We start from the raw sequence: 72,089 nt of genomic DNA on the forward strand, positions 1-72,089 counted from the left end.
TTGCAAAAGTAAGTGCTTCTCCCCAAAAGGATAATGACATGTGAGCCTCTATTAATGAGGCATGAACGAACTCCAATAAGTGCCGATTTTTTCGCTCAACAATACCATTTTGTTGGGGTGTGTAGGGACAAGTAGTCTGATGAATGATACCATGTGTTGAAAAGTACTGTTGAAGATCTGAACGTTGATATTCTCCTCCATTGTCACTTCGAAGGACCTGAACTCATGTATTATACTGCGTACGAACCATTTTGTGAAATCTCTGAAAGAGTAAATTAACCTCCCCTCTAGATTTCATTAGACATACCCAAGTCATTCTTGTACAGTCATCGATAAAAGTAACAAACCAACGAGATCCACCTAAAGTAGTAACTTGTAATCACCCCCAGACATCTAAATGTATAAGCATAAAAGGACTTGGACTTTTGTTGAATGTTGTTGGAAGTGGGACTCGATGGCTTTTTGATAGTTCACAAATATCACAGTGGAAGTTATTAATATCATTTTTTTCAAATAAACTTGGAAAAAGTTTCTTTAAGTAACCAAACGAAGCATGTCCGAGGCGCCGATGCCATAACCAGATGTCATATTTTTATTTATCCCTTTTTGAGTAATCTACTGTCAAAGCCTGCTTTAACACGATAGAATTTTGTGACTCTAAATCCAAGTAATACAACTGCCCCCTTTTAACACCATAATAAATCGTCTGCTTTGTTTGAATGCTTTTAAACTCACAAAAGTCAGGCCAAAAAATCACCATACAAGATAAAGCTTTGGTTATTTTGGAGACTGACAATAAGTTATAGTTTAGGGATGAAACAACTAACATAGCATCTAAGTGTAAAATATTTTTGAGGGTTAATGATCCTTCCCCAATGACTCGCGTGGACTCACCATTGGCAGTAGAAACAAATTTTTGTGGGGATGTTTTAAAGTTATAAACTTGCCTAGAATCGAATGTCATATGATCGGTAGGACCAGAATCAATTATCCATGTACTATTAGAAGCAGATGTACACATATGTAAAGACTTACCATCATTTCCAGCAGTAGCTACAAATTAATGAAGAAGTCTGTTTGGCATCTTCTTTCTTTTTCACAACAACAGCAATAGAACTTCTCTTGTTGTTGTTGTTGAGCTTGCTAGGCTTCACCTGTACATGCTGACTCTCATTCTGACCTCCCATAGCTGAAGTTTCAGTGAAATTTGGAACCGGGTTCTTGCAAAGAATTTCTCTAAACTTTTTTTTTTTTTTTTTTTTACTTTGACTATTTTAAACCTTTTTTTTTAACTCTTCCTTTTTAGGATTAAAGAAGCAAAAAAACAAACGAACAAGAAAAAAAAAATGAAACAAAAATGAACAAGGGAGTTTGAAACACAAACTTTTTCCTTTGGACTAAATCGGTTTCTAATGCAAAAAAGGAGACACTGGCAGCAGCAAATTAGTGGCAGATCGGAGTCTTTAGTGGCAGATCAATCACGACAGCAACAGTTCAGTGGCATATCAGAGTCGTCGACAGCAGGCGGAGATGGTGGTAGCCTATTGATTTATCGTTGTCGGTGTGATGGATTTTGGCGATTGGTTCTCAGAGACGAACAATTTTCGACGTTTTTCGGCCTTGATTTTGGGATGTTTGTTTGAAGGTGTGGGTTTAAGATTCGTTTGCTTGCGTTGATTGGGATACTTGGTGATGTGAGTTGCTCGGCAATGTGAAGTTGTTTGGGATTTTGGGTTGATGTTGATTGGGATTTTGGGTAGTGGTGGTTCGACCTTTTTTCTTTTCTTTTCTTTTCTTTTTTTTTTTTTTTTTGGTCTCTTCTTTTTCATCGGCTTGGTGCTGACTTGGTTTGGAGCTTTGGATTTTTCTAGGTATGGTTTTGGCAGCGGCCAAAGTTGGTGGAGTTTTGGATTTTTTTGGGTATTTTGGTTGTTGGCAGCGGCCAAAGTTGGTGATTGAGTTGTTCGATTTGATTGGATTTGGTAATCTGATATGGTGAATTGGTTGGATGGCTTGGATAGTTAGCTGGAGTTGATTTCAAATTGGGATAACGTGGTGGTATTGAGATGGAAATGATAGTGATGTTTTTATGGTTGTTTGGTTGGTGTTGTTTTCTCCTTTTCGGATTAAGGACGACAGGGTGAATTGATACTTGCCAGTGAATTTTCTGGCAGTTGCTTTAGGATGACCAATTTTTTAGATCAGAAAGTGGCTCTGATACTATGTTTAATTGAAGATTGTATGTTTTCAATTCATTGATTTATCACTAAGGAGTTACACCCTTTATACAGGGAGTATATGATCTCCTAAATCCCCTAATTATGTCAATTGTGGATTATACAATATTTTGTCTGACATAATTAGGAGATTACATAATCTCTAGAATATTCTGAGATCGTATACCTGACATAACTAAAAGATTACATAATATTTACCTGATTACAAAAGATTTACACAATATTATGAAAATCTTAACAACTAATAGAAGATATTGCATTCATTATCTCTAATATATGAACCTGCAGTATAGAAAATTATTGTATATAGAGCATTTTTTGCAGCGTTCGTCCAAGCCTTTGATGATTAAAAATCTAAAGAAATTGAAAGTCTTTTGCTTTCTAGTACTACCAAGACAACTTTCTTTTATTAAATTTAGGTAGTTAAATTATATTACCTTATGATGGTTCTTGATCATGCCAATTGTCATGCTTGCCAACATTACACAAAGGGGGCGTTTGGATCATATAATGTTTTATTATAGGGGTATATTATATTAACGGAAATAAAGATCATCTTGAAAATTATTGGGAATGTTTAGAAAATGTGTTTGGTTGGTTTGAATAAATTGGTGGATAATATGTTTGGTTGAGAGGATAAATAGGTGAGTATATTATATAGATTACTAAATTGCTCTCATTTTTAAATACTAATATAATAGTATTTATTATTATTTTTTTTAACCCTCTACATTTGAAATTTTGCTAAACCACCCCAGCCATATAAAACTTTAATTTTTAGCAAAATCACTCCCACCCCACCCTAAGCCATTGTCGGCAGCCAGCCACCACTACTGGCCGTCGTCGGTAGTCAACAAAATGGTGCACGACTAGCCATATATGGCCAGCTGTGCGCCGGCAAAGCCAGAAATGGCCATGGATCATAAATCCATGGCTGGAAAACGGCCAGATCTATGGCCGTTTCATGGCTAAAGATGTGGTCATGAAATAGCCACACATTTGGCCGTGCCATTTCATGGCCAATGATCTGGCCTTTTCACGACCATAAACGCTAGATCTAGCCATTTTCGACCATATATTTGTGATCTATGATCGGAAAAGGCCTTACCAGCACACAACCGACTAGATCCCGCCGATCGTGCACCATTATGAGGATTGACACCGGCGGCTGGTGGTGGTCTTGGGTGGCTGTGGGTATTTTGTTAACTTTTAAACTTTTTGTGGTTGGGGTGTTTTAGTAATTTCTCAAATGTAAGGGGGTTGGGTTACTGTTATTTGGTAGACATTTGAGGGCAACTATGTCCAAAATGGTTTTTAATTAAGGGCAAAATGGGAAGAAAAATCATATCACCCCAGTAATGTTTTAATAACACCCCCTAACAAGGTAATAAGATTGCCCTCTACATTACCAACAGTAAACACTATTTGTAATAAAAGATTACCATAATATTACCTCGTTATCCTATTTACCCCCGATCCAAACGGCCCCAAAAAGGTAAGAAAGTTTTACTTTTTGTTTCTGTGACGAGTTTAGTTTTCTTTTAAGAATTATTTTTAATTAAATGAACAATCACAGTGAACAGAATTTCGAGAAACCTTCAAACATGAATTTATTAATTGATACGACAATTGTCTGGAGCAAAAGACATTGCCCCAGCTGTAAAATTAAACAAGAATCGATAATCAGCTCGCTAAAATGCCCTTAGCAGGTTAGGTCAGGGTTCCCTCATGGGTATTATAATCATGCACAAAATATCTGAAAACATTCTGTTGACTTCACAAGAAAGTTGGCTTCTTGAAAATGATATGTTATGGATGGCTAGGTACGGTTTCCTGGTGGTGGTTTAGTATAACAAAGGTCATATACGTGTCTGCCTTGCAGTAGACGCCAACCAAAATGTTGGTGAAAATATTGACCATTTCTTCTCTCAGAATCCTATAAACAGGTTCAACAAGAGTGGAGACGGGACTTTTAGAATCGATAGCAAATCCAAATGTATGATTAGGCTTCAATTGGAACAACCTGGATCTATGTTAAGCCTCTTTCCTTGAAAACTAATGCCCAACAAGTTCACATAGTAATGGAATTCACCTGGCACCAATCTTATACTCTGTACTGTTCTGGAAAGTTCTCCTCTAAAGTTTGCTTCATCACCGAAACATAAGAATGTGTGTGTTCCATTTGATGCGTACCATGATGGAAGCATAAGAGAAGCGCATTTTGGTATGTGCCCTTAGTTGCATCAGGATGGATCGTGGTGCTGCAACTAAACCAAATATTCCTGCTATCACATTGTCTAGTCGGCGATTAAGTCCAAATGACGCATTCAGATTATCAAAACCAATTCCAAATACAAGAGGGGAACCTTTGGGTGGTTTGGTGACTTCCTGAGAACTTAAATATGTCTAATGAAAGTCGACCTTTACTGCTAAAGCCATACTATTTATTCTCATAGTGACAGGACCTTTGCTGGCATATATTAGGAACACAAAGTGGGTGTGTACAGGGCAAGGGATGAAATGTTGAGGACACATAATAATTAAAATCTCCCCCTTTACAAGAAAGCAATTTATTCATCTTTTAGCTTCAACCCATGTTAAATCGCTGCCTCCATCCATCAACAGGCAAGATTTTATGGCCCTATGGTGAAGTTAGCCCCTTTAAAATGAAATGTTATGGATGGTAAGGGGTAGTTTCTGCCTTAAGGAGGATGAATATAGCAAAGCTTAACACGATAATTTCGCATCAGTTGCCAGCCATAACATCGTCGAAAATGTTGAACCAATTCTTCCTTCAGAATCCTACATGCAGGTTCAGCCAGGTAAGTTTGAGGACTTCCAGAATCTAGAGCAAACCCGCTTGTGCCATTCAGATACAACCGAAAAACTCCTGGATTTATGTTAAGTCTTCTTCCTTCAACACTAATCCCCAACATATTCATATAGTATAGAGCTGATCTGCCTTGCACCATCCTTGTACTCTCTACCCTTCTTGAAAGATCTCTAAAGTTTGCATTGTTACCAAAATGTATGAATGTGTATATTCTGTTTGGTTCTTTCCAAGATGGTAGGCAGTAGAAAAACCACATTCCAGTATGTTGCCTTAGTCACCTCACAATGGATTGTGGTCCATTGCCTAAACCAAATATTCCTGCTATGACATTGTTAGGTCCAATGTCATCTCCAAATGAAGTATTTCAATTATCAAAACCGCATCCAAATACGATAGGGAACTTTCAGAGGTTCTAGTGCCACCTGAGAATATAAATGTGTCTTGTGAAAGCCAACCTCTAGGGCTACACTAGGGATAATTCACATCATAATGACAAATCCCCTGCCGACATATTCTTGGAACGCAAAATGGGTGATCACAAGACAAAGGACGGAATGTTGAGGATTCTTGATACTTGAAATTGCCTTCCCTTAATGGAAAGCAATTTACACATCTATCACATTGAACCCATGTTAAATCACTACCTGTATCCACCATCAAGTGAGGAGAGTATGGTCGTGAGCCAATGAGAACTTAAGATATATAGTAGTTATGGATAGTCCGTAGAAGAGAAGGTTGCACCAAATTAAGGCCAAGCTTCATTGACGCATGTGTTGCATTGATTTGAGTTACAGAACCATTGTCTTATGATTGAATATAAAATCATTCTTGGATATTAGATTCAACAACAACATCACATGTTTGTATGTCTTTACAAGTACTTTAGAATAGTTCTATTGTGGCAAAGGGTGAGATCATTTTAAGGATGACACATGAGGCACAAGTTACAGCCGAGGCCACGGGGACTTGCCCAATAAGACTACCTTCAAGTAATGTTTTAAGTTTGTTTAAAGTATTGTATTTTGAGAAATCCACTAGAAACATCATTTCTATTTTTGTTTTGTGTAAAGTAGGTTACCATGTACTGTTTAATGAATATTTAATACATTTTGGAAATGTTTTAGTTCGTAAAGCTGTAAATACAAATGGTTTGTATGTCTTAGAACTGAATGATTATAGATCAATCAACTCCATTACCAATAAAAGAACTTGATCTGAAACTAATACTAAAATTCTATGACATCATAGATTGGGTCATATAGGAGAAGGAAGATTAGTACAGCTTAAAGAAAGTGGGATCATAGACTCATTGGGTTCTGAACCCTATCCAACCTATGAATCATGTCTCCAAGGAAAGATGACCAAGTCTTCTTTTAAGAATAAAGGAGAGCGAGCTAAATAACTTATAGAACTGATAAATACAGATGTATATGGACCATTCAATACTTTGGTCCGGGGAGGATTTGAATACTTTATTACATTTACTGATGATATATCACGGTATGGGTATTTGTATTTAATGAAATACAAATATGAATCATTTGAAAAGTTCAGAGAATTCAAGAATGAAGTAAAAAAACAGATTGGAAAAAGTATTAAAGCACTACGATCAGATCGTGGAAATGAATACTTGAGTACAGAGTTTCAAGAGTTCTTAAAGTAGGCATGGCAATGGGTCGGGGCAGGGTGGGGATCTCATTCACCGTCCCTATTCCTACCTTCAACATCAATCCCCACCCCCACGCCGTCCCCGTTGCGAGGATGCTAGGAATTCACCATCCCCGCCCCATGGGGAATGTTGGACGCCTGTCCCCGCCCCATTAATTTTACATTAACATACAATTCGAACATTGCCAAGCACAATAGTTAATACTCTTTCAATGTTTAGATTCATCCACATGACAAAAACTTCAATTAATTGTTTAAACTTAAGCTAAGGCATTGCACTTGTCCAAAATACAGACTCGTTATGTATTCATCTACATGACGAATGACAATATGAAGTCAGCTAAGGGCGAATGGCAATGGTGACAAGTTTAAGACTTAAGGGTTAGGGTTTGTTTTTGTTCAATTGTTTAGGTTGAGGGAAATTGGGAAAATATAGGTTTATATGGGTAGGATAATTGTGTAATTAGGTAAAATATATAGGAGTACTAGTGAAAAGTNTATATATATAATAATGAAACTGGTGGGCCAGCATAGCCGCAATATTGATGATTGGTGGGCCTGGCATTGTCGCATTAACATATTATAGTAATTACTTTGATTGTGGGCCATATATATTTGTATATTATTGATATAAAAACAATTAATTATAAATATTTGCAATTTTTTTTTTTCAAAATCTGAGGCCTACCCTCAATGATGCTGGATCCATCCCTACATATAACGTCTTTTATATTTTACTTAGTAATTTTAATTTGTATTAAAAACTTAATAATAATTGGGGTAAAAAAAAGACTAAACATTGGGGGCCAATATCATTGCTCTCTATATATTAGTAGTAAATTTTTTAACAATAATCTACTTAATTAATTGGCTTGCTAAGCAAAATTGTAAAATATTAGAGCTATTACACAGGCAAAGGAACCAAGGGCACACAAAAAACATAAACATATTTAGCGGAAGTATCACATTTTGAGAGAATTAGTTGGAGTTGGAGAGATTATAATTCTGAAGACATCATCAGCAGAAAATTTAGTTGATCCACTGACTAAGGCGATGACACAAAAGCAGCTGGACCACTTTAAAAACGTCTAGTCTATCTATCATCTATCTACTAGGAGGCTCGTCAACATTTTGAGCTCTGCCGCATGCGACACGGTCCCTAACGTTGATTCCCAGGATTCACACATCCATCTTACTCTATGCTCCCAGGAGTCAACCGAGCACTCTGGTTGGTGTGTGTTGACATCTCGGCTTACGAAAATTCGCATCAACAGTTTTTACTAAAGATTTGGATCCCATGTTCATCTTAATTTACCTAATTTTTAATGAATCTAAAGACATGTGAATATTCCACCATCTTACGCTTTCAACTCATTCATATAAAACATAGTCTTAGACTTTCATCCACACACACACACACACACAAAAACAGAAAAATAAATATTAAAGAAAGAACTCGTTAACAGAAAAGTTTTTTTTTTTTTTTAAAAAAAAAAAAAAAAAAAAACTCTTTGGTTCTAACTAAGCTGCCACTTAGTTCTGTATTGATACACTTCGGTTTCAATTCAATTTTTTTTGGTTCAATAAAATCAATGCAACTTCTTGTTCTATGTTTTTTACAACTATATTTCTTGGATTTTGATATTTACTAGAGTACAAATTTGTCAAAATATTTTCTTTAATTCAAATTAGTGTATGAGACAGACTAGGGTGCGTAATAGAAGAGAAAGAATCGCCATCCATGTAAAGTTCGTATACGAAGAAACAACTTTTTACAGTAATGATATAACTAAAATTAAGTTAATTAGTGGCAAAGAGCAGAGGCAGAGCTAGCACTGGCCTAAGGTGGGCCAACGGCCACCATGAAATTGTTTTTAAAATATTCACAAGGTTTTATAAATTTATAATTATACCGTAATCAATTTATAAAATTTCTAGATAATTAATCCCATCATCAAACTCAAAAACAAGATAAATGCAATACTAGATTATAAATAAAAAAGACCCATATTGTACAAGTTTAATTGAATTCATTATAGGTAAAAAAACATAAAAGTTCATATTTTTCTCGAAACTTGATTTTTATGTTTTTAATATGGGAAAATACCTTATTAGTATAAAAATCCTCATCTAATTGGCTTGTTTAATTTAGTTTACTTTTTATAAAATTACTAGTTTTATGCGTTTTGTTATGTTGATATGATTTCTTTCATTTAATGTGTTTAACAATATTGACAATCATCACTTTAAAACATCAAATTTTGTTGAGAATAATTGTTATTTTATTGAATAAAATAATTAAAATTTAAATATTTATTAATATGTTTCAAATTTCAAATTATATCACTAGTGAATTTCCTTCTCTGCTTGCTTGAAATTTTGGCTTCGTCACTAGCAAAAAAGAAAAAATTAAACTAATTAATCCTAGCCTTTAGATGGTGAAACTGTCATGTGTCTTTAGATCCGGTAAAGATTAGGCAAAATATGATGGGCAATGTGCCAAATCTTTGCTATATGTGATGAGATTTTATATCTTGGATAACTAAAAACCAACTATAGTGAAGTACAAAGTTCTTCAGCTTAAAAACTAGACACCCTAGTAGGACTAATCAAGTATAAAGATCTCCAACTTTACCGCTAGACACCCTAACAAGAGTAATCAACTTAAAAGCTCTCTAGCTCTACACGAGACACCTTGGATTGGAAAGACAAACCGAGTTAAAGCTGTCCAATTATACCGCTAGATACCCTATAAAAGTTTATGCTAATGATTCTCAGTAGGTTATTATAACCACGTACACTTTTTAACGTAGAATCATACTTTAATATGTTCAACTTTTCAAGCTCTAGGAAAAACAAAAAATAAAGCATTACTAAATTATTTTTGATATTTTATTTATGATAAAGAATATGATTTACAATTTTAAAATCATAATTCTTTTAGACATATTTTTGCGTACTTTTATTGTGAATAACCATACGGAAAAAGGGAAAAAAGAAAAGGTAAAAGAAAGCAAAGTAAATCAATAAGAGGATCCCCTAAGCAATGTTAACACTATGAAGGACCAACGTCTCAATAGTAAGCCCAGGACCAAACCCGAAAAGCACTCCCCATTCTGATCCCTCTCCTGTGGTCTTCAACCCATCTTTAGTTGACTTCTTCCTTACTTCATCCAAAATAAACAATACAGTTACACTTGACATATTACCATACTCAGCAAGCACGTGCCTAGTCGCACGTAACTTTTCTGGTTTAAGACCCAACTTGGCCTCCACTTGGTCCAAAATCGCAGGCCCACCAGGATGTGCAGCCCAAAAGATTGAGTTCCAATCCGTGATACCTAAAGGGTGGAATACCTCAATTAGTCGCTTCTCAATATGGTTTGAAATAAGGTCAGGAACTTCTTTCCCAATATGAAACGTAAGCCCGTGCTCACGAATACTCCCACAAATAGCCCCAACGCTATTAGGCACTAATGTTGGGGCTGTAGAGATGAGTTCAAATATGGGATTTTCAACACCAGGAATCAGGTCTGCACCAACTATGAGAGCTGCAGAGCCATCCGAAAACAAAGAATGGCTCACAAGAAGATCGACATCGGTTTCAGTAGGGCAATGGAAGCCGACGAGAGTTATTTCGGTGCATACAATGAGGACACGAGCACCTTTATTGTTCTCAGCTAGGTCTTTAGCAATACGAAGTACGGTGCCACCTCCATTACAACCTTGTTGGTACAACATGACTCGGTTAATAGATAGATCAAGACCCAAGAGCTGGACAATTTGGTAGTCATACCCAGGTATGAATCCTCCCATAGTGCTACAACAAATTAAGTGAGTGATTTTTGACTTGGGTTGGCCCCATTCCTCGATGGCTTTGGTTGCAGCTTCCTTGCCTAGCTCTGGTATCAATGTTGCTGCCATATCTTGCCTAGTATCTAATGAAGGTGCCTTGTATGAATTAATGTTCGGATTCTCTTTCATAACTTCTTCAGTTGTGTAAGTGTATCGTTTTTTTATCGTGCTTTTATCACCTGAAATCATTAAATATGAATAGGTTATTTTCAATCCTAAAATTCTTCAATATCTTGAAGATAATTAGCACTTAGAAAATATTAAAAGCAAGTAAACTAAAAAAACGAAAATTAGCTAGAAAAGAGTATTTCTTACAAATGCGCTGCATTTTGTTTTTGACCTGGGTCATGTGCTCGGTATTTGTCATACGAAAGTAAGTGTCTGGATATGAGCTTTGATCATAGACATTGGGAGGATTGGCTGTTCCAATTGCCATGATTGTGGCAGTGCCTTCAGCACGTTGAGCCTTGCGAACTTCGTCCACAGTAACCATTTTTGCTACAATGAATATAAGGCAACTTTAATTTCTTTGAGTCTTGGCTATTGTGTCTTGGCTATTGTGTCTTTATGACCGAGGATTCATATATTTATACATACTGATTAACTATTGAAAATTATTATTCATTTATCATCATGTTTTTCAATAATGATTTTCAAAAATATCATGAACCATGTACCCCATTAGAAAATATAGGGGAATGTTAGCTAAATATATATGTATACAACAAGATTTGAAGAGATTATCAGCTAGCATTATTTATTTTAGTTCAACTTATTTAAAGATCTAGCATATGGGCAGAGAATATTTATTTGATTAATCCATCTTAAGGTTTTTAAAACAATCTTTGACCGGTTCAAGTTATTTATTATATAATAGTGTACCTATTCTGGAAACATGCGTGCCTTTCTTTAACTAGACCAAATTAATGATGATGATGTTTAAGCTTCAATGATTAGTTCATTGTTTTCAAGGTCATGTGCTTCTCAAGCGTATCCTTTATGGATTTTTTCTACATTATTTTTGCATCTAGGGAGTTCTAAGAACATCCCTATTATTTTAGTAGTAGCATGTTTTTTATTCTTAATTTAATAATTAAACACCTCAAATTAGCTGATTAAACTGGCAAATTGCTTATAAAAATCGAATCCCTTCCTCTATATTTGAAGAAGTAATTCTATTAACGTTTCAATTAATGCGTATGTAATCTTAGAGTGAAGATTTTTCCTTTTACAAAAGAAATAATTTGAGTCAACCACCCTTTATCGTTACACGATATGCACATAATCAACAACTAGAGATAAAATTATCAAACTCTATTTGTTTATAATTTTGACCTCTTTATATTAATATTGTGTGAGATAGAGTGATACCCCCCACATTTTATCTTTCAAGACCCCACTTTTCAGTTTACCCTGTTAAAATGTTTTTTATAAACCTCGTCTACCATAAAAAATACCCTTTTATTTATTATTTTTTAATATTTTTTGATGCTTCTTGTTTCAAATGTAATGTTCAGGAAAGAAATTTATTCGTATTTGTTTATATTTCCAAGATTGTAAGAATAATAATTAAGATAATTGAATGCATCAAACTAACTTAAAATTTTTGGAAAAGTGCGAAAGAAGAAAAAAGGAAAGAGAAATTAAAAAACCAAAATAACAAAGAAAATAATTTTATTTACATGGTTTTGATCAAACTCTTTCGATTGCATAAATTATGTGTCTTCATTGCTTGGGGATAGAATTAGGGTTTATTGAATTAGCGTTAATGATTGAGATAGGAAATAAAATTTTTAGTCTTTTATATTTTGTTTAGTAATTTTAATTTGTATTAAAAACTTAATAATAATTGGGGTAAAAAAAGACAAAACATTGGGGGCCAATATCATCACTCTATATTTGCTATTAGTAAATTTTTTAACAATATTCTACTTAATTAATTGGCTTGCGAAGCAAAATCGCAAAATATTGGAGCTATTACACATACAAAGGAGCCAAGCGGGCACCAAAAATCTAAGCATATTTAGAAGAAGTATCTCATTTTGAGAGAATTCGTTGAAGCTTGAGAGATTATAATTTTGAAGACACCATCAGCAAAAAAATGTTGTTAATCCACAGACTAATTAAGGCGATGACACAGAAGCAGCTGGACCATCATCTTGATTTTTCCGATCACCGGGAAAATCCGTCCTCTGCATTCCCAACACTACACAAAGCAATAAAATAACAGTGGATGTATGCCCTATTTTTTCTCACGGCCGAACCACTTTAAAAACGTCTACTCTATCTATCATCTATCTATTAGAAGGCTCATCACCACCTTGACCTCCGCCGCATGTGACATGGTCCCTAATGCTGATTCCCAAGAATCGCACACCCATCTTACTCGGTGCTCCCAGGAGTCAGTCGAGTACCTTTGGTTGGTGTGTGTTGACGTCTCGACTTACGAAAATTCGCATCAAAATTTTTTACTAAGGATTTGGATCCCTTGTTCATTTTAATTTACCTAATCTTTAAAGAATATAAAGACATGTGACAATTCCACCATCTTGCACTTTCAACTCATTCATATAAAACATAGTCTTAGACTTTCATCCACACACAAAATATATATAAAGAAAGAGCTCCTGTGCGGAAAAGTTTTTTTTTTTTTGTTTAAAATAAAAACTCTTTGTTTATAACAAAGCTGCCACTTAGTTCTGTACCGATACAATTCAGTTTCAATTAATTTATTTTATTTTATTTTTTTTCGGTTCAATAAAATCAATGCAACTTCTTGTTCTATGTTTTTTTGAACTATATTTCTAGGATTTTGATATTTGCTAGAGTACAAATTTGTCAAAATATTTTCTTTAATTCAAATTAGCCTATGAGACTAGGGTGTGTAATAGAAGAGAAAGAATCGCCGTCCATGTAAAGTTCGTATGCGAAGAAATAACTTTTTACAATAATGAAATAACTAAAATTAAGTTAATTAGTGGCAAAAAGCAGAGGCGGAGCAAGCACTGGCCTAGGGTGGGCCAACGCCCACCATGAAACTGTTTTTAAAAATTTCACAAGGTTTTACAAATTTATAATTACACCCTAATCAATTTAGAAAATTTCTAGATAATTTATCCAATCATCAAACTCAAAAACAAGATAAATGGAATACTAGATTATAAATAAATAAGGCCCATGTTATACAAATTTAATTGAACTCATTACAGGTAAAAAAACTTAAAGTTCATATTTTTCCCTAAACTTGATTTTTATGTTTTTAATATATGAAAAATATCTTATTAGCATAAAAATCCTCTTCTGATTGGTTTGTTGAATTTAGTTTACTTTTTACTAAATTAGTAGTCTTATGGGTTTCATTATGTTGATATGATTTCTTTTATTTAATGTGTTTAATGATATTGACAATCGTGACTTTAAAACATCAAATTTTGCTGAGGATAACTGTTATTTTGTTGAATAAAATAATTAAACTTTCAATATTTATTAATATTTTTAAAATTTCAAATTATATCACTAGTGAATTTCCTTCCCCCCTTGCTTGAAATTTTGGATTCGCCACCAGTAAAAATGAAAAAAAAAATTAAACTAATTAATCATAGCCGTTAGATGGTGGAACTGTCATGTGTCTTTAGATCCTGTAAAGATTAGGTAAAATATGATGGACAAATGTGCCAAATCTTCACTATATGTGATGAGATTTTATATCTTTGATAACTAAAAATCAAGTGCAGTGAAGTACAAAGTTCTTCAACTTTAAAACCAGACAGCCTAGCAGGACTAATCAAGTACAAAGATCTCCAACGTTACCGCTAGACACCCTAACAAGAGTAATCAACTTAAAAGCTCTCCAGCTCTACACGAGACACCTTGGATTGGAAAGACCAACCAATTTAAAGCTCTCCAATTATACCGCTAGATACCCTTTAAAATTTTATGATAATGATTCTCAATACTTTATAATAACTATGTACACATTTTAACTTAGAATCGTACTTTATGATGTTCAAATTTTTGAGATCCAGGAAAAAGAAAATTAAAAGCATTACTAAATTATTTTTGATATTTTATTTATGACAAAGAATAGATGTACAATTTTAAAATCATAGTTCTTTAGACATATTTTTGCATATTTTATTGAAAATAACCATATGGGAGAAAAAAAAAGAAAAAAAAAAAAAAAAGAGGGAAATGGAAGCAAAGTAAATCAATAAGAGGATCCTCTAAGCAATGCTAACACTATGGAGGACCAATGTCTCAATAGTCAGCCCTGGACCAAACCCGAAAAGCACTCCCCATTCGAACCCTCCTGTGGTCTTCAACCCATCTTCAGTTGACTCTTCCTTACTTCATCCAAAATAAACAATACAGTTACACTTGACATATTTCCATACTCAGCAAGCACATGCCTAGTCGCACGTAACTTTTTCGGTTGAAGACCCAACTTGGCTCCACTTGGTCCAAAATCGAGGCCCACCAGGATGTGCAGCCAAAAGATTGAGTTCCAATCTGTGATACCTAAAGGGTGGAATACCTCAATTAGTCGCTTCTCAATATGGTTTGAAATAAGGTCAGGAACTTCTTTCCCAATATGAAACGTAAGCCCGTGCTCACGAATACTCCCACAAATAGCCCAACGCTATTAGGCACTAATGTTGGGTGTAGAGATGAGTTCAAATATGGGATTTTCAACACCAGGAACAGGTCTGCACCAACTATGAGAGCTGCAGCCATCCGAAAACAAAGAATGGCTACAAGAAGATCGACATCGGTTTCAGTAGGGCAATGGAAGCCGACGAGAGTTATTTCGGTGCATACAATGAGGACACGAGCACCTTATTGTTCTCAGCTAGGTCTTTAGCAATACGAAGTACGGTGCCACCTCCATTACAACCTTGTTGGTACAACAGACTCGGTAATAGACAGATCAAGACCCAAGAGCTGGACAATTTGGTAGTATACCCAGGTATGAATCCTCCATAGTGCTACAACAAATTAAGTGAGTGATTTTTGACTTGGGTTGGCCCCATTCCTCGATGGCTTTGGTTGCAGCTTCCTTGCCTAGCTCTGGTCAATGTTGCTGCCAATCTTGCCTAGTATTAATGAAGGTGCCTTGTATGAATTAATGTTCGGATTCCTTTCATAACTTCTTCCGTTGTGTAAGTGTATCGTTTTTTATCGTGCTTTTCACCTGAAATCATTAATTGAATAGGTTATTTTCAATCCTAAAATTCTTCAATATCTTGAAGATAATTAGCCCTTAGAAAAATTAAAAGCAAGAAACTAAAAAAACGAAAATTAGCTAGAAAGAGTATTTCTTACAAATGCGCTGCATTTTGTTTTTGACCTGGGTCATGTGTCGGTATTTGTCATACGAAAGTAAGTGTCTGGTATGAGTTTGATCATAGACATGGGAGGATTGGCTGTTCCAATTGCCATGATGTGGCAGTGCCTTCAGCACGTTGAGCCTTGCGAACTGTCCACAGTAACCATTTTTGCTACAATGAATATAAGGCAACTTTAATTTCTTTGAGTCTTGGCTATTGTGTCTTGGCTATTGTGTCTTTATGACCGAGGATTCATATATTTATAATACTGATTAACTATTGAAAAATTATTATTCATTTATCATCATGTTTTTCAATAATGATTTTCAAAAATATCATGAACCATGTACCCCATTAGAAAATATAGGGGAATGTTAGCTAAATATATATGTATACAACAAGATTTGAAGAGATTATCAGCTAGCATTATTTATTTTAGTTCAACTTATTTAAAGATCTAGCATATGGGCAGAGAATATTTATTTGATTAATCCATCTTAAGGTTTTTAAAACAATCTTTGACCGGTTCAAGTTATTTATTATATAATAGTGTACCTATTCTGGAAACATGCGTGCCTTTCTTTAACTAGACCAAATTAATGATGATGATGTTTAAGCTTCAATGATTAGTTCATTGTTTTCAAGGTCATGTGCTTCTCAAGCGTATCCTTTATGGATTTTTTCTACATTATTTTTGCATCTAGGGAGTTCTAAGAACATCCCTATTATTTTAGTAGTAGCATGTTTTTTATTCTTAATTTAATAATTAAACACCTCAAATTAGCTGATTAAACTGGCAAATTGCTTATAAAAATCGAATCCCTTCCTCTATATTTGAAGAAGTAATTCTATTAACGTTTCAATTAATGCGTATGTAATCTTAGAGTGAAGATTCTTCCTTTTACAAAAGAAAGAATTTATGTCAACCACCCTTAGCGTTACACCATATGCACATAATCTGTGACCAGTGAATCATGGATTAGGCTAACTTTTACTTTTTTTTTTTTTTTTTTTTAATGATATCATTAAAAAGATACGCAATATTTCTTTACTTTCAACTAGAGCTAGTCAATGACCAATCCCAAGCAAGCCTAGGCCTAGTCCTTTTATTTGGGAGCAGTCGCTCATGGGCCTAGGACCGGTCCCAGGCCCATGAGCAATATTATGACTCGGATCAGTCCCTAGGATTGGTCCTATGGGCCTGGAAATTTTTTTTTCCCCTCATGATCTTTTTTATGTTTTAGGGGAGAAATGAAATTTTGTAGGGGGTTTTTGGTATTTTTCAAGGGCAAATTAGTAAGTTTCTAAATATTTAGTTAATTTAAAGAATTAAAAAAATAATAAATAAATTAATAGTTAATTTTAATTTTTAACATAAATATAATATTCACATTTCACGCATTCACACTTCACAAATAAACAATTAAATAATTTTTTTTATTAAATTATTCATCTTCATCGTCAACAATATTTACATCATTCAAATCTGTATTCCTAAAGAGTTCGAGTAGTTCGGGATCTTAAGGGTGTTGTTATAGTCTTCTTTCTGCATGAGTCAAATCCCGTAAACACGTTATCACTTCAATCATCTCATCAGTTAAAGAGCATCTTCTGTCTTCAACAATCCGACCACTCGTTGAAAATGTTGACTCATATGCAATTGTAGAAACCAGCAAAAATAAAATGTCACGTGTCATTTGGGCTACAATGGAGAATCGACTTTTATGTTTGTTCCACCATTGAAGAATATCCATGTCATGTTGCTCCTTCATCGTCATAAAGGACAGGTCCACTTGTAAGTAGCGATTCAGCTCATTTGGTCCATGTATGCACGAGCTGGAGCTGCTACTTCCGCCACGTTCCATATATGTCCACTTGCTCGATCCTTGACGGAGGGTTGCATCAAGGTCCTGATCCTCTCTCCCGAACGTTCTACTTTCACTTCCATTGTACGTGTTCTCATATAAAGAAAAAAGGCTATCCAATTTTTTTTTTTAAGTTAGTCAAATAAGACGTATAATCATGTCTTAAATATTGGCCTAACTCAGTAATTATACAGTTAACTACGTGTAATTTAAACCTAGGATCTAGAACAAGGCCTAATCTATATAAGAATGGAATATCTAACCAATATTTCTCATATTTTTCTTCCACCTTTAAAACAATTTCCCTTAAAACGTTATTATATCTATATTTAGCAAAAGTTTTAGCAATTTGAAGTAAAATATTTAACACTAAATTAGTAGTCGAATAATAAATACCACTTGTTGTATTAGTAGCATCATAAATTTTTTTAAGAAATGAATAAAAAAATTCACAAACCGCCCAATCATCATAGGTCACAACTTCCTCTAGATAGTGCTTCTGGTTGACAAAATCTATAATTTGTTTCGCGATTGGCAAAGCTTTTTCCAACATCAAGTAGGTGGAGTTCCAATGGATAGGCATGTCCATACATAACTTCAAAGGTCGAACCGGTGGTCCTCTTGCTTATAATATTTGATGTACTTCTGCCATCTTTTATTGCTACCGCTGATGATAAATCTGATAGCCACGCGCACCCTCTCCATGTTCGAATGTATTGCATCTAAACCTGCTTTAACTATCAAATTGATGATGTGGTAGGCACATCTCTAGTGAAAAAATTTGCCTTCACCACGCTGATCCAATCTCTTTTCAAATAAAGAGATTGTCGCGGTGTTAGCAGCTGCATTATCAAGCATTAGTTCTACTACTCTATCAGTTAATAAATATTCTTGCAAAACTTCAAGAGTTGTAAAATAAATAGTTTCAGCACTATGTTTTTCATATGGGTAATGCTATTTGTACAAAGAGAGTTTGTACAAACTTACGTGTCATACCATGTGAGTGCCACGTGACATAAGGGCCCACATAACATTAATGTGACATTAAGTTACATGGGTCCCAATACCATATGACATGCTTTGTGATGTGTCACGTAAGTTTGTACAAACTCTCTTTGTACAAAGAGTTTGTACAAATAGCATTACCCTTTTCATATAATGGTTTAAAACCTCTCAATTTTTGTTGTAAACCCCAATTATGATCTAATAAATGTTCTGTTATAGTTAAAAAATTTTTTTTTGATCTACAAGCCCATATGTCTGATGTAAGTGCAATAGATATATTCCTAAAATTTTGAAATTCGTTTTTAAGTTTATTATTTATTTTGTTATAAAATTTTAGTATATCTCTTCTACTTGTACTTCTACTAACAGGGGTCTATGCTGGACAAAATGCAGGTTTAATCATGTGAATAAAGTAAGGATTTTCAGATAAACAAATGGGAGAGTTCGTAGCAACTATGAATCTTGCTATTTTCTCTCGTGCAACATGTGCATTGTATTGCCCTGTTGAGAGAGTTGAGGATTGTAGATTAAAATTAAGTTGAGTTTGAATTTGTCTATCTAATTTGATTGAAGATGTATCGGGCAACTGCATTATTTGGGGGTGCTTCTTCTCCACGTGTCGTCGCATCGTCAAATTCCCCTTCTCAGCGCCAATAATGGTTCCACTGAAATTGCATATCCCACACGAATATTCCCCCTCCCCATTTGTCTTTGGCCGTTTTGATTTGGTGAAGTGTCACCATACATTGGACACGACCCTCTTTGACGGTCAAGAGGGTTAGGCTATGCTCATGCCCGTTGACTCGTAGCTCGTATGTGTTTGACTACACCTCGTCCCGATCGAATGTGGTTGTGGAATTGCAGCTGGTGTCTTTGGAGGAAAGGATGAAAATGGATTGAACCCTTCCATTTCTTTGATGGATGGAACGTAAAACTCATTTGGGGATGATCCTCCGAATGCATAATTTCAGTAATCTATTATGAATTTATGATCAAATAATAAATAATTAAAATGAAAAGAAATTAAATAATAATATGAAATTATTTTGATATTGAAAAATAGAAAAAAATTGAATAATATAAATAAATAATATGAATAAATTATAAATATAAATATAAATTGAATGAGAATTTGATTGGAGATTTGGAGTAGAGAGATTGAGAGATTGAGAGAATGAGAGAATGAGAGATTGAGTGGTCATGTAACCATTGGCTGGCAGCAACGGTTATAAAGCAAGTAAAATTTTTTTTATATATATAAATTTTGTAAAAAAAATTTTAACCCCTATAATTTATGTTTATTTCAAAATTTATAAAGGGTTTTACGTAATTGTACAAAGGACTAAAAGAAAAAAATACAAAAAAATTTGGGCCCAGGCCCGGGCCTTGGAGGAGGCACCGAGCCTTCCTCCTTAGGCCTGGTCCTGTTTTGGGACTAGGCCTCCCAAGACCGATCCTCTCAAGGACCAGGTTTTTGGGTTGGGTTTTTGGACCCAGTCCCAATTACTCCCAAATGCCCACCTCTACTTTCAACAACTAGAGATAAAATTATCAAAGTCTATTTGTTAATAATTTTGACTGCTTTATATTAATATTGTGTGAGAATCCATACATATTTAGAGTGATACCGCCCATGGTTAACTTAATCCAAGAACAAGATTAACTTAATTCTATGACATAAAGATCATATCCCTATCATAATAGAAATTTTGGGATATTTAAATTTATGTTAAAGAATTTTATTATCTCAAAATAGGAGGCATGGATTTAATAGTTTTCATTAGGGAGACTTAGGTTTAACTTCAGTTAATTTTAACATTCATTCCATACATATAACATACATAAGCATCTTAAAGCATCTGAGTTAACCATGGGGTTTTTGAAATACATCAATAAATAAACAATAAGACTACTCTTACAAAGGCATATACAAAGAGACTTTACAAAGTGACGTGGCAATGCCATGTCATCTACCACATCGTTACTTGCCACATCATCAGCGTAATCCAAATGTATCAATCTTCTTCTCCACACTTTCTCTTTCGAGCTCTTTCTTCATCACCGTTTTTGGCACTGCTCTTCTCCATCTCCATCACTCTTTTCATCTTCATCACTCTTTTACATCTCCATCTCCATCGCTCTCTTCATCTTCACGCTCTTCTCCATCTCCTCTCTTCATCTTCATCGCTCTTCTCCATATCTCCATCGCTGTCTTTGCGCTCTTATCTCCTCTCTTCATCTTCATCGCTCTTCTCTATCTCCATCGCTGTCTTTATCTTCGCGCTCTTCTCCATCGCCTTGTTCTCTAGAAGCTGCTGAGAGGTAATCTTCATACTTTACGGCTCATGGCAGGAACAGAACAAGACAACATGCAGAGGAAGTGGCTTCTATTCAAGGCAAGTTCACTTCCATCTAAGAATCATTCTACTCATTTACAACCAAGTATAATAAACAATGTATTAGTTCATCAACAAAATTTTACGATGTATTCCTATACTCTAATCCAAATGGCTCCATGAATGATAATCATTACTTTTTCGAGGTGCAATAAAAATTAAAAAAAAAAATAAAAAAAATAAAAAAAAAGGATAACCGGAAGTATACCTATAGACGATGCGTGATCTTTTTGAGATCCCTGTGAACTCCTGCTAATTGACAGAATGGGATAATCTGAAACACTTGAATTGCATGCTACAAGTGAGGGTTTATAAGACCTGAAGAATTGGGAAACCCTTTCTCCGATCAAATTCTTATACCTGCATTAAGACCAAGGATGCAAATGAAGAATGAGTCCTGTCTTTTTTATTATTATTATTTTTTTTTTCAATATCTAGTCTCAAAAGATATCATAAAATGGGTAACAAGCTATTTAAAAAATACACAAACATTAACACACAAATGAAGTATTAGTTACAATATCCTAATGTAAAGCCAACGAACCAATTAGACTTGAGAAGCAAACCAAGGTTTCAAACACTAGACCCCGAAATCATTGTCAAATGCAAAGCACCATCAGTATATTCTTGCGAATTTCACAACATTTTTAAGACCAAATCTCCAAAAGTTGGCAAAGAAAAATGCAGCACTTAATTTCAAAACTATATAAAATTTTCTTTCCCATTAAAAGTAGTTCTAGACATAATTTCACAAAATGGGGTCTTGAGGCAACAGCACCAATTTGATTTTCGATAATTTTGACTTTGATTCCTTGGGTTGAAACAAAGAACACTAATTACCACACTTGAAATAAAGCTGTGAAGGACACCAATTACTTGGCGATGGAGAAGAGCGCGAAGATAAAGACAACGATGGAGATGGAGAAGAGCGATGAAGATGAAGAGAGTGATGGAGATGGAGAAGAGCAGTGCCAAAAACGGTGATGGAGAAAGAGCTCGAAAGAGAAAGCTTGGAGAAGAAGATTGATACATTTGGATTAAAATATTTTCTGATGACATGGCAAGTGATGACGTGGCATTGCCACGTCACTTTGTAAAGTCTCTTTGTATATGTCTTTATAAGAGTAGTGTTATTGATAAATAAAAGTTAACTATTTACCCTAATTCTATATCTTCAATCAGATCGCCATCCGAATGCTCTTCAGGTTTTCATCCAACCGATTCAATTACAAATTGGATCTGAGGCATACAGGCCCAATAAAATAGATAATTAAATAAAATTAATTATTAAATTCTATTTAATAAAATAATATTACAAACCATTTGAATATTTTTGAAAAATAAATGACACCCATGATCAACCCTCTAATCCAACATTCATCCATCATGTCGACAAATATATATATATATATATATATATACACCTAAGATAAAATTATCAAACCTATTTGTTTTAATTTTGACTCTTTATATATTAATATTGTGTGAGATAGAGTGATACCCCCACATTTTATCTTTCAACCCCCTTTCAGTTTACCCTGTTAAAATGTTTTTTTAAACCTCGTCTACCATAAAAAATACCCTTTTATTTATTATTTTTTAATATTTTTGATGCTTCTTGTTCAAATGTAATGTTCAGGAAAGAAATTTATTCGTATTTGTTTATATTTCCAAGATTGTAAGAATAATAATTAGATAATTGAATGCATCAAACTACTTAAATTCTGGAAAGTGCAAAAGAAGAAAAAGGAAAAAAAATTAAAAAAACCAAATACAAAGAAAATATTTTATTTACATGGTTTTGATCAAACTCTTTCGATTTGCATATTATGTGTCTTCATTGCTTGGGGATAGAATTAGGTTTATTGAATTAGCGTTAATGATTGAAAGAGGAAATAAAATTTTTAGTCTTTTATTTTTGTTTAGTAATTTTAATTTGATAAAAACTTAATAATAATTGGGGTAAAAAAGACAAACATTGGGGGCCATATCATCACTCTATATTTGCTATTAGTAAATTTTTTAACAATATTCTACTTAATTAATTGGCTTGCGAAGCAAATCGCAAAATATTGGAGCTATTACACATGCAAGAGCCAAGTGGGCACCAAAACTCTAAACATATTTAGTGAAGTATCTCATTTTGAGAGAATTCGTTGAAGCTTGAGAGATTATAATTTTGAAGACACCATCAGCAAAAAAATGTTGTTAATCCACAGACTAATTAAGGCGATGACACAGAAGCAGCTGGACCATCATCTTATTTTTCCGATCACCGGGAAAATCCGTCCTCTGCATTCCCAACACTACACAAAGCAATAAAATACAGTGGATGTATGCCCTATTTTTTCTCACGGCCGAACCACTTTAAAAACGTCTCTATCTATCATCTATCTATTAGAAGGCTCATCACCACCTTGACCTCCGCCGCATGTGACATGGTCCCTATGCTGATTCCCAGAATCGCACACCCATCTTACTCGGTGCTCCCAGGAGTCAGCCGAGTACCTTTGGTTGGTGTGTGTTGACGTCTCGACTTACGAAAATTCGCATCGACATTTTTACTAAGGATTTGGATCCCTTGTTCATTTTAATTTACCTAATCTTTAAAGAATATAAAGACATGTGACACTTCCACCATCTTGCCTTTCAACTCATTCATATAAAACATAGTCATAGACTTTCATCACACACAATATATATAAAGAAAGAGCTCCTGTGCGGAAAAGTTTTTTTTTTTTTGTTTAAAAAAAAACTCTTTGTTTATAACAAAGCTGCCACTTAGTTCTGTACCGATACAATTCATTTTCAATTAATTTTTTATTTTATTTTTTTTCGGTTCAATAAAATCAATGCAACTTCTTGTTCTAGTTTTTTTGACTATATTTCTAGGATTTTGATATTTACTAGAGTACAAATTTGTCGAAATATTTTCTTCAATTCAAATTAGCGTATGAGCTAGGGTGTGTAATAGAAGAGAAAGAATCGCCGTCCATGTAAAGTTCGTATGCGAAGAAATAACTTTTTACAATAATGAATAACTAAATTAAGTTAATTAGTGGCAAAAGCAGAGGGAGCAAGCACTGGCCTAGGGTGGGCAGCCACATGAAATGTTTTTAAAAATTTCACAAGGTTTTACAAATTTATAATTACACCCTAATCTCATAAATTTCTAGATAATTATCCAATCACCAAACTCAAAACCAAGATAAATAATACTAATTATAAATAAATAGGCCCATGTTATACAAATTTAATTGAACTCATTACAGGTAAAAAAACTTAAAGTTCATATTTTTCCCTAAACTTGATTTTTATGTTTTTAATATAGGAAATATCTTATTAGCATAAAAATCCTCTTCTGATTGGTTTGTTGAATTTAGTTTACTTTTTAACTAAATTAGTGTCTTATGGGTTTCATATGTTGATATGATTTTCTTTATTTAATGTGTTTAATGATATTGACAATCGACTTTAAAACATCAAATTTTGCTGAGGATAACTGTTATTTTGTTGAATAAAATAATTAAACTTTCAATATTATTAATATTTTTAAAATTTCAAATTATATCACTAGTGAATTTCCTTCCCCCCTTGCTTGAAATTTTGGATTCGCCACCAGTAAAAATGAAAAAAAATTAAACAATTAATCATAGCCGTTAGATGGTGGAACTGTCATGTGTCTTTAGATCCTGTAAAGATTAGGTAAAATATGAGTGACAAATGTGCCAAATCTTCACTATTGTGATGAGATTTTATATCTTTGATAACTAAATCAAGTGCAGTGAAGTACAAAGTTCTTCAACTTTAAACCAGACAGCCTAGCAGGACTAATCAAGTACAAAGATCTCCAACTTTATCGCTAGACACCCTAACAAGAGTAATCAACTTAAAAGCTCTCCAGCTCTACACAGACACCTTGGATTGGAAAGACCAACCAATTTAAAGCTCTCCAATTATACCGCTAGATACCTTTAAAATTTTATGATAATGATTCTCAATACTTTATAATAACTAGTACACATTTTAACTTAAATCGTACTTTATGATGTTCAATTTTTGAGATCCAGGAAAAAGAAAATTAAAAGCATTACTAAATTATTTTTGATATTTTATTTATGACAAAGAATATGATGTACAATTTTAAAATCATAGTTCTTTTAGACATATTTTTGCATACTTTTATTGAAAATAACCATATGGGAGAAAAAAAAAAAAAAAAAAAAAAAAAGAGGGAAATGAAAGCAAAGTATCATAAGAGGATCCTCTAAGCAATGCTAACACTATGGAGGACCAATGTCTCAATAGCCCTGGACCAAACCCGAAAAGCACTCCCCATTCTGACCCTCTCCTGTGGTCTTCAACCCATCTTCAGTTGACTCTTCCTTACTTCATCCAAATAAACAATACAGTTACACTTACATATTTCCATACTCAGCAAGCCACTGCCTAGTCGCACGTAACTTTTCTGGTTGAAGACCCAACTTGGCCTCCACTTGGTCCAAATCGCAGGCCCCCCGATGTGCACCCAAAAGATTGAGTTCCAATCTGTGATACCTAAAGGGTGGAATACCTCATTAGTCGCTTCTCAATATGGTTTGAAATAAGGTCAGGAACTTCTTTCCCATATGAAACGTAACCCGTGCTCACGAATACTCCCACAAATAGCCCCAACGCTATTAGCACTAATTTGGGCTGTAGAGATGAGTTCAAATATGGGATTTTCAACACCAGGAATCGGGTCTGCACCAACTATGAGAGCTGCAGGCCCACCGAAAACAAAGAATGGCTACAAAAAGACTACATCGGTTTCAGTAGGGCAATGAAGCCGACGAGAGTTATTTCGGTGCATACAATGAGGACACGAGCACCTTTATTGTTCTCAGCTAGGTCTTTAGCAATACGAAGTACGGTGCCACCTCCATTACAACCTTGTTGGTACAACTGACTCGGTATATACAGATCAAGACCCAAGAGCTGGACAATTTGGTAGTCATACCCGGTATGATCCTCCCATAGTGCTACAACAAATTAATGATTGATTTTTGACTTGGGTTGGCCCCATTCCTCGATGGCTTTGGTTGCAGCTTCCTTGCCTACTCTGGTATCAATGTTGCTGCCATATCTTGCCTAGTATCTAATGAGGTGCCTTGTATGAATTAATGTTCGGATCTCTCTTCATAACTTCTCTTTGTGTAGTGTATCGTTTTTTTATCGTGCTTTTATCACCTGAAATCATTAAATATGAATAGGTTATTTTCAATCCTAAAATTTTCATACCTTGAAGATATTAGCACTTAGAAAATATAAAAGCAGTAAACTAAAAAAACAAAATTAGCTAGAAAGTATTTCTTACAAATGCGCTGCATTTTGTTTTTGACCTGGGTCATGTGCTCGGTATTTGTCACGAAAGTAAGTGTCTGGATATGAGCTTTGATCATAGACATTGGGAGGATTGGCTGTTCCAATTGCCATGATTGTGGCAGTGCCTTCAGCAGTTGAGCCTTGCGAACTTCGTCCACAGTAACCATTTTTGCTACAATGAATATAAGGCAACTTTAATTTCTTTGAGTCTTGGCTATTGTGTCTGGCTATGTCTTTATGACGAGGATTCATATATTTATCATACTGATTAACTATTGAAAATTATATTCATTTATCATCATGTTTTTCAATAATGATTTTCAAAAATATCATGAACCATGTACCCCATTAGAAATATAGGGGAATGTTAGCTAAATATATATGTATACAACAAGATTGAAGATATATCAGCTAGCTTATATTTTAGTTCAACTTATTTAAAGATCTAGCATAGGACGAGAATATTTATTTGATTAATCCATCTTAAGGTTTTTAATAATCTTTGACCGGTTCAGTTATTTATTATATATAGTGTACCTATTCTGGAAACATCGTGCCTTTCTTTAACAGACCAAATTAATGATGATGATGTTTAAGCTTCAATGATTAGTTCATTGTTTTCAAGGTCATGTGTCTTCTCAAGCGTATTTTATGGATTTTTTCTACATTATTTTTGCATCTAGGGAGTTCTAAGAACATCCTATTATTTTAGTAGTAGCATGTTTTTTATTCTTAATTTAATAATTAAACACCTCAAATTAGCTGATTAAACTGGCAAATTGCTTATAAAAATCGAATCCCTTCCTCTATATTTGAAGAAGTAATTCTTAACGTTCAATTAATGCTTATGTAATCTTAGAGTGAAGATTCTTCCCTTTTACAAAAGAAAATTTATGTCACCCCCCTTAGCGTTACACCATATGACAATCTGTGACCAGTGATCATGGATTAGGCTAACTTTTACTTTTTTTTTTTTTTTTTTTTTAATGATATCATTAAAAAGATACCAATATTTCTTTACTTTCAACTAGACTAGTCAATGACCAATCCCAAGCAAGCCTAGCCTAGTCCTTTTTATTGGGAGCAGTCGCTCATGGGCCTAGGACCGGCCCAGGCCCATGAGCAATATTATGACTCGGATCAGTCCCTAGGATTGGTCCTATGGGCCTGGAAATTTTTTTTCCCCTCATGATCTTTTTTATTTTTTAGGGGAGAAATGAAATTTTGTAGGGGGTTTTTGGTATTTCAAGGCAATTAGTAAGTTTCTAAATATTTAGTTTTTAAGAATTAAAAAATAAATAATAAATTATAGTTAATTTTAATTTTTAACTAAATAAATATTCACATTTCACGCATTCACACTTCACAAATAAACAATTAAATAATTTTTTTTATTAATTATTCATCTTCATCGTCAACAATATTTACATCATTCAAATCTGTATCCTAAAGAGTTCGAGTAGTTCGGGATCTTAAGGGTGTTGTTATAGTCTTTTCTGCATGAGTCAAACCCGTAAACAGTTATCACTTCAATCATCTCATCAGTTAAAAGATCTTCTGTCTTCAACAATCCGACCACTCGTTGAAAATGTTGACTCATATGCATTGTAGAAACCAGCAAAATAAAATGTCACGGTCATTTGGGCTACAATGGAGAATCGACTTTATTTTGTTCCACCATTGAAGAATATCCATGTCTGTGCTCCTTCATCGTCATAAAGGAAGGTCCACTTGTAAGTAGCGATTCAGCTCATTTGGTCCATGTTGCACGACTGGAGCTGCTACTTCCGCCACGTTCCATATATGTCCACTTCTCGATCCTTGACGGAGGTTGCATCAAGGTCCTGATCCTCTCTCCCGAACGTTCTACTTTCACTTCCATTGTACGTGTTCTCATATAAAGAAAAGGCTATCAATTTTTTTTTTTAAGTTAGTCAAATAAGACGTATAATCATGTCTAAATATTGGCCTAACTCGTATTATACAGTTAACTACGTGTAATTTAAACCTAGGATCTAAACAAGGCCTAATCTATATAAGAATGGAATATCTAACCAATTTCTCATATTTTTCTTCCACCTTTAAAACAATTTCCCTAAAACGTTATTATATCTATATTTAGCAAAAGTTTTAGCATTTGAAGTAAAATATTAACACTAAATTAGTAGTCGAATAATAAATACCACTTGTTGTATTAGTAGCATCATAAATTTTTTTAAGAAATGATAAAAAATTCACAAACCGCCAAATCACATAGGTCACAACTTCCTCTAGATAGTGCTTCTGGTTGACAAATCTATAATTTGTTTCGCGTTGGCAAAGCTTTTTCCAACATCAAGTAGTGGAGTTCCAATGGATAGGCATGTCCATACATAACTTCAAGGTCGAACCGGTGGTCCTCTTGCTTATAATATTGATGTACTTCTGCCATCTTTATTGCTACCGCTGATGATAAATCTATAGCCACGCGCACCCTCTCCATGTTCGAATGTATTGCATCTAAACCGCTTTAACTTCAAATTGATGATGTGTAGGCACATCTCTAGTGGAAAATTTGCCTTCACCACGCTGATCCATCTCTTTTCAATAAGATTGTCGCGGTGTTAGCAGCTGCATTATCAAGCTTAGCACTACAACTCATCAGTTAATAAATATTCTTGCAAAACTTCAAGAGTTGTAAAATAAATAGTTTCAGCACTATGTTTTTCATATGGGTTAATGCATTTGTACAAGAGAGTTTGTACAAACTTACGTGTCATACCATGTGAGTGCCACGTGACATAAGGGCCCACATACATTAATGTGACATTAAGTTACATGGGTCCCAATACCATATGACATGCTTTGTGATGTGTCACGTAAGTTTGTACAACTCTCTTTGTACAGAGTTTGTACAAATAGCATTACCCTTTTCATATAATGGTTTAAAACCTCTCAATTTTGTTTGTAAACCCCAATTATGATCTAAGAAATGTACTGTGACAGTAAAAAATCAGTTTTTGATCTCAAGCCCATATGTCTGATGTAAGTGCAATAGATATATTCCTAAAATTTTGAAATTCGTTTTTAAGTTTATTATTTATTTTGTTATAAAATTTTAGTATATCTCTTCACTTGTACTTCTACTACACAGGGTCTATGCTGGACAAAATGCAGGTTAATCATGTGAATAAAGTAAGGATTTTCATTAACAAATGGGAGAGTTCGTAGCAACTATGAATCTGCTATTTTCTCTCGTGCAACATGTGCATTGTATTGCCCTGTTGAGAGAGTTGAGGATTGTAGATTAAAATTAAGTTGAGTTTGAATTTGTCTATCTAATTTATTGAAGATGTATCGCAACTGCATTATTTGGGGGTGCTTCTTCTCCACTGTCGTCGCTCGTCAAATTCCCCTTCTCAGCGCCAATATGGTTCCTGAAATTGCATATCCCACACGAAATCCCCCCCCATTTGTCTTTGGCCGTTTTGATTTGGTGAGTGTCACCATACATTGGACACGACCCTCTTTGACGGTCAAGAGGGTTGGCTATGCTCATGCCCGTTGACTCGTAGCTCGTATTTTTTTGACTACACCTCGTCCCGACGTCATGTGGTGTGTATTGCAGCTGGTGTTTTTGGAGGAAAGGATAAAATGGATTGAACCCTTCCATTTCTTTGATGGATGGAACGTAAACTCATTTGGATGATCCTCCGAAGGCATAATTTCAGTAATCTATTATGAATTATGTATCAATAATAAATAATTAAAATGAAAAGAAATTAAATAATATATGAATAAGAGATATATATGAAAAATAGAAAAAAAATTGAATAATATAAATAAATTATAATATAAATATAAATTGAATGAGAATTGATTGGAGATTGAGTAGAGAGTTGAGAATTGAGAGAATGAAGAATGAAATTGAGTGGTCAGTAACCATTGGCTGGCAGCAACGGTTATAAAGCAAGTAAAATTTTTTTTATTATATAATTTTGTAAAAAAATTTTAACCCCTATAATTATGTTTATTTCAAATTTATAAAGGGTTTTAACTACTTGAAAAAACGAAAATTAGCTAGAAAAGAGTATTTCTTACAAATGCGCTGCATTTTGTTTTTGACCTGGGTCATGTGCTCGGTATTTGTCATACGAAAGTAAGTGTCTGGATATGAGCTTTGATCATAGACATTGGGAGGATTGGCTGTTCCAATTGCCATGATTGTGGCAATGCCTTCAGCACGTTGAGCCTTGCGAACTTCATCCACGGTAACCATTTTTGCTGCAATGAATATAAGGCAACTTTAATTTCTTTGAGTCTTGGCTATTGTGTCTTTATGATCGAGGATTCATATATTTATACATACTGATTAACTATTGAAAATTATTATTCATTTATCATCATGTTTTTTAATAATGATTTTCAAAAATATCATGACCCATGTACCCCATTAGAAAATATAGGGGAATGTTAGCTAAATATATATGTATACAACAAAATTTGAAGAGATTATCAGCTAGCAATTTTTATTTTAGTTCAACTTATTTAAAGATCTAGCATGAGGGCAGAGAATATTTAATTGATTAATCCATCTTAAGGTTTTTAAAATAATCTTTGACCGGTTCAAGTTATTTATTATATAATAGTTTACCTATTCTGGAAACATGCGTGCCTTTCTTTAACCAGACCAAATTAATGATAATGATGTTTAAGCTTCAATGATTAGTTCATTGTTTTCAAGGTCATGTTCTTCTCAAGCGTATCCTTTATGGATTTTTTCTATATTATTTTTGCATCTAGGGAGTTCTAAGAACATCCATATTATTTTAGTAGTAGCATGTTTTTTATTCTTAATTTAATAATTAAACACCTCAAATTAGCTGATTAAACTAGCAAATTGCTTATAAAAATCGAATCCCTTCCTTTATATTTGAAGAAGTAATTCTATTAACGTTTCAATTAATGCTTTGTAATCTTAAGAGTGAAGATTCTTCCCTTTGCAAAAGAAAAAATTTACGTCAACGACCCTTTAGCACGTTACACCATATGAACATAATCAGTGACCAGTGAATTGTGGATTAGGCTAACTTATACTTTTTTTTTTTTTTTTTTTTTTTTTTCAGTGATATCATTAAAAAGATACACAATATTTCTTTACTTTCAACTAGAGCTAGTCAATGACCAATCCCAAGCAAGCCCGGGCCTAGTCCTTTTATTTGGGACCGGTAGCTCATGGGCCTAGGACTGGTCTCAGACCCATGAGCAATATTAGGACCCGGACCAGTCCCTAGGACTGGTCCTATGGGTCTGGAAAAAAAAATTTCCCCTCCTGATCTTTTTTTATGTTTTAGATGCGAAATAAAATTTTGTAGGGGGTTTTTAGTATTTTTCAGGGGTAGATTAGTAAGTTTCTAAAAATTTAATTAATGTAAAAAAATTAATTAATTAATAGTTAATTTTAATTTTTATCATAAATGAAGTATTCACATTTCACACATTCACCCTTCACAAATAAACAATTAAATAATATTTTTTTATTAAATTATTCATCTTCATCGTCAACAATATTTACATCATTCAAATCTGTATTCCTAAAGAGTTCGAGTAGTTCGGGATCTTAAGGGTGTTGTTGTAGTCTTCTTCTGCTTGAGTCAAATCCCGTAAACATGTTATCACTTCAATCATCTTATCAGTTAAAGAACATCTTCTGTCTTCAACAATCCGACCACTCGTTGAAAATGTTAACTAAGATGCAATTGTAGAAACCAGCACAGATAAAATGTCACGTGTCATTTGGGCTACAATGGGGAATCGACTTTCATGTTGGTTCCACCATTGAAGAATATCCATCGTCATAAAGGATAGGTTCACTTATAGGTAGCGATTCAGCTCATTTGGTCCATGTATGTATGAGCTGGAGTTGCTACTTCCGCCACGTTCCATATATGTCCACTTACTCGATCCTTGACGGAGGGCTGCATCAAGGTCCTGATCCTCTCTCCTGAATGTTCTACTTCCACTTCCATTGTACGTGTTCTCATATAAAGAAAAAAGGCTATCTAATTTTTTTTTTTTTAAGTTAGTCAAATAAGACGTATAATCATGTCCTAAATACTAGCCTAACTCAGTAATTATACAGTTAACTACGTGTAATTTAAACCTAGGATCTAGAACAAGGCCTAATCCATATAAGAATGGAATATCTAGCCAATTTTTCTCATATTTTTCTTCCATCTTTAAAACAATTTCCCTTAAAACGTTATTATATCTATATTTAGCAAAAGTTTTAACAATTTGAAGTAAAATATCTAACACTAAATTAGTACTCGAATAATAAATATCACTTATTGTATTAGTAGCATCATAAAAAATTTTAAGAAATGAATAAAAAAATTCACAAACCGCCCAATCATCATAGGTCACAACTTCCTCTAGATAGTGCTTCTGGTTGACGAAATCTGTAATTTGTTTCTTGATTGGCAAAGCTTTTTCCAACATCAAGTAGGTGAAGTTCCAACGGATAGGCATGTCCATACATAACTTCAAAGGTCGAACCAGTGGTCCTCTTGCTTACAATATTTGACGTACTCTTGCCATCTTTTATTGCTACCGTCGACGATAAATCTTATAGCCACGCGCACCCTCTCCTTGTTCGAATGTATTGCATCTAAACCTGCTTTAACTATCAAATTGATGATGTGGTAGGCACATCTTTGGCGAAAAAATTTACCTTCACCACGTGGATCCAATCTCTTTTCAAATAAAGAGATTGCCGCGGTGTTAGCAGCTGCATTATCAAGCGTTAGCACTACAACTCTATCAGTTAATAAATATTCTTGTAAAACTTCAAGAATTATAAAATAAATAGTTTCAGCACTATGTTTTTCATATGGGTAATACTATTTGTACAAACTCTTTGTACAAAGAGAGTTTGTACAAACTTACGTGGCACATCATGTGAGTGCCACGTGACATAAGGGCCCACATAACATTAATATGACATTAAGTTACATGGGTCCCAATACCATATGACATGCTTTGTGATGTGCCACGTAAGTTTGTACGAACTCTTTTTGTACAAAGAGTTTGTACAAATAGCATTACCCTTTTCATATAGTGGTTTAAAACCCATCAATTTTTGTTGTAAACCCTAATTATGATCTAAGAAATATACTGTGACAATTAAAAAATCAGTTTTTGATTTACAAGCCAATATGTCTGATGTAAGTGCAATAGATATATTTTTAAAATTTTGAAATTCGTTTTTAAGTTTATTATTTATTTTGTTATAAAGTTTTAGTATGTCTCTTCTACTTGTACTTCTACTAACAGAGGTATATGCTGGACAAAATGCAGTTTTAATCATGTGAATAAAGTAAGGATTTTCATATAAACAAATGGGAGAGTCCGTAGCAACTATGAATCTTACTATTTGCTCTCGTGCAACATGTGCATTGTATTGCCATGTTGAGAGAGTTGAGGATTGTGGATTAAAATTAAGTTCAGTTTGAATTTGTCTACCTAATCCGATTGAAGATGTATCGGGCAACTGCATTATTTGGGGGTGCTTCTTCTCCACGTGTCGTCGCATCGTCAAAGTCCCCTTCTCAGAGCCAATAATGGTTCTACAAAAATTGCATATCCCACACAAATCTTCCCCCTCCCCGTTTTTCTTTGGCCGGTTTGATTTGGTGAAGTGTCACCATACATCGGACACGACCCTCTTTGACGGTCGAGGGGGTTAGGCTATGCTCGTGCCCGTTGACTCGCAGCTCGCATGTGTTTGGCTACGCCTCGTTCCGATCGAATGTGGTTGTGGAATTGTAGCTTCTGCCTTTGGAGGAAAGGGTGAAAATGGAATGAACCCTTCCATTTCTTTGGTGGATGGAACATAAAACTTATTTGGGGATGATCCTCCGAATGCATAATTTTGGGAATCTATTATGAATTTATGATAAAATAATAAATAATTAAAATGAAAAGAAATTAAATAATAATATGAATAAGAGATGATATTGAATAATAGAAAAAAAATTGAATAATATAAATAAATAATATGAATAAATTATAAATATAAATATAAATTGAATCAGAATTTGATTGGAGATTTGGAGTAGAGAGATTGAGAGAATGAGAGATTGAGTGGTCATGTAACCATTGGCTGACAGCCAACGGCTATAAAACAAGTAAAATTTTTTTTTTTTTTTTATATAAATTTTGTAAAATTTTATTTTAACCCCTATAATTTGGGTTTTAGTAATTGTACAAAGGACTGAAAGGAAAAAATGCAAAAAAATTTGGGCCCAGGCCGGGCCCTCCTCCTTAGACCTAGTCCCGCCTAGGACCGATCCTCTCAAGGACCGAGTTTTTGGATTGAGTTTTTGGACCCAGTCTCAAATGCCCACCTCTACTTTCAACAACTAGAAATAAAATTATCAAAGTCTATTTGTTAATTTTGACTGCTTTATATTAATATTGTGTGAGAATCCATATATATATTTAGAGTGATACCGCCCATGGTTAGCTTAATCCAAGAACAAGATTAACTTAATTCTATGACATAAAGATCATATCCCTAACATAATATAAATTTTGGGATATTAAAATTTATGTTAAAGAATTTTATTATCTCAAAATGGGAGGCATGGATTTAATAATTTTCATTAGCAAGACTTATGTTTAACTTTAGTTAATTTTAACATTCATTCCATACATATAACATACATAAGCATCATTAAAGCATCTGAGTTAACCATGGGGTTTTCGAAATACATCAATAAATAAAAGTTAACTATTTACCCTAATTCTATATCTTCAATCAGATCGTCATCCGAATGCTCTTCAGGTTTTCATCCAATCGATTCCATTACAAATTAGATCTTAGGCATACAGGCCCGATAAAATAGATAATTAAATAAAATTAATTATTAAATTCTAATTAATAAAATAATATTACAAACCATTTGAATATATTTGACAAATAAATGGCACCCATGATCAACCTTCTAATCTAACATTCATCCATCATGTCGACAAATATTAATTTTTATATATATATAATCTAACATTCATCCTATATATATATATATATATAGATCTATATATATATAATTATATATTATATATATATATATATATATATATATATATATATACTCAATCATGTAATATATTCGCTACTAGAAAAACCTCATTTTTTATCGGGTAATAATGTCAAGAACAAAGTTTCTTGACAATTCTTCACTCGTCATTGAAGCCAGTGTCAAGAAAGGATGGTGACCATTTTTTAACTGAAGAATTTCTTGACAGATCTCTTGAGTTATAACTTGTCAAGAATTTTACCCAATCTTTGACAGTCTTCGAACTATCAAGGATTTTAACATATAAAAAATTATAATATAATAATCAAATTTTTAATATCCTTGATAGTCTTAAAATTGTCAAGGAATTTTTTTTTTTTTGTAAATATTTTTTTTTTTTTTTGTAATTATTTATTTTCTAATTATACCAATAATAATAGAACAAATGGAATGAAATTCTTCTAAAATTCCTCAACCAACAACAATTATCACATTCATAAATAAATTTAAACATCAACAATGTTTCAATTATTTAGTAAACGAAACATAATATAGTATATCATTTAACAAAAGTTTGATACAATTTTTTCCCTCAATGACGCTTTACATCAGAAACATCAATAACTAAAAAAAGTTTAATACTTACCTCGTCCATTCTCCTCTAACTTCATCGATCTCTGCATCTGTGAATATTTTTTTCCCCATGAACCATAAAAGATTAAAAGTAGAAAATTTAGTATATATTCAACTACGAGAACTAGATGATTAAAACACATAGTAGAAGACCAACAAGAGCGCAGTAGCTTCATAAAAAACAAATATTAGTACTCTTGGGGAAAACTTTCTACGCATGTTACAAATAATGAGAAATAAAAGAATAAAAACCAGAAACTATTGGAACCTTACAAAGAACTTACTACCATGGTAGATAAGTGCGGCAAATGTAAACAAACCAAAAAACTCATATGGATGAAAGGATTTTGTTTGCTCCACACACACACCTGCATAGTTTGAGAAAATCAGATGGCATCCAGGTGATTATCAACAACAATATCACCGATAAAACAATGTTGCAAATTGGAAAAATGAAAATTAACCATCATGTGTCAATGAATTGCTAAGGAATATTATTTTGCAAATGATTCTGACAAATAAGGTATCATTCCCCCAATAAGAACAGTGCCTGTTAAAAATGTTGCTCCAAACAAAGCATGTAAAAGAATCTGCAGTCTTCCCCTGTAAGAGTTTCCTCAAGAGCTGATAGTATCGAGTAAGAAAGAACATATGGAACAAATAGTCCAAATCTGGCATTACAAAGAAACAAACATGTCATAATAATGCTCTTCTCTTTGAATGCTAAATTAAACATCCTCCACTGTACATACAACACACGTTTGTACTTGCTCCTTCACGTCGTCGTTGAAAACAACAATCTTGTAGGCGGCTTCTCTTTTGCTCTGGACTAAATAATTTCATCAGCATAAATTTGTGAATGAGCAAAAAATACAGGGCCAAGTAAATATAGTCAATATCCAGGGGCCCAGGGCTAAAGAATATTCACAGAATCGTATTAAGTTTGGGCTCTGTGAGAAACATTGATTTTGGGTCAAGGCTCATCCGGAACTAAATCTTTATTTTTGATACATAATAAGCCCACTAGTTTAGTTACAGTGTTTACGTGATTGTGGAAGAATAACGTGAAATCTGTCCTTGTAAGTATTTGTATTTGAAACAAAACACTTCCTCCGAAATATAAGCTCGTAATTTACAAGTTTTTCCAGTTCCCACACCACACCCCTCAATTACACTCTATAGCTATCAGAAAATGGAAATGAGGATACGAATTCACAAAATCAGTATGAACTTATTACGATTCTATCTGAAAATAAACAAATAATTAATATTACTTTCATATATTAAACGTCAGAAGTAAATACATTTTGATCCTAGGCTCAAAAGTTTCCAAAATAAACTTACTTGTCTAAACTCGAAAGATTAAAATAGATGGAACCATTCATTGCAAAAGCAAGATGTCAGATGTCACTAAGCATTGAATTTATCAAAATTAAAATCATTGTAACCAAATATACCATATATCAGTACGAACCTCTTCTGCCCATATCTTCTCCATTATAATATTATATTGAAGCATGAACTGACGAAATAGGCGGTGTGTGAGAAGAAAAAATTAAGCAAAATTTATTCTCACTTCGATGTCAATAATACACTTCATACTGCAGCATGAAAGTATGTCAAGTTATTGAATTAAAACTTTTTTTGTTGGGAGGGGATGAGAGAGTGACAAATATAGACTTCAGACTCCATAGTTATTTGAATTAATAAGATCTAACCTCGGGCTATGTTAAAAACATCAAGCAGGACAAGAAGGTTATTAATTGTGAAAAAGCTATAGGTCAGCATGTCTAACCACAAACTTGACTATCTAGACTTTTATAGAGAAACAAAACCTACATTACCATCATGTATTAACCATAAACTTGCTAATTGGTAATGTAGCTAGAGATGCTCATAAAAATTAATGCAGAGATGCTCATATAGTCATACTCAGACATCACAGGTATGAAGAAAATCCACAAATCCTTTCCACGCCTAGTAACTTCATTTGATCAACAATTCACAGGTTTTGACAAACAAGAACATTGCTGTTACTGTGGAGAATTTGTGTCAATGTAGAGGTATAACTTGATGTGCCTCCCTTTACATGCTAAAGAACCCATGCCAGTTTCGACAGTAAATCCAAGCAGTATAATTGAGATGCAAAGAGACACTCAAAGGCAACAACAAATTTTTACCAATTCAATTAGAAACTAACCATTTGCCGGAAGAAAAGAAAATTAGTGATTAGGCGCCAGAACTGTAATGCTTAACCACAAGTGTTGGATGCAAGCACAGATTAAAGGGCGATATTATCTATGAAATTGTAACACAAAAACAGCAATAACATGGAAAGTAAACAAGAGCTCCTCAAAATTACACCCAATCGAAACAAAAAACCAAACAATAACAATGATCTCAATAAAAAAATCAAAACCAATCATTTTCATGCTAAATACAAAACAAAACTCAGGATCTATAATTCAATGAAAGCAACGAAATTCTCAATTATGAAGCAAACCCAGTTAAAATCCCCTCAAACAAAGAAACCCATTTACCCCGAAACAAAATCACACCAGCATTGCACCATGAAACTCCCCAAAACCCTAAAAAAGCACTCCCAAAAAACTCAAAAATTCAAGCCTTCTATTGAAAAGAAAATAAAAAACACATAGAGAAAGGAATAAGATAGGATAAATACATCGAGAGAGCAACCGTGTGGTGACGATAGCGGCTGTGAGATAGGTGCAGGTGATGATTGGCATCTGTTTGTACCATTCACAGCTTGGGTCATTATTCTTCTACAAATTTCTCAACAATTTGGTTTATGAAATTTGAAAGCCCTCAAAACAAGACGAATTTCAATCTTCGAGAAAAGGGATTTTTGATTCGAAAATTGGTGATGGTGATCACGACAAGGTACAGGAACAGCTATTAATTATAAGTCTATCAAAAATTGAAGAAGACTGAATACCTTTTAGGACAGAAGACTGACAAAGAGTGGTTGCCGGCTGTTTAAGAGCGTTTGGCATCAAAAGCCGGCGGAAAAGATTGAGAACAGACGAGGGTCGATGAACGACAATCAAACTAAAAGGACGACTAGAGAAGAACAGATTTCAGGGAAACAATGAAGAAGAGGCAAACGGAGTGGAGAAGTGGGGAAATTTGCGTCGCTTAGGGTAAAATTAGTTTGGGGATTTTGTATAATAGATGAGTGACGCTGAGTGGAGAAGTTAGATGAAGAATAAATAAAAAAAAAAAATGACCCTAAAAAAGTTCGCATTTTTAACTTAAAAATCTGAGGTTGCATACTTAAGTGTAACTAAAAATGCAAAAAAAAAAAAAAAAAAGTTAACAGTGAAAAGATTGAAAAGTATATGGGTAATAAAAATTAATGGAATTGTTTAAATTTTGAAAATTAAAAAGGGAACCCCTCACATTCAAAATCGCTTAATCGAGGGGTCCACCCAAAAAAGACCGACGAAAACACTCCATCTCTATGTTATTTCAGGCGATAAAGTTCTTTATTTCTGGCAATATTCAATCGTAAGCTTTGCAGCATTGTTAGCTACACAAAAATCATGTTGATATTAACAAAGAGGAGGGAAACTCAACCCCACTCCAAATCCTAGAGTCTGACAATAGTGACTCTTCAAAGATTGTCGATAAGACGCATTGGTGGATCATCCGATGAGTGAAGGCGGTCTAGCGGTAGAGGAGATGATGGCGGACAAGAAAAAGAGGAAAATCCAAAAATGGTTTTGAAAAGAAGGACGCCGGAGAGAATTTAGGCGAGAGAGGACACCGATGAAGAAAAAGTACATTTTTAACATTTGATGAAAAAAATTATTGGTTTGTGAGAATTTGGGGGATACATAGTTGGTTTTGATTGTTACCCTAGTTATGGCTTTTTGTCGAGCAATTGGTAGGCATCGGGGGAGTGGCTTTGTTTAGGTTCAGAGGATGAGGAAGGCAATAGAGGTCGAGGAGGGTTGTTTGTGGGAGGTTAAAGGCTGGGATGACAGGAGGGGGCAGAATAGAGGGGCTGGGTGCTGCCGGGCTGGTGCTGCTGCTATTTACAAGGCTGGTGAGCACGCTGCCTGTGGCCAGCCCTATAATATGCAGGGCAGCCCCCTATTCTACCCCCTCTTACCATCCCTAGCCATCTCCAGTCATCGAATCTGTCACAACAGCCTATAGGGTCCGCATTGGCTTCCCGATCCTCTCGAAGCCAAAAACACCTTCCAAATGCCCTCAAAGCCCGTATCCCCCAAATTCCAGCCTATTGGTTTCTTTTTTTTTTTTTTTTTTTTTTTTTTTTTTTTTAACTGATATTTAGTTTATATTGATTGTGAAAATTTTCCAAAGCATAAATTATAAAGATATGGGTTGGAGGTTGTAAGCGATAAGATACCGTATTTCCCCGTAAGGGTGATGGTTAGATCAAGTTGGCAAGTGTTTACGAGAATAAATGAATTTTAGATGAACAAAGAAGGGGTATGGACCGATTCAAAGATATGTTTCGGTCATTTTGTGGACATAGGAGACAATTAGAATAAGGCGTTCTAGGGGTAGGTAGCACATTATGTTTTTGCACTCAGTTAAAAGAAAACAAAAAAATGAAATGTGGTTGTGGTGGACGGGAAGCCACCACGTTTTGGGATGATGGAATTTGCCTTGTGACAAGCCTGAGATGTGGGGCATTTCCAGAAGCGGAACAATAAAGAGAATAATAAAGAGTAAGGCAGTCAATAACTGGTTAGAAGGTTTCGGCGGGAGGGAGGGGGTGGGGCGAAGTCGTCTATTACAAGATGTGATTTAGAGAAAAGGTTAAGAGAAGTGGGTATACCTCTTCGGAGAAGTTTAAGATATGTCTAGCTGGTTTGTGCATTCCATCCTAATGGCTTGTGACCCAACAAAAGCCATTTTTATGGATTGGGTGCGGTTTGCAAGCACATGGAGTTCTTTAATGCTTATCCATAAGGAAGGTTATCATTTAGCTAACCATTGAGTCTTTGTGAGGAAAAGACACGACGATAAAGCACCGCCAATATGTCCGAAAGATAGACAAACACGTACAATTTGTTGGCTTCCCATAGGCAATGCAAGTAAATATTAATAGTTTTTGCTATGTTTTTTGTTATATGTGTTTAATTGATGTATTGACTGTTTTTTTAATGTAGGCTTGGATGTATGAGGCCGTCCCTGTCCTAGCTAAGGCGGGAGGGGCGGAAGAAACTTCAGATGAGCACCGAATTTCCTCGGATATTGCGATGACACACCGAGAAGTATGCCCATTGGGACTATGAAAAAATAGAAATGGAAATTCAAGCGGTTCGGGTAAGATAAAAGTTTAATCTTTTGAATATGCACTGCTGTTAAATGTGGCTTAAATTTGATTGTTTTTTTCTTATTGTAGGGAGTGTCCGTCTCCTCACCCTTACTAGGGGTGAATTATGAGAGGAGTATGTTACATTGTTCACAACATGGACGATGTAGCAGATAAGGGGATGGAGTCGCCTAATATGGGACCTAAAAGGGGTCACACATGTGAGTGCAGCTACAGGGCCACTGCTAAGCATGTGTTTGAGGCGCCGAGAGGATCAAGCTCTAGTCGACGAGAGGGAGGAGGAGGAGGAGGATGAAGAGGTTGTTCGCCTCTACCCAATTGGCAAACCGGTACAATAAGTACCAATTTGCCAAGGCGTCAACGTCAGGAGAATGAGGTTGTTAGCCTCATACAGTCTCTTTGATAGTTTTACAAACTACCGTTTATGAGAGGTTTTAGAAGATGGAAGACTGATGAAAAGGGTGAAGGAGAAAGTTGAAGGTGGCGGAAAAAGTTGGTAGGCTGGAGGAGAAAGTTAGGGGGATTGAAAGTGGTTGAAGTGCAACTTGAGCTAGAGAGAGAGCCGAAAGAGTAAGCACGTAAAATCTCCTACACGGCAGTAACATATGGAAAGAAAAGAGAACGAAGAAAAAAAATGAGGAAGTCCGTGAAAGTGGAGAAATGAAAACTGAGCAGGGCAAGAGGAAGGCGGAGGAAGTGGGGAAGTGAAAATGGAGAAGGGTGGGAGGAATGTGGAGAAGGGGGAGTGAAATGGAGGAAGGTGAGGAGAAACGCAGAGGAAGTGGGAAGTGAAAATGGAGGAAGGTGAGGAGGAATGCAGGAAGTGGGGAAGTGAAAATGGAGGAAGTAAGGAGGAATGCAGAGAAGTGGGGAAGTGAAAATGGAGGAGAGTGAGGAGGAACACGGAGGAAGTGGGAGTGAAAACGGAGGAGTTAAAGGTTGATTTTGTTGGCAATAGTGGAAAAGAAAAAATACTCTTTGCCTATTACAATGACAAAGTGATGGGTGTATGAAGTGCAAGATCGGGGATTATCCCCAAGAGTGATTTGAAAAGATGTTAACAATAGGCAGGTGCTTGACGACTCGAGAGTTATTTTCCCGTATTTTTCCTTATTTTTGCTTATGTTTTCCATGAGGTATTGTATACTGAATCGTTTAAGCGATCTTTTTTTTTTTTTTTTTTTTTTTTTGGAGAAGGTCGCTTAAACAATCTGTTTTGTTTTAGCAAATTGCTTAAGCAATCTCTTAAAACAAAATAGATTGCCTAAGGAAAAACCATTCTACGGTGTTTGAATAGACACTTATCATGCTGTTTTGATTTGATGCAGCACATTGATGAGGTATTGGCACTTATGAGGTTGTGACAGAACAGTAATGGTGATATTTTGTATTCGCACTGTGTCATCACTGATGTGGCCTTTGGCCAAAGCCTAGTAAGTACATATGACATGTTAATGAAAAAGGCCAATGGAGGAGGTATAACGAGGGGAGGCAAGCGGAAAAGAATGGCCATAGAGGACTTCGATGATGTCCTTGCTGATTTTCGGTTTGATGAGAGGATGATGCAATATGTACCGGGGAAAAGGCCCAAATATGGAAACAGTTGGGCAAACATGAAAAAAGTATCCTACATCATGAACATCAAGGATATGCATTGGATAACCGTTGTTTGGCTACTAGAAGAGGGCTCGCTTCAGATCCTTGATTGCAACCCAAGTATTTGTCGGGAGAGGCAATTGGACACGGAGATGCAGTCGCTGTGTTCATTGTTCCCACGGCTATTACGAGACAGCGGGATGTCTCAACACTTGGGTGATGAACTATTGACGAGAAAGTGGCTACACAAGCACTTTCTCGTCCTGACAAATGATGCAAGGTAAATTTTGTATAAAACTTACATAATACAATTGTTCTATAAGCTGATTCTAATGCTAATGTCTTCCTTCTATTATAGTGCTGATTGCAGGGAATATGCAGTAAAATTTATTGAGTTCGACATGACCAACACCCCAATGGATAGATTGAATGACGATACAATGAGCAACTTTTAGGAGTGCTTGGCTGTTGAGTGCTTCTATAGGCATATGGATCCCTTTTGACTAACTAGAACCCAATCAAAGTCATTGTTGATGCTGTCATCAAAAGGTATGGAAGTTGGACTTAGAGGAGTTTTGTAGTTTATGTGAAATGCATTTCTTATTAGGTTGTCTTGAATAATTGGATTGTCTTGAATTAGATCAGCTGGTGTTGTCAGGCATCAGGCTATTGATAATTGGGTTGTGGGGTTATGTATGCTTGGTGGCCAAGGTCAAGGCCAAGGCTGGATAATGTTGGAAAGAGTGCTGTAAAAGAAGATGAAGAGGCTACGATTGTTATTGTTGATGCTGAAGGTGTGTTGGATAATTTTGGAGGCTGCCGACATTGCTTTTATTTTAGGTGTATATAGGACATTTATTTCTTGTTTATAGTGTCATTTTTTCATGTAATTGACATATTTCAGATTTATAGAAAAGCAATTCAGTATTTCTTTCCTTCTTTTGACTTTGCGAATAGGTTGACAAATTAAGGAGAAAATATGGAATTAATGTGTTGATGCAATTAGGTTGTCAAATTGAGGAGAAAATATGGAATTAATATGTGTTAGTGATTTTAGGTTGTCAAATTGAGGAAAAAAGATCGAATTAGTATTTGTTGGTGATTTTAGTTGCCAAATTGAAGAGAAAAGCTGAAATTAATATGCGTTTGCCATGATCACTTAAGCGACATGGGATATCGCTTAAGCGATCAAAAGTTTCCTATACAAGATTGCTTAAGCGAGATATGACATCGCTTAAGCGATCGTGGACTTTAGGATATTTTGACAGTGCCTCGGCCATGGTCGCTTAAGCGACCAAGGCTAAAAATGCATAATCGCTTAAACGATATCTGAAATCGCTTAAGCGATCGTGCACTTGGGGATGATCTTGATTCTACCTTGGAATTGGTTGCTTAAGCGATATCGTACATCGCTTAAGCGACCAAGGCTAAGCTTAAACGACCAAGGCTAAATATACTGGATCGCTTAAGCAAGACATGGAATCGCTTAAGCGATCATGCACTTGGGATGATCTTGATTTTGCCTTTGACAAGATTGCTTAAGCGACGAAGGCTAAACATATTGGATTGCTTAAGCGAGACATGGAATTGCTTAAGCGATCTTGCACTTGGGATGATCTTGATTCTGCCTTTGACAAGATCGCTTAAGCGATACCTTTCATCGCTTAAGCTACCAAGGCTAAACATACTGGATTGCTTAAGCGAGACTTGGAATCGCTTAAGTGGTCGTGCACTTGGGATGATCTTGATTCTACCTTTGACAAGATTGCTTGAGTGATACCTTACATCGCTTAAACGACCAAGGCTAAATATACTGGATCGCTTAAGCGAGAACTGGAATCGCTTAAGCGATCATGCACTTGGGATGATATTGATTCTGTCTTTGACAAGATCGCTTAAGCAACCAAGGCTAAATTACTGGATTGCTTAAGCGAATTCAAGGTATCGCTTAAGCTATCGTGCACTTGGGATGATCTTGATTCTGCCTTTGATTAGATTGCTTAAGTGATACAATACATCGCTTAAGTGACCAATGCTAAATATACTAGATTGCTTAAGTGATACATTGAATCACTTAAGTGATAGTGCACTTGATGATTTTGACAATAATTGGCCTCAGTCGCTTAAGCAATTTATGGTATCGCTTAAACAACGAAGGCTTATAAACATTGGATCACTTAAGCGATAACTGAATTGCTTAAGCAATCCCCTTTTTTTTTTTTTTTTTTTTTGGATTATTTGACAACCCCATCTTAACATTAACGTTTACAACATCACAAGATTATTAACATTAATGTTAAGCGACATCAGTTATTAACACATATTAAGGCCAATTAAGAAGGATTATTTGCAACTTAATTTCATCAACACATATTAAGGCCATGTAAGAAGATTATTAACGTTAAATTAAACTCGGGCATTCATAACATCAAAATATAACAATTACAATATGTGACATACAACCGCATGATATATGGATGAATGTCATAGCACACTAGTGTGACACATTAGTAGAAACGTACCTCATTTCACAACTATGGATGGTTATGATTGAATATAGAGCAGACCCATAATACAGAATATAATTTCTCACGCAAACGTGCATAATATCAAAAGATTAAGGAGATAAGAAGCAAATTGGTCTTGATCGCTTAAGCGACATTGGCTATCGCTGAAGTGATCAAAGCTTATCTATACTGGATCGCTTAAGCGATATCAGGAATCACTGAAGCGATAGTGTATTTGAGAATGATTACTCCAAGTACTAAAGTAAGTTAGTCTTGATCACTTAAGCGATGTAATCTCTCGCTTAAGCGATCCTGTACAAATTGTGGTCGCTTAAGTGATAGATGACATCGCTTAAGCGACCAATGCCATTTTTTTTGTACTTGACTGTTCCTTCTCAAATTCAAGATCGCTTAAGTGATGTCAGCTCTTGCTTAAGCGATCCCGTATAGATAAGCCGTGATCATTTAAGCGATAGACTACATCGCTTAAGTGACCAAGGCCATTTTCTTTGTACTTGACTATTCCTTCTCAAATTCAAGATCGCTTAAGCAATCCTATACATATAAGCCATGATCGCTTAAGTAATAGACTACGTCGCTTAAGCGACCAAGGCCATTTTGCTTCTTATCTCCTCAATCTTTTGATATTGTGCACGTTTTAGTGAGAAATTATATTTGGTATTGTGGGTCAGCTCTATATTCAATCATAACCATCCATATTTGTGAAATGGGGTATGTTTCTACTAACGTGTCACACTCATGACTAATTCAGTAAATTGATTGATTTGACACGACAATATGTTGATAATATTTATTTTGCCTGTCTTACTTTTTTGGATAGCAATTAGTGTCGTACAGAGGTAATATGAGAAATTTTACTTAAACCCTTTTTAAAATGGATGAAAATGAAAAATAATTAATTTAATTTAATACGATATAAAGGATTTTTTATTTAAGGTAACAATTAAATCGAAAACATCAAGTCTTCAATAGTTGGCCTTGGCAACTCTCTCGATTTCATCATTCTTCTTGATGGCATAGCTGGAAATACAAGGACTTAAAATTAGTTTAATGCACCACAAAAGATTGGCATACAACCAAGAGAAACATAATGAAGATTGGCATACAACCAAGAGAAACATAATAAGTTCATCAGATCGCTTAAACTATCTACTATTCAGATCTATAAATAATAGCAGATAACTTAAGCGAGCTTCTATCACTTAAGCGATCTAGTGTTTACGAGATTGATCTGAACAGCAAATCGCTTAAGCGAGCGAGGATTGTTTAAGTGATCTACTGTTTAGATCTGTAGATAACAACCAATCACTTAAGCGATCTACTCTTGTCTATAGATCTTATGGCAGGTTGCTTGTTTCCTTGCTTTTGATCAATTTGGACCTAATTTTCTTGATCTGCATGTGATTGATTCTAGCAACAGTTTTTCTTGTGGCCAGGTTGCTTCCAAATTGAGCACTTATTCATCCTCCGAGGAACCTCACAGGCTAATGGAATATGCTTAACTATTTTTTCTCCCTTTTTTAGTCTTCTTGAATAGGGATGAATGATAATGTCAAGCAACTCTGGCGGCACCACCCACTGCTCTTCTGGAGGAACTGGATATATAATTTTTGAATAAGTCAGCATGTAGTGGTTTACCATATAGAGAGGGAAGCAAAGTTCTGTGTAAATTCTTGAACAAAAATCTGGTTTGCGTTGGTGTTTCAATACTACTAGTGCATGAGGATAAGGTAAACGTTGAATGTCAAGCCCTTTACAGCTACAACTTTTACTAAGAAGGTTAACTAGGGCATCCGGACCATAGCTGTACATGGTGAACGCTTGAGCATTGAGAGGATAGGCAAACAATGCATTAGACAGATCCATATGTTTCGCAATAATTTTTCAACTGACGGAAAAAGGGTTATGGTAAAATTATATGACTTTGTACGACACTCATGGAACCACTATGACAATGTCCTCTGGATTGCATAAAAAAAGGCAACAATTGGAAACTCCCTTTTGATTAGCAACTTTGAATTTATGGACTCGGCTATGTTTATGGTCATGACATCAAACCTTCTTCCAGGGACGTAAGCTCTACTCTATTGCTCAAAACCAACATCATGTTCAAGATACTTAGCAATTTTATCATCCTTGATTCGGATTTGCCGGAAGTGCTCCTCAAACATATCAACTCAATAAGCTTTTACTGCCATGTAGTATGTTTGAAGAAGGTCAGCACACTTAAACTTTTGTTTTATGTTCTCACTAAGATGCCTCATACATAATCTGTGATGTGCTAAAAGGTAAATAGTGGCAATCCCCTTCTTTATAGAGTTGTGCCTATCGGAAATTATGCACAACTCGTCACTGTCAGGCATTATCGTCAGTAATTGTTGAAAAAACCAAGTCCATGACTTGGCGTTCTCTAAGTCAACCACACACCATGCAACGGGATATGTGTGATTCTCACTATCCTGTGCAGTGGCCACCAACAATGTACCTCCATACTTTCCCATCAAAAAGCAACCATCAATAGCCAACACCTTTCTCATGTTTACAAAATCCCTTATAGTAGCACCATAAGCAACAAAAAAAATATTTAAACCTCATATTCTTGTCCCACTTCAAAGCTGTCTTGCTACCTTGGTTTGTCAACTAAAGCATGTAACAATATGCTTTTAATATTGCATACTCGTGCTCTGGTTTGCCCCTCACAAAATCTTGTGCATGTTGTCTCCCTTTCCAACATTTCCAGTAATTAACATCGCATCCCAACTCTATGCACACAAGTGTTTGAATGTCCTTAAGAGATGGACATTTCCCTTCAACAAACTGAATTTTGACAAATTGTCTAATAACATCAATGGAGGCTTGTCAATACTCGCCTGAAATATGTCCCAACCCACATGTGTGCTCACAGGTATATGTGATAACAATAAATTTTTCGGACTCCGCCATCCTTTCACAATAAACCCACCACTTGCAGTCACGACATGCAACCGTCACTACTGATGAATTAGACTTTTTGGTGATGAACTCAAAATTACCCCTCACGGCGACAAGTTTTAGCTTCCTCACCACTTCGTCCTTGTTGTCAAATAAATACCATATGCACAAGTCTGATCCATTAGTAAAAACATGAGGTGATTCACTAGTACCCACAATTGCTGCCTTTGAACCTACATAAAGGACCATAGTATTCTCTTCCTCACAAACTACACCTTCTGCACAATCTATATTTATAGGAATCTCTACATCTATAGGAACATGTACGGGGTCTTCCTCGTCAACATTTTTATTTTGCCCCACATGACCAACCTTCTTACCACCCAAATCACCGCCTACTCTTGATTTTTCAACAAAGAAATCAATGCACTCGTAGTAAAAATTAAAACCAGCATTCTTCCCACCCAAATCACCACTTACTCTTGAACCAACTTCCAAAGCTTTATCCATAATCGAAACCGTTAAAATCGGCCTCGAACCATTATTGTCCACATCAAGCATATATTACTTCACATCTTCATCAAACATCAATACAACAAGGGGTCCCTTAAAATTTGTAAGAACTCTGCTTAAAACATACTTCACAACTATATCACCACATGAGCAACTCAACCCACTTCTTCTAATGGTTTCATCAATCAACTTATCAAAACTAATTTCCGTACTCACAACAATTGCCTTAACTTATTTGCTCTTCCTAATCCACTTCCAGCAACTTTTTTCCTCCACCTACTTACCAAAATATTCAACACCCAAAACAACTGGTCCCGTGTCTAATAATAGCCAAGTACCTATAATGCAAGAAAACAAGAATTATTAACTAATATATTAAGGGTTGACAGATGTTAAAAAGCATCTGCAGAGTCACTTAAGCGATGTAGTGTATCACTTAAACGATCTGGTGTATCGCTTATTGGATCGCTTAAGCGATCTGGTATAAATAAGTTTGATCGCTTAAGCGATCTTATGCCACATACCTGATCGCTTAAGCGATCTGCTACCATATACTAGATCGCTTAATAGTAAATTGCTTAAATGATCTTTTGCTATCACTACAAGAATTTAGGCTTCTCACAACAAAATAATTTGTCACCATAAAAATCAAAATTGTGACCATTTCTCTAATGTGAGGAATTATATTGGTCATCAGGTTGGTCACATTAAGCTCGTACTCTTAAGTGTGTGGTGACGAAAGAGCGTTTGGTCACCATAGCCTAATTATTTATTGTGATAATAATAATTTGTCAATTTAAACTAGTTTATTGTGATAAATTATTTGTAACAATAGAAAGCAATTTTTATCACTAAAAGTAATATTTTGTCACAATTGATTTACATTTAAAGACCAAAAGATAAGCTTTATGGTGAAAAAATCATATATTATGACAAAATTGATTTTGTCAAGATTGTGAATGGTGACTAAATTATTTGGTCATAATTTTAATAGTGACAGAAATTTATTTGTCATTGACTTTATTGTGACAACATTTATTTCATCACATGTTTATTTATATGATAATATTATATGTCAAAAATTGTATAGTGACAGAAATAATTTTGTAAAAAATTTAATAGCATGACAAATAATTTTTGATACAAATATTTTTACATGACAGATTTTTTACTATTAAAATAATATAAGCGTGAAAAATATTTTTTGGCATCTCAATAATGATAAAAATATTCATGTCTGTGCTTCTAAAATGTGATGAATCTTTTTCGTGAAAAGAATATTCAAATGAAAAAAAAATTATGGGGAAACTAAAATCGTGATAAATTATATTTATCAAATTTTGCTAATAGCGACAGAAATATTTTTGTCAAAAACATGAAAAGTTTAGTGACAAAAATTTAAGTCATTAAATTTTGAGACCTTATATAATTTTTTTGTTAATATTAAAAGTGACAAAAATATCTTGTCAACAATTTAAAAGAGTAACAAAAGTTATTTTATATTAATTTGATCCGACAATTTTATATATACATTTCACATTTAATAAATAAAAATTAAATAATTACCCTTTTTTTTCCCACAATGGAACGTGTAGCTATTATCATTATCAAAACTATGAATTTTATATATCACTTTTAACTTAAGATGAAATTATATCAAGGAAAAATTTATTAAAATATTAAAGTCAACAATATTTAATTTTAATACGTTTAACACATAAAAGCTAAAGATAGTCTACTAAAGCTATTTTATTAATATAATATGAAAGCATCCATGTGTTGATGGTCCCTTCTTGATAATTTTTTCATTCTGCAAAAAAAAAAAGGACAAGGGTCATAGGAATATATATAGAGAGAAAATGAGAAAAAAAAATAACAATAACCTCTATATAATATTACATTAATGACTAGAAAGGCTTTTAATTAAAACATAATTTTCTTTATTACGTTTATTATATCAAAAAGTACATTAAGAAGAAAACAAAAAAAATTATTTAGACCTATTAATTAAGTAATGATTTTACCTTCGGGGGAAATAGAACCATCTCATCCACTCCTTTGTTGGCTTATCAATTCATCAACCTTTGACATGAGGTTTTCATGAGATTCTTGTAAAGCATTGATTATCGCCTGTTGATTTTGTATTTGCTCATGTTGATCTTGTATTTGCTCCTTCAATTGACCATTTCGTTGTTCGAATTTGATTTTTTCAGCATGTAAAAGAGCCTCTAATTTTGAACTTCTATTTTGGTTTACCCCCAAAACTTTCTCTAAAATTTCACGTCCAGTCATATCAATACCCTCCTCTATCGCTTGTGAGTAAATTACTTTCATTTGCTTCTATTAAACCAAAAAAATAATAATAAAAAAAAAGATAATAATAATCATTTATAACTACTCTATAATTATTGAAGAGAGCCTAAAAAAAGATAATAATAATCATATATATATATACTTGATCGTTTAAGCGATCTGCTATCTACAACACTATACTAGACATATCAGTTTGCTTAAGCAATACACCAGATCGCTTAAGCGATCCATCAGATCCATAATACATTTTCAGTCATCTCCACCTACAATCGGCATTACCACCCCCCAACTACCACAAAGCAAGAAAACATTCAACAAATTTCACTCCTTTCAACTTGCATTACATCAAACACAACCCAATAACCAAAACAACTAAATCAAAATCATAACCCAAACCTAATCCATCATTAAATCTTTGTAAATTGAAATATAAAATGCAAAGAGGAGATACATATACCTGGATGAAATGTTAGGAGGAGGAGGCGGATATGTGGTAGAGAAGATGTTAATAGCAGAGGAAGAAGAAAGTGTTAATGGCAGAGGAAGAAGAAGAAGATGTAGAGAAAGGAGGAAGAAGAAGACGTAGATGAAGCTAAGAAGAAACAACAACTATGGGAGGGATGCGTTAATGGTAGGAGGAAGAAGAAGAAGGTGTTTGGGTTTGTTTACACGAATTTTGGGTTTTTGGGGACATAGTATAATTTTTAAAAGATTACACAATACTTCATTAATCCTAATTAACCACTAATCATGTTTAATTAACATTAATCAATAATAAGGCTATTTAGTTAACACTTTAAAACTTCATAGACTTTTAATTAAATTTGAACTTCATATGGTCTTTTAATAAAATGCCTTGAAGTTAGAGTGTATACTTTTTTTAATTTTAATGGGTCAAACAATTCTGGGCAAAATTGTTTAATTTTTTTTATTTTTAATTAAACGGGGTTTGGGGTTTTGTGATTCTTTAATTTTAAGGATTTAGGGACTTTTTAATTTAAATTGTTTACTTTTTAATTTTTTTAATAAAATCGGAAATTTGGCTTTCTGTATTTCTATGGACTAAAACCGAACCGATTTTCTAGATTATCGGAAAACTAGTTCATTCGGTTTATACATTTTTCTAAACACCCCTACATTTGGGTGTTGGGGATACGCCTCACCTAGAACTCACTGAAGTTAAAAATCTCTATCGGAATAGGCACAGAGTAAGTACCAAAGTCAATGAGCAAGTCGTCGTCTACCGAACGAGAGTGGTAGAAACGAGAACTTTTTTCTCCAGTGCCAAAAGTAGGTCGATTATGAGGGTTCGCACAAATGAGTGAAATAGCAGATAAGTAAAAGTTTTAGGGAAAAATGGTGGGAATGGTTAACGAAAAATGGGCGGGAAAAGTTTAAGGCAAATTTTTTTTGTTTTTTATGTACTTAATTCTTGACAGTTAAAAACTGTCAAAGATTAAGACTACAACAGTCAAGAAAAAAGTTCATAAAATTTATTTTTAACTAAATCCTTAATAGTTAATAACTGTCAAGAATCATCCAAAATGGTCCATGATTATTTCAAATTCTTGACAAGTAAAAAACTGTCAAGAATTACAATTTTTAACAGTTTTTTAGAACGGTCAAGAAAATCTGTCAACTCATTATATTAAGAAATTGGGTTTTTTCTAGTAGTAATATATATATATACTGATTTTTCTTATTTAATCAATTAGCATCGTTTCAAGACATTTCAAAAATGTCGTGCATGGCATAGAAAAATAGATTTGATTACTTCATGAGTAACCATTTTATGACACAAATAATTTTTCATAAAATAATAATTTTTATGACATATATATCATTTCAAAAATGGGTTATGTCATCTTTCATTATCAATATAGAATCAATTCAAAAAAAAGATATATTACATTTCAAAAATATAATAATTTATGTCATGCAATGATGTATTATATGATCATGCATATAATTCATAATAATTCATCATATGAATTAATAATCCATAACTTTATGCCATCATATTTTTTCTACCACTAAGTACTTGCAACATTTGCACATTATTCATACATAATACATCTTAAACAAATTAAGGGATATATCATTTAGCATGTCAAGCAAAAGCAAATTTAATAAGTCATGGAAATAAACATGCATAATTATTTCTTAAATAAACCATGTGAGCATACATCATGGAACACCTTCCAAAACATTTTTCAAACAAGATATGAATGAAACGAAAATTCACGGCAAGGATTTGCGTATGGCTGAATGTTATACAAAGAAAACAATGAACATTTCATCATTCTATATCAAAATAAGCACAAGCATGTGGTCCTTATCACATTTCATGCAACAACCATCAACCATGGATACATTATCACATCCAATCACATTAGATCAAGATGAAAAACAATTTTTCAGAACAAACAAGGATGGCCGAATCACATGAATGTCTAAAACTTGATCTTTGCTTATAAAATGGACATGCAAGGAGCTTTTGGCTCTGATACCATTTGAAGAATCTATTAATATGGTGGTGGAAATGTGATGGAAGCATGTCAAAGAACATGCAATGACAAGTTATGGATGCAAGGAACATAAAACATAAATAAAAGCTTAGTTTAGGATTATACCTACTCCTAGTGCCCTTATTTGATGAAGCCAAGACACAAAAATTTTAGCCCTTTACACTTTAACACCACCTTGAGTGAAAGAGAGAATGGTTGAGCCTTAGAGAGAGAGAGATTGTGTTTTTGGTTCAAGAAAAATGAAAAACTTGTCCAAAAATGCAAATTTATTTCACATATATAGTCATAGGCCAATTTTTAATTACCTCTTTTGCTTGGATGGCCTTATAATAATTCTCAATTAAATTGTGCCAGCCATTAGTAATTTGGCCTTTGAATAATCAATATTATTCAAGGGCCCATGTAAACTTACAACTGGTCAGTTTACCTTTTAACCCTTTAACTATTAAAATGTTATTTCTAGCCATATTACTTATCTTAACACTTTAAGATATTATAATTAAATCCAATTTATTAATATTTGACAATTTTAGCCTTTAAAATATCATGAACAATTTCTATTTAACAATTAATGTAAATAAAAATTCTGTTATTACCCTCGGAAGGTGCTAGCCCTCTTCGGATAATCATTTCTTTCTCTCATCCTTCTCTAACTACACAAGACTATTGGTGTGATCATGTAGAACCACCTTCGATTAGCCGTGAGTTGGTTTCAAATCAATCTGGAACCTTATCCAGAAGCTTAACGACTATGGTAAACATTTAGTAATGTGCCATAGCCCCTAAACCACGATGAAGGAGTAGCTCCATCAATCCTGTATTAGGTCATATTTTCCATGTAGGAAACATCCTTCCGTTGTCATATCCTGATCGAGTACATATTCACGGATCATCAAAATCCTAAACTCGATACCATTTTGAATCATTGATCAATATATTTGAAACTCGTCATCACAAAATTACCTTCGTATGAGTAATGTTATGCTCTGATCAGAGATTTTGGTTTCTGACATTTATCAAAGTTCATCCTGGAACTCGAATCTAGATGGAGTCAACAAGTACTCCCGATCCTATATTTTCGGGTCAACAGATCCTGTCTTGACCATCATTCGTTTCCGCATATGAACAATGCATGACCAAGTAGGCTTTAACACACAAGGCATGGCTAGCCTCGTACTTATACACCATATGAACCATGCGCATCCTTACCTGGTCCGTCGACCACGATGTCTCAGGTCAAAAGACTACATCGTACACTATTATGACTAAACGATAAATCATTGACTACATGCAATTCCATGTGATTCATTGTTCGTCGGCCACATTCGAAAATAGTTCACCAACCGTTAATCCATACTAATGCCCTAGTGACATGACTATCATTATCATCCGTACTTATATCAACTCATGATATCCCTTTTTTTTTTTTTTGGGAGAAGCATTCAGTATGCCTATTATGTAATATTGTTGCCCGAACAATACGGCTTCCGTAGGGAATCTTTCGATAATTTCATTTACTTATTAAATGGATTATCAAGACAATTCATATATATACTTTATTTAAATGCATGACAAAATAAGGGAAGTAGTTTATATATATGAATCAAAGAACTCTTTCTTTTATTTATTGATATATTGATACAAGACAAAATGCTATTAAACCGACAACACGAATGGTTTCTAAGACATACACTAATAAACAAGTTTATGATATCTTTCTTCAAGACTGAGGTTTTTCGGAAAGTATGCAAAATAAATGGAGTCAATTGGGATGAGCTTCACATGAAAGCCATAGGTTCCCACATATAATGAGAATGGAAAATGTTGTCGGACAGGAAATTGGTACATGGAAAGAGGTTCTGCGAGACATTTGGGTTTCTTGTTTCAAGGATATGAAAGAAGCCTGCTAGAGCTAGTAATGTATTTTGCAATATCCCAATATCTACCTCCAGTGGATTTCTTGATGTTGCAGATCATATGGTAAGATGTAGCTTGAAATCTGATTTCATGGGGCAAGATCATGTTATTAATATGTCACCAAGTCATTCCAGGAAAAGTAACAAGTGTATCAAACTTTACTATTGATTGAATACCTTTGTAATCTACGCTTCTGTTCAAATTTTTTCTAGAAATGTATCTCTCAGACTTCAGCCAAATGTATTGGATTATGGCTATGAATTCATAATGCATAGTCATGAACAGTACATGTGTTTATATACTTAAGAATAAAAACAATTTATTATATTTAACTGTGTATAGGAATTGTCTTTAGAGATTGTCTGAACCAAATGCAGCGCTTGGAATTCGGAAAATATTTCAATTTGGTTATTTTTTAGGGTTTTGTGTCATGTAACTTCCTAAAACGGTTAAAGGGCAAAAATTTTTCTTTACTGGAATTTTACTAATCCCAAGACTAGCTCTCACTTACAAATGTTCTCTTTCTCAAATTATTTTTTTACCTTCTCTTTTCTTTTTCACCCTGTTCTCCTACAATATCCAATAAGAGATTAAAACATGGCCTTTGATACTGAAACCCCATACACAAGTTTTGGGAAAAAAAAAAAAAGACCATCTATAAAATTCCCATCTCTTTGCCTTGAACCTGATCATGCAAACCCTTAATTCATCAAAATTTATACTTCTGTGCTTCAAGAAGAATTGTATATTTCATTTTATTGGAAAGGAAAAGAGCCATAATTTGTATGGTTTTAAAAACTTCATTTCAAGACAAAGCCAGCTTGGTTTGGTGTTAATGTTGCAGGTGAGATTTACGCTGCTTGTTGCGTGCTTTTTTCCTTTGAAATATTTTGCTATATATTGCTTTCTTGGGGCTCTAGGAACCTTGATTTTGATTTTGTTATATGGTTTCTTCTAAATGACTTGCAAAGGAACAATCACAATGAAATAACATTTAAAGCAAAATTTCAAAGAAATCAAGATAGTCATGAACATGATATTTATATTTGTTAATTGCGATTACAGTTGTCTGGTGCAAAAGAAACTCGTCTAGCTCCAACATCAAACAAGAATCGATAATTTACTTGCTGAGATGCCCCTAGTAAGTTTGGCCCTGGTTCCGCCATAGGCATTACCCGTTACAACCCACACATCTATCCGAAAGCCTTTCACAATTTTGACTTTGTCCCAGAAAATAACTAGCTCCTTCAAAATGATAGTAAGGGATGGTACACGAAGATTCTCCATGAAGGAGCTACAGCATAACAGAGGTCATCTGGCCATCTTGGCGGGATGCATACCATAATGGTGTTGAACTATCGAATTATTTCTGTTTTCAGAATTCTATATGCGGTTCAACAAGATAAGGACTTCTGAATCAATAAGAACCCACCTGTACCGTATATACAGAGCATACAAGGCATTAAGTATTTATTCAAAAAAAATTCAATTCAATTTGTCATACAATTTCCTCTGTAAAGTCCTAGTCAGTTTGGATTCATAACATATGATCATCAGTTTGTAACTGTGGAAGAGGAACAAAAATAATTATCCAGTCATTTTTCTTCAATCTGATACATATGTATTCCCCTTTAATAGTTTTAAAGGGATAAAACTAAATAACTACATTAATTGATTAACAGCTGTTAAGAGAAATTCAAATTCATAATTTAAAAATACTACAAAATTGAAATTCTTTGGCCATGCCTTCTTCATCGCCTTCTTCTTCATCGTGTCTTCCTCTTCTACACAATGATTCAACTTAAACACTTTTCTCCTTGATCTTTTTGGTAGTGAACATCAAAGCATGTTCTTTACTTCATGGCTTTCATACCTTCATGGCTTTCAAGCACCCTTGCAGCCAATCTTGCTGCCAAACATGTCATTCTTGATCCCTCCAATCTTCTATTGGAGTGTCTTCTCCCTCCAATCTACTGTTGGAGTGTTCTCTCTTCCTCCAATCGTCTTGTTGAAGTGTTTTTCTTTCCATCCAATCTTCTGTTGAATGGCTCTCCTTCATATTGGGGGATTTAATTGAATATTAACAAATCCTAAATCCCTGAAAGCAAAATATGTGAACAATACACAAAATAACCACTCACCCAAACACAGTTTTATAGTGGTTCACTCTCCGTGTAAGAGTTAGTCCACTTTGTCGCTGCGGAATTTCACTATGAAGAAAAGAAATATTACAAATTGGTCAACTCACCAAACCTTATTTGATGGTCCTCACTCTCTAATTTTTTTTGTCTTCTATTCAATTTGTGATATCTAACTCTAGCACTTAACCCTTTTTGATAGGTATATATGTGACACTATTCCTAATAGGACTCAAACGCATATCCTAATAAGATTTTTATTTAATTCATAATACAGTTATAATCCTATTCCTAATTGTATTCCTAAAAAAACAATTCTACTTAAATAAAAAAACCAGTGTCCTAATCCAACTATAATTTGGACTGAATTTGGCTCCATAATCTCAACACTCCAATCTTCTGCGGAATGTCTTCTTTTCCATCAAACCTTATGTTGTAATGCTCTCTTCCAATCTTCTGTTGGAGTATCTTCTTTTCCAAACTCATCTCCACAGTCCTTTGAAAAACCGATACCATGTTGTAACTGTGGAAGAGGAAAAAAATTATCCATTCATTTTTCATCAATTGGTACATAATACATTCCCTTTTTTATAGTTTTAAAAGGATAAAACTAAATAACTATACTTAATTGATTTACAACGGTTAAGAGAATTAAACTTCATAATTCAAATAACTACAATTCATTTAATCTAAAACTGAAATTCTTTGGTCATGCCTTCTCATCCTGTCTTACTCTTCTACCAGAAGGATTCAAACTTCACACACCAACCTCATCTTAACACAATTCGAATCCCTTCTCTTATTAATCAACAAGTCCACAAAATTCTTATCATAAAATTTAAATTCAAATTAAATCCATATCATAAAACATTAGAAAACTAATATCATGCATACCTTCAAAAATCCCATATGATACAACCATCTTTTTTATCCAATGTTTTTCTCCAATTCTCTCACAATAATCATCGTTTGCTTCTCTTTAGTTTATTTTTTCTTCTTATTTGTAAGAAGCAGCTATCATAATCTATAGGAGAAATATATTTTATATTAGTTCCAAAAGGAAGTATTAAACCTAATGCCTTATGTAAACAAAATTCATTTTATTGATACTTTCCCTTTTTTTTTTTACCATTAAACACTCCTTTGTTTCTCTATTTTTTTTTTTTTTTCAGTGGAATAATTCTTCCCGTTTCTTAATGTATGATATGTACTACACTTTTGTTGAGTTGACTGCGCTTGCAGAAGCCATGAATGTTCATGAAAAGTGAGGCTTGCAAAATTCAATAAGTCTCTGATGTATTTCTTTAAGGTGAGTTTTTTTCCGGAAGTTCACAGAATCGATTGAGTCGATTGGGTTGAGCTTCATGCAAAACCGTAGTTCTAAAAGGGATAATGGTAGTAAACAGAAAATAATAATTGCTAAAGTTGCCTGATATGAAATTGGTCAATGGAAAGAGGTTTTACAGCCATTTGGACTCTTTTTTTTTTTGTTTTTGTTTTTTTTTTTTTTTTTGGGGTAAACCTGATAATTGTCAAGCTCCCGTCACTCAAACATAGACTCATGAGTATAGTTAACCCCAATAATTAAAGGGCTTGTCATCCGGCTCCAAGGGAGAGGTCATTTACCCTCTTTCCATTCAGTTGATACGTGAGGAAATTGTCAAATCTTGTATATATATATTATATATGGTTATTTAACTCTCTTTTGCTAGTGTCAAGATTAAGTAATTTTTTTGTTTTACATTATGAAATAAGATTTGAGCAAATCAGGATTAAGAAAGTAGCTTTTTGTATAATTATATTTTTCAGGACTATTGTTCACAACACGAGTTGGTCGTTTTAGGAACTATGCCAAGTTGTACCAAACTTTCAAGTTTCAACCCGGTTGCTTTACTTGGGTGTGCTCTTTTATCATTTTTGTGTATTCATTTTTTATTTTTTTGAAATGTTGAAAATGATTGTTATGTTACAAATGATAGAATATTTAAATATAGAGAAATGAAAAGACAAAAGGAAGAGAACTAGAATTTTCATCGCTTTGCTTGATTATAAAATACTAACTAATGCTGTTTATATAGGGCTAAAAGTAACGGCTAATCAAGAATTAGGAACGAATTCCTATAACTATGTTACTAAAGACTAGGTAAACAATACCTAATCTATTAATCCCTATTGACTAGGAAACAAGACTAATTCAACAACCCCCCCTTTAAACTGAATGTCTTGTCTGAAACATCAGTTTAGTAAGAATCACTAGGGGCAGACACCAAGAAGCTTTCTTAACTATTGGAACGTAGGAAATTTGAGGGGCTTAGTTAGAATATCAGCATATCTGATCCTCACTTCTGCAAAATATAGATTAATGACTCCATTATTTGCAAGATCCCTCAAGATCTTCACATCAATATGCTTGCTTCGACCATGTAGAACAAGATTTTTGGAGAGCTTTATTGTTGATCTATTGTCACAATAATCAGTGGTAGCCCTCTCTTGCTTGAAATGTAGCTCTTTAGAACTTCCTCAGCTAAATAGCTTGACAAGCATAGGATTTGCAGCTACGAACTCACTTTGATTATTCATAAAGTTACTATTGGTTGTTTCCTTGAAGACCATGAGACAGCTCTTGAACCTGGCATAAAAGCATACCCCGAAGTGTTTTTCTATCATCTTGATCTCCAGCATAATCACTCTAAGTAAAGCCCATCAATCTGAATTTTCTCCCTTACTGTAAGCAGCCCAAATCAGCAGTACCTTGCAAGTAATCACAAATTCTCTTTGCAACTAAAGATGCATCTCCGGCTCTCCATGTACCTACTAATGAGACTTACGGCATACATATCAGCCTTGTGGCAATCAATACATCAAACTTCCTATAATTTACTTGTAAAAGGGTGTTGTCAACCCTCCTTCCTTCAAATCTTTGATAAGCTTCAAACTCACTTCAGTTGGTCTGCTAACATAATCGCAATTCTCATTTGAAACTTATCTAAATTTCTCCCAATACTTCTTTTGAGATATAAAAATTCAACTACAAATTGTTTAACTTCTATACCCAAAACATAATGCATTAGTCAAAGTGTATGTAGTTGAATTTGACTATTTTTGTAAAAGTGTATGCTCATGGACATTTCTTAAATCCCTCCTTAGAAAATAAGCACCTATATGATATACAAAGCTCTCAAAGCTTGTTTTAGTCAATATATTACCTTTTTTTCATTTATACACCTTTTCTCATCTCCAATCTTAACATAACCAGGAGTTGATCAATAAATACTGTTCTTTCCAAATCACCCTGCAAGAATGCTGATTTCACTTCCAACTGAAAGTTAGGCCATGAGTTATGTGCTGCCAAAGTGATCACCAATCTAATTGTATCGTGTCTTGCAACCAGAGTAAATACGGCTTTGTAGTCAATGTCAATTCTTGTTTATAGTGTTAGCCACTAATCACGCCTTTTTTGCCAATTTCGTCACTCTCCTTCAATTTTATTTTGTAAACCCACTTGACACCAATTGTCTTTGTGCCCTTTGGAAGATTAGTCAACTCCCAAGTGTTATTTCTTTCAATTGTTGAAATTTCATCATTCATAACCTCTGCCATTTTGATTCTTTGCAACTACTTCGTAGGTGGTAGGATCACAATCTGAAAACAGAGCAAAATATGTAAGTGGTCCTCAAATTGGTCAATTCTAGTCACCTCATAATCTGTCATCCGGTTGGTCTTTTTTCTATTACGTTGAGCACGTGTGCTGGTTATGTGTATTTGATTATTTCCTCCAATTGAACCATCACTTTGCTACACCTATTGAAGGGCTTTGAGGATCAACTGGAACATTTTGAGTGGTTGCAGTTTTTGCACATTCTCCATAGGCTGCTGCATTTTCTTATCACCATCTAAGTCTGCTGGAATATGTCTAACACTATTCTCACTCCATGATCATGTCTGATCTTCATCAAAAACAACATCACGACTATTACAATTTTCTTGGTACTAGGATTGTAAAGCTTATAGCTTTTTATTGATCACTAACACCAAAAATGCATTTCTCTCCTTTGTCATCAAGCTTTTTCTCATTTTGGTCCAGAATATGGGCATAGGCAACACATCCAAAAATTCTTAAATGGTCTACCGTTGTCTTCGTCCACTACATGCTTCCTTGGGGGTCGTATTTTGAACACAAGAGTGGAACTTCTATTTAAATATAGTGCTCCAACTGACTCTTAGAGCCATAAATTCTTCAAAATCTTGCTTCTTGTAAATGGGCTTCGCACCATATTCAAAATAGTGTGATTCTTCCTCTCGCAAACACCATTTTGTTGAGGCATTCTTTCACATCAATCCATGTACTTCACATTTTCTCCTCTTTTGGATTTCATATTATCATAAAAGAAAAGAAAAAATACGGATTCTTAGAAGAGCTTTGTCATGGGCTGAGACATGAAAGCGCTTGGACTTTAGTAAGTTCAGGAAGTTAGAATGTATTTTTTCGGAATAAGATTTCTACGAAAAAGTGGTCATTCAAATCAGTCTTTTCTTTTGGGATGAGGTTGATGATGAAACCAGATTTCCAGAAAAGTGGTGATTCAATGAGCCCTACTTGAATGAGGTTGATGTTGGAAGCATGAGTTCTCAAGGTAGCTAAGTGTTGGGTGCAGGATGAGGAGTATGCAATTGAAAAAGATCACTAACCTACGTATATAGGGAGATAATGTAGCTTATAGTTGAATAGTATTTCTTTTGAATTTTGTTTTATTAATGCTGGTGTTTTAAATATGTTATTAATATACTATGTCATATGTGCTTCTGATAACTTTTAGAATGGTAACTGAAAGCAGGAGTGTTTAATATAGGTGTGCTAACCAACGTAGGAATAATTAAGTGTCTGGATTTGAATGAGGCAGTACGTGAAGAAACTGGAACATAATCAACGGAAAACGATCTGATTGAAAGTTTCAGGAAGAACTCTAATCTACATAAGGCAGAATGATTTGATTTGGTTAGAGAAGAACAGCTTTATGATTCTGAAATACTCTTAATTCACTAGGAAGTTATGTCAAATTTTGGTTTATTGAAACTAGAAATGTATTCAATATAATCTTTGATGGTTTTCCTGAGAAAGTAATTACCATAACCTGATACAGAACAAACTTAAAGCTAAAAACATAGAAGAAAGCAATCATATGGACAAATTCACCAAAGGGAAATGTTCCATTAATTTATTCAAGTGCTTCATAGAAAGCTTATTTTACAACTGATATAGAAACAAGCCTTTACCACAACTTAGCTGCTACGACAGATAGGTTTCGAATTTGGAGAAAAAAAAAGGAAGAAAACAACCCATAGACTACAAACCATGACACAATGATAAATGTCATTTATATATTACTTTCACACGAGATGTGCCTTTGTCCCTCCTGCAGCCTCCCTGCTTCAATGGGTTTGTGTACGATTCTACGGGATAAGATGGTGAATTGAGGTTGCCATACCGCCTTGATGCCTCCCGGCTGTCAATGATTTCAGTACTTCATCTCTTTTTGACACTGATGAGTAAGGCACAGAGACCCTGGAATGTGGAGAGGTGGCGGAATATGGAGAGGTGGTGGAATATGGGAAGTAGTGAATGTAGTAGGTTTGCAACTTCTGTCAAATACTCCATGGCTGCACCGATGTCATTTGTCGGTTTGGAGAGTAAAGTATCTGGTGGAGAAGCCCATCCTGCGGCTTGGCCTTGACCTCCACCACTGGTGATCATAGTTGGTTCTGTCCCAATACCATTTTTCCTGTGATAGTCACATAGTTCTCATTCCGATAATCACCATAACCAGTATTCCCATAATTACCTGTGGTAGGAGTCTGGCGCCAATGTGAACACTCAAGGGGCTAAACCTTGGTCCCGCTACTCAGTTTGCAACTTGGTGAGGAATTCCTCCACCTTTTGCGGGGATCATGAACTGGAGTTGAAGGCTTCCGCCATTTATCATCACCATATCCATAACCAGTTGAAGGCTTATGCCACTTATTCTCACCATATCCGTAGTCAGTTGTCGGCTTATGCCTTGATTCTCACCATAACCGTACTCTTTCCGTGTTTCATACTCAATTTCGTCGGAGAGCTATGTTTGTAGTCACTGCTGAAAGGTGAATGAACCTGCTGCACAACTGTTTCAGTTTTTGTAATACAGGAACCTGTGTTATAGTCGGGATTGTAAACGATTGGATGTTTCCTCCCCTCAGCATCAACAATGACTGGCTTACAGACATGATCTGAGGCATAGCTGTTTGGCTTGCTCCATGTATCAGTCTGAGGCCCTAAACCTTTGTACCCGGAGTTCCCTCTGTAATTGTAACCATAGCCAGACATTGCTTAGCCTAGAGTAGGAAACTTGTTCTCTGTGTAAAGAACTCTAGACTTCTTTTTCTCACATCTCACGGTTGTTACACTTCTCCTTTATATAGAAATACTAATCCACTTTCGCTTCCATCTATTATAAGATTCAAAGGCATAAATTGCGTGTCCAAGTCATATCTTACCTTTTGGCCACGCTCTTTGAGATACCTTTATGTTCTGGAAATATTACTTAATGAATCATATTCTGGTTCTTCCATGGATTTGTGACAGCCACTATCTGTTATGAACACACAAACTGATTTGTTCTTGTAAGAATTAATCCAAATCTTTACAACAGAATGTTTCCATGATGAAGAGATTTCATGTGTGAACCATGGTCACTAAAAGTATAGTAAATTTAAAGCTAATGTGATACATAAATAAATACAACTCATACATGACAAAGGAAGAAGTTACAGTAAACCATCAATCAGGATATAATAAAGTTGAGCATATTTTCATTTTGCGGTTGACAAATAATAAAGATAAATAAGAAATAAAATAGATCTTGACCACACAGTTATGATAATGATTCATTCTACAAGATCTTACAATACTTTTTTTGACCAACTGGAATTTGGTTGTAACTTATCACATAATAGCACTGGAAGGGAAAGAAAAGCTGGTGCCAGAACTTCAGCAGTATCTGGCTGTGTCCACAAAACAAGTGGGATCAAGAAACAAGCTGGCTATTCTTCTCCTCCCATGTCATTGTTAATGCCATCACTTGGCTAAAAATTTCTACGGCTAAAATTTTCTACCTCCCTAAGGATTCATATGGGATCATATTCCATCCCTTTTCCCCAACATTGATACTCTTACCATTAAATAAGAGTCTGAAGAACCAAATTCGTCATGGACTGTGACCTCCATTACCTAACTAAGAATTGCCTCCACTAAATGGTCTTCTTCGTTCCCACATTTTTTTATTTCTACAGGTGATAGAATAGAGAAAAAGTATGCAAGTTGCTTTGTCAGTCAGGTTTCAGATTGGTCAGTACAAAAGAAGTTGAAGCACCACAGAAAGCAAAGCAATGAAATATAAAAATACCAACTATATCTTCCCTGAGTACTCTTTCCCTAAACTGATCTGAGAGACAATTGCAGTTTCGTGTAAATAAGGTATGACACTTATGCAACAGAAAAAGAATCCATAATATTACCTTTAACAGTCTCCACTTTCCTGTCATCAAAAACTTGTCCAATTATAGAGGCTACTGCCTGCCTTGCTAGCTAATCCGTTTCTATCCTTTTTTGGATGCAAAAATGGAAATGCTCACAAGTGTGAAGAGACTACCAATTGATAAACTGATACTCATGTTCCCAGAATACCATGGCAACTACACTATATTGACACGTGATAGTTTATTTTCTCTATTTTCCATGTATAATGTCCATTTCATGTCTAGAGAGACCCGGCATTAATTTGTGGTGAATTAAACTGAAAGCTAGGCGGCCTTCTCATTGGCCTGACTGTATGTTTTGCTTCAGTCATGGTACTACCAATCTACAACACAAATCTGACAAATCAGAACTCATACATCAAATGTTTTTGCTTACATATACACATACATATAATGTTGTGAAGAGAATTGCACCCCACAATTAAGGTGAGAAGGACTCTTCAAGTGATTCAGGGTTAAGCAGTCGTACGTTCCTTCAAGATTCCACCCCCGATATCAATTTGTATATTTGCCCTCATGAAAATGTATAATTGATAGAAAGCAAAAAAGATTATCTTTAAACTATTCAGTTACATGTCTATTTTCTTCACTTTACAGGAAGGGTTTCTACAGATTCATCTTTGTACTCAACGACTTTTTCCAGAATTTGCTCTTAGGGATCACTTTTGAAGTAGAGGTACTAAATTATTTTTTCAAATTTGCAGAAGTCTAAATTACATCATGCAATTACTGACCTTACACCATACAGTCCCTGAATTCTAATTAAGAAATGCCCCATTTGTATCCATTTCTAAATCAACTCCGTTTCGCAAATCCAACCCTTTCCCACCTGGAATTAGCCTAGGTTCCACCGTTTTTGCCGTCACCAACCATTTTTTGGCCAGCCACCTCCTGTCTTTCTAAGTCAGATTCCGACCAAATCCAACGGGCCAAAATCAAATCTTCCACCACCCTCTTAACTGCCGGCCTTTACTCTACAAATCACCTCAAACCCCGTCACCTGGTTTCCCTCCGAACGTTAGTCGTGAAATGTTGCCTTCTCGCCATTGGGTTTTAGCGATTTTGCTTGTTTTGGATCTATTTGGAGGCTTATTTTTTGTAGTTTTGTGTTGCTTGTTGCTATTGGAGTGTTTTGTTGCCTCTGTTAGACTGATTGTGGGTGTTTTTCTAGGTTTCCATCATCCCCCAACCATTCCCAGCTCTCCTTCTCTTGGGGCACAACAGGTGCTCGAGGAAAAGACAGAAAAGCTTTAAGGGTGACAATCGGTGAGCAAGTGAGGCAAAAGGAGGCAAGGGTTTTGTAGAGCAGATAAAGGGGGTTTAAGTGGTGGTGGTGGTGAAGATTTCTGGTTGACAAAATGGTTGGAAAAGCGGCTGCAAAGTGGTAGTTTGTGTTAAAAAGAGGTGGGCTTTTCCTGCAAACGGTGAGTGATCAGGCGACGAGGTGGTACGGGTTTTGAAGAGGAGATGATGATGGATTGAATGGTGGTGGCGGTGAAAATTTCTAGCCGACAAACCATCAAAAAAGCGGCTACAAAGTGGTTGTTTGCTGGAAAAAGCGGTGGGCTTTTTTGACAAACGGTGAGTGATTAGACGACGAGGTGGTATGGGTTTTGAAGAGGAGATGATAAGGGATCAAATGGTGGTGGCAGTGAAGATTTCCAATTGACAAATCGGTTGAAAAAGCTGTTGCAAAGTAGCCGTTTGCACGAAAAAATGGTGGGATTTTCCGACAAACGGTGAGTGATCAGGCGATGGGGTGGTATGGGTTTTGAAGAGGAGATGATGAGGGATCGAATTATGGTGGCAGTGAAGATTTTTTGCTAACAAAATGGCCAGAAATTGCACAAAAAAGCAGTGGGCTTTTCCGACAAATAGTTAGTGATCAAGCGACAGGTGTGATGGGTTTTGAAGAGGAGATGACGAGGGATCGAATGGTGGTGGCAGCGCAGATTTTCGATGACAGAAACACCCGAAAACTGGCCGAGAAGAAAGGAAGTCGCACAAAATCCGGCCAAATGCGGCCAGTTTGGTTGCTCACTAATCGTTGTCCACCACCTGGCCTAAATGGCTGGTTTAAGGGCATTTTGGTAATTGCAGTCAATGCATCTGTTTTAGAACCTAACACTCCCTAATAGAGGTGGAACAAATGGGTCGGGCTAGGCGGGTCAACCCTAACCCGGCCCGCAATGAAGAGTTAAAGCCAACCCAACAGCAACCCTTGGGCGAGCCGGGTTGCAAAATGGCAACCTGCCGACCCGCGGGTTGCTGTTTTGTCCTTTCTAAAGAAATGACCGCCAACCCGCGGTCGTCAACCCGGTGAGTTGGCTGTTACACACCAACGACCAACCCGCCGAGTTGACCCGCAAGTTGGCCGAAAAAAAATAAATAAAAAATAGAAAATTTTATTTGTTATTTTAAATTACCCCTTTACCCTTGAAATATAACCGTTTTATAGTCGTTGGAGAGGTCTTTTTCATCATTTTCTTTTCCCATTTTTTCTATAAATTGGCCCTAAACTCTCACATTTTTCTCACAACTCAAATTCTCTCATTGTCTCATATTCTCTAATATCTAATCTCTCAATTATTCATTTATTCTCTTAATCTTTTTGTTATCAATTTGCTCGTATTTTAATTTTTATTAGTTTTTGCAATTTTTAATTCATATTTCTAATTTTCCATATTCCAATTCTCTTTCTTTAATTTTTATTTCTTCTACATCAATATTTTTTTCAACTACAATGGATAGATTTTTCTCTCCCATCAATTGCAATGATGAAGGAAATTACTATCCTAGTCCTAGTCTCGCTGATTTTACTAACATAAATGCAAGAGAAGATTCAAATAGTCCCGCTTTCCCATTCTCAGAATCTGATACACCTCAAAATATGCCCCCGATTCCAACAGCTCCCGGTGGTTCTAGAAGTCGTCCTCGTAATCGTCGTCCTCGTCCAACTTCATCTCAAGCTGAAGCGGGTTCATCAACTGCCGTCGAAACCGAAGACAAACACACATCAGACGTTTGGGCGCATTTCAACAAGTTTTACGGGTCTACTCTTCTACCGAGGATTCAAATTCAACAAGCAGCAACCTCAATCTTAACACAATCGAATCCCTTCTTTATTAATCAACAAGTCCACAAAATTCTTATCATAAAATTTAAATTCAAATTAAAATCCTATATCATATAAAACATTAGAAAACTAATATATGCATACCTTCAAAATCATATGATACAACATCTTTTTTATCCAATGTTTTCTCCAATCTCTCACAATAATCATCGGTTGTTCTTTTATGTTATTTTTTCTTCTTATTTGTAAGAAGCAGCTATCATAATCTATAGGAGAAATATATTTTATATTAAAGTTCCAAAAGGAAAGTATAAACTAATGCCTTATGTAAACAAAAATCATTTTATGATACTTTCCCTTTTCTTTTTTTACCATTAAAAGAACTCTTTGTTTCTCTTTTTTTTTTTTTTTTCAGTGGAATAATTCTTCCGTTTCTTAATGACTTAGGATATGTACTACACTTTTGTTGAGTTGACTGCGCTTGCAGAAGCCATGAATGTTACATGAAGAAATGAGGCTTGCAAAATTCAATAAGTCTCTGATGTTTCTTTAAGGGTGAGGTTTTTCCGGAAGTTCACAGAATCGATTGAGGCGATTGGGTTGAGCTTCATGCAAAAACCGTAGGTTCTAAAAGGGATAATGGTAGTAAACATGAAAATAATAATTGCTAAAGTTGCCTGATATGAAATTGGTCAATGGAAAGAGGTTTTACAGCCATTTGGACTTTTTTTTTTTTTTTTTTTTTTGTTTTTGGGGTAACCTGATAATTGTCAAGCTCCCGTCACTCAAACATAAGACTCATGAGTTATAGTTAACCCCAATAATTAAAGGGCTTGTCATCCGGCTACAAGGAGAGGTCATTTACCCTCTCCTATTCAGTTGATACGTGAGGAAATTGTCAAATCTTGTATATATATATATATATGGTTATTTAACTCTCTTTGCTAGTGCAAGATTAAGTAATTATTTGTTTGACATTATGAAAAAGTTTGAGCAATCCGGATTAAGAAAGTAGCTTTTGTATAATTATTTTTCAGGACTATTGTTTCAAAACAGAGTTGGTCGTTTTAGGAACTATGCCAAGTTGTACCAAACTTTCAGTAGTTTCAACCCGGTTGCTTTACTTGGGTGTGCTTTTTATCATTTTTGTGTATTCATTTTTTATTTTTTTGAAATGTTGAAAATGATTGTTATGTTACAAATGATAGAATATTTAAATATAGAGAAATGAAAAAAGACAAAAAGGAAGAAGAACTAGAATTTTCATCGCTTTGCTTGATTATAAAATACTAGACTATGCGTGTTAATAGGGTAAAAGTAACGGCTAATAGCAAGAAATTAGAACGAATTCCTATATAACATGTTACTAAAGACTAGGTAAACAATAAACTAATCTATTAATCCTATTGACTAGGAAACAACAAGACTAATTCAACAACCCCTCCTTAAACAATGTCTTGTCTGAAACATCAGTTTAGTAAGAATCATTGAGTGCAGACACCAAGAAGCTTCTTAACTATTGGAACGTAGGAAATTTGAGGGGCTTAGTTAGAATATCAGCAATCTGATCCTCACTTCTGCAAAATATTAGATTAATGACTCCATTATTTGCAGATCCCTCAAGATCTTCACATCAATTGCTGCTGACCATGTAGAACAAGATTTTTGGAGAGGCTTTATTGTGATCTATTGTCACAATAATCAGTGGTAGCCCTCTCTGCTTGAAATGTAGCTCTTTAAGAACTTTCCTCAGCTAAATAGCTTGACAGCATAGGAATTTGCAGCTACGAACTCAGCTTCGATTATTCATAAAGTACTATTGGTTGTTTCCTTGAAGACCATGAGACAGCTCTTGAACCTGCATAAAAGCATACCCCGAAGTGTGTTTTTCTATCATCTTGATCTCAGCATAATCAATCTAAGTAAAGCCATCAAATCTGAATTTTCTCCCTTACGTAGAGCACCCAAAATCAGCAGTACCTGCAGTAATACAAAATTCTCTTTGCAACTAGAAGATGCATCTCCGGCTCTCCATGTACCTACTAATGAGACTTACGGCATACACATATCAGGCCTTGTGGCAATCAAATACATCAAACTTCCTATAATTTACTTGTAAAAGGGTGTTGTCAACCTCCTTCCTTCAAATCTTTGATAAGCTTCAAACCACTTCAGTTGGTGTGCTAACATAATCCAATTCTTCATTTGAAACTTATCTAAAATTTCTCCCAATACTTCTTTTGAGATATAAAAATTCAATAGCAAATGTTTAACTTCTTACCCAAAACATAATGCATTAGTCAAAGTGTAGGTGTTGAATTTGACTATTTTTGTAAAAAGTGTATGCTCATATGGACATTTCTTAATCCTCCTTAGAAAAATAAGCACCTATATGAATATACAAAGCCTCAAAGCTTGTTTTAGTCAATATATTACCTTTTTTTATTTATACAACTTTTCTCATCTCCAATCTTAACATAACCAGGGGTTGATCAATAAATACTTGTTCTTCCAAATCACCTGCGAAGAATGCTGATTTCACTTCCAACTGAAAGTAGGCCATGAGTTATGTGCTGCCAAAGTGATCACCAATCTAATTGTATCGTGTCTTGCAACCAGAGAAATACTGGTTGTAGTCAATGTAAATCTTGTTATAGTGTTTAGCCACTAATCACGCCTTTTTTTTGCCAATTTCGGCACTCTCCTTCAATTTTATTTTGTAAACCCACTTGACACCAATTGTCTTGTGCCCTTTTGGAAGATTAGTCAACTCCAAGTGTTATTTCTTTCAATTGTTGAAATTTCATATTATAACCTTCTGCCATTTTGATTCTTTGACAACTACTTCGTAAGTGGTAGGATCACAATCTGAAAAACAGAGCAAAAATGTAAGTAGGTCCTCAAATTGGTCAATTCTAGTCACCTCATAATCTGTCATCCGTGTTGGTCTTTTTCATTACGTTGAGCACGTGTGCTGGTTAGTGTATTTGATTATTCTCCCAATTGACCATCATTTGCTAACCTATTGAAGGGTCTTTGAGGATCAACTGGAACATTTTGAGTGGTGTTCTAGTTTTTGCACATTCCCATAGGCGCTGCATTTTCTTATCACCCTAAGTCTGCTGGAATATGTTGTCTAACACTATTCTCACTCCATGATCATGTCTGATCTTCATCAAAAACAACATCACGACTTATTACAATTTTCTTGGTACTAGGATTGTAAAGTTATAAGCTTTTTATTGATCACTAACACCAAGAAAAATGCATTTCTCTCTTTGTCATCAAGCTTCTCATTTTGGTCGAAATGGGCATAGGCAACACATCCAAAAATTCTTAAATGGTCTACCGTTGTCTTGTCCACTACATGCTTCCTTTGGGGTCGTATTTTGAACAGCAA

At 34.7% G+C, this 72,089-nt stretch overlaps 1 protein-coding gene and 3 pseudogenes across 1 annotated transcript; all 4 read right to left on the bottom strand.

Annotated features, from left to right (window-relative positions):
* Window positions 1-9,777: 9,777 nt before the first annotated feature.
* Window positions 9,778-11,092, bottom strand: LOC116114587 (chalcone synthase J-like). The gene is made up of 2 exons (XM_031400729.1): window positions 10,909-11,092; window positions 9,778-10,772 (listed from the first exon to the last, which is right to left on the bottom strand). The coding sequence occupies exons 1-2, from the start codon at window positions 11,084-11,086 to the stop codon at window positions 9,778-9,780; spliced, it is 1,173 nt and encodes a 390-aa protein (XP_031256589.1). The 5' UTR covers window positions 11,087-11,092.
* Window positions 11,093-14,816: 3,724 nt separating this feature from the next.
* Window positions 14,817-21,552, bottom strand: LOC116114584 (annotated as a pseudogene).
* A 3,901-nt stretch (window positions 21,553-25,453) lies between these two features.
* LOC116114585 lies at window positions 25,454-30,808 on the bottom strand (annotated as a pseudogene).
* A 5,720-nt stretch (window positions 30,809-36,528) lies between these two features.
* Window positions 36,529-44,453, bottom strand: LOC116114596 (annotated as a pseudogene).
* Between the last annotated feature and the right edge of the window lie 27,636 nt (window positions 44,454-72,089).

This window comes from Pistacia vera, unplaced genomic scaffold, assembly GCF_008641045.1.
Source record: "Pistacia vera cultivar Batoury unplaced genomic scaffold, PisVer_v2 Contig714, whole genome shotgun sequence".
Lineage (NCBI taxonomy): Eukaryota > Viridiplantae > Streptophyta > Magnoliopsida > Sapindales > Anacardiaceae > Pistacia > Pistacia vera.

What these genes read in the sequence shown, in the direction of transcription:
- LOC116114587 (XM_031400729.1), bottom strand. Translation starts at nt 11,086, where the DNA reads ATGGTTACTGTGGACGAAGTTCGCAAGGCTCAACGTGCTGAAGGCACT. An exon ending in AAACAAAATGCAGCGCATTT is followed by an intron (nt 10,773 to 10,908) that starts GTAAGAAATACT and finishes TAATGATTTCAG; the next exon opens with GTGATAAAAGCACGATAAAA.